Genomic DNA, 71,457 nt, shown 5'->3' on the forward strand with positions numbered 1-71,457 from the left:
TTCCTTTAACAGGCAGAAACCTCCAGCAGGACCAGACTCATGTTAGACAGCCATCATGCCTCGACTGAGTTGGGTCTGGAAAGACAGATAGAGGGGAGTAAGAGAGAGAGGTGATAGTGATGAGACGAGTCGTAGAAGCTGTTGCCGCTGGAGTCCAGATCGTCCGTATCAGCTGGAGTCCAGATCGTCCACAGCAGGAGGACGTCTACGGCAGCTCAGAGGAATCTACGAGACAATGGAGCTCAGGGACTCCAGAAAGGTCTGTGGTTAGTAACTTTAATGGGACAGGCAGAGTTAAAGTAAGTGATGAAGGGGTTGGGGGGAAGAAGGTGAGCTAGGATCCCAGTGTGTCAGTGTGCCAGTTCCCCCGGCAGTCTAGGCCTATAGCAGCATGACAAAAGCTGGTCCAAGCCTGATCCAGCTTAACTATAAGCTTTATCAAAAAGGAAAGTTTGAAGCCTACTCTTAAAAGTAGAGAGGGTGTCTGCCTCCCGGACCCTGACTGGTAGATGATTCCAAAGGAGAGGGGCCTGATAACTGAAGGCTCTACCTCCCATACTACTTTTAGAGACTTTAGGTACAACTAGCAAGCCTGCATGTTGGGAGCGTAGAGTTCTAGAGGGGTAATAGGGCACTATGAGTGTGTGTTTACATTTTCTGAGAAAGTTGGTCGTCATCATTTGTGCGTAATCCTGGTCTGAGGAAGTTCTATTTTTGTTCACAGTGTAAGAACAAATTCAAGTCAGAATATATTGATGATGAATCCCAGACGGTTTAAGCACGTGTTCATGCGTACGCACTGTTAGTGAATGAGGCCCAATGTTTCCAGGATTTAGCCAGAGCCGGGGGAGAGTTGGAGATTCTCTAAAATAACAAATTAATTTTAAAAAAAAAAGATGAGCTCATATATTGATGAAGCATTTTTAAAGAAGGAGAAGGTAACAGGTTCTGTAGAGGGAACACAGTTTGACACTGCAAATTTAACATCTTTGGTTTTTAGACTATAAGTCCAACAAACTGAAGACAACAGAACGAGTATTCCATCGGTCTTCCACCTCAGCACATTCCTGATCTCCTCCGCCCACACATGCCCGGTCGCACCCATTTATATTTTATCTAATTATTATTATTAGTGGAGAAAATACAACTTAGATGCATCTCTCATTTCCTGGTTCTGATGGTTTCTCCTCCTAAAGATTGAATGGGATTTTAAGCTGCACTGCAACAACAGTTCATGCATCACTTTATTTTTGTTTGTTTAAAAAAAGTTACTTGAAGGTTTTTTTCTGACTTTCTCTCCTCTTTCTATCTTCTTCTTTCTGCAGGTCGATATTACAAAGCCCTGCCGTACATCCTGATGGGGGGGTTTGCTGTTATCGGCGCCTTCTTGTCTCTCCTGCTGCCGGAAACATTGAATAAACCTCTGCCAGAGAGCTTGGCACAAATGCAGCAGATATGCGGGTAAGATACAAAACCTATGCTTCATGTTTACAGACCAACATGTTCAACTCAGCTTTCAGATACCAGCAGTTAAAAGATCACGCCTTTCAATAAACAAACCATGCATCCTCCAAATCAGAAACCCTCTGTCCCTCCTGAGAGACCCGAGATCCGTCTCATGAGCGTGTTGCAGTAACATGTCTTACTTTGTTATTCTGCAGTTTGCTCTGTAGTTAAGAAACGTGATGTTGTTCGATGCCTCTGTCTCTAAACGTCCTCTCCATGTTCAAACAGGAGCAGAGGAAAGAAGGAAAAGGAAGCAGAGAAAGGAGGAAGCTCGGCTGATCCTCAGAGCAAAGAAACAAAGATGTAGATGGTCCCGCCCGTCATGAATGAGGTTAAATATAATCTACATGTGACGTATTTTATGATCCTCTTACATATGAAGATGTGTAGTGTAAAGTTATTTTGGTCTGTGGTCACATTTTATTCCTGTTTGTTTGTAATGATGTAAAAACTGTTGTTTGTATTTGAAAGCACCCGTCATGGAATAATGTATGTGTGTGTGTTTTTATCCTCTACTGTTGGTCCTGATTTGTTTGCATTTTACAGAAAACAATAAATTAAAGTTTGCAACAAGAAACTCAAATCCATCTGTGTGCCCACATTTCTAATATGCACATCTATGGTCTTTAATAACTTAGGTCCTCGCAGCAAACAAGGAGATACATGTGTTCTCTCTTTAAAAAAGAAATGAGTATCTGTTTGTTTTCCTTGGGGGTGCATGATAGCGCCACCCAGAGGGCATCAGAGAGAAGTCAGAGGAGAGAATGTAGCCAGGCTGATCCATCATTGCTCTGGCTTTCTGGACCAGAGGGAGCTCAAGTCCTTCAGCTGGACTCAGACTTTAACTATCTGAATTATCAGTCTGAATCTAAATACATATATGTTTTATATTTGATTTTATAGAGGAGAGGACAGTGGATAGTGTAGGAAAGAGTGGGGGAATGACATGCAGGAAATGAGCCGAAGGGTGGATTTGAACCCAGGCCACCCGCTACATGGGCGCGCAACTTAACCATCAGGCTGGAGCAGTTAGGACAAGCTCTGTAAAAGCACGTCCTGTCCCGTCCTGTCCCGTCCTGACTCAGTACATGGGGGAGCAGAAGCTGTTCCAGATGTCGTCTGTGGGGCTGAGGAAGCCTGAGCCCAGAACTGTGTACTGCGGGAGCTCGTCTAGCTCTTCGACTGTAAGACAAAGAGAGGAAACCGAGGTTGGCATCGTGCAGTTTGATACTGTTGTGCAAAGTTTGATTAAACAGGAAGTGAAATGCAGAGGCATGATGGGAGATGTAGGACTTGCCAGGTGACTGAAGGTGATGATATTTCTGACCTTTCTGTCTCTCTTAGGTCGCTTCATTTTACATATATGAAATCTAACTTTGCTAGAGTCGCCCTAAAATAACAATCAATGAGTTTGGTGTGACTTAACTTTAAGAATCAATACTAATAATGTTATATCCTTTTAATTTCAGCTAAAGCTACATGTCCTTTCTGAACGGGCTGTCCTTTATTATTCTGTTTTAGTGACGATGAGTGTTTCACTTGCAGAAACTCTCTCCTAAACTTTAACTCAAGGCTGAGGCCTGATGAGCTCTCATTAACAGAGCAGCAGCCCCACCTGCTGTTGAACTTGATGTACTGCAAGACAAAATGATATCAGGTCAAAATCTTCTCCTTACAGAGAGAGAGAGAGAGAGAGAGAGAGAGAGAGAGAGAGAGAGAGAGAGAGAGAGATATTTAAACTCTGGACTTATTATAAACTTTATTTCAGCATTTCTTTCAAAGGATGTAAAGTAGTGAAAACAGACGATCTGTGCAGGAGTGTGTGGATGATGATGGTGTTGGTTGTTACAGAGTGAAGTGCTTTATGTCAGTGTCTGTTAGATATGAGTGGAGCATACCTTACACTGTGAGGGAGCTGGGGGGGTCAGGACACAGCAGTGTTGATCCGTCCGGCTCTTCTGCAGCTGTGAAAACTCTGAGAGAGAGGGGGAGACGAGGTGATTTAGAACCTTTCAGTGATGGAGGACTTTATCTGTATGTCTGCTGCAGCTAGTTCAAGAGACGACAATCTATAAGTGACTTAAAAACAGTCCTCAAGTTCAGCATCTGAACCCTCCTGGTGTTTGCTCCTCGTCTCTTCTGGTGCTGTGACGTCTGCAGACTGAGGCAGAGTGACGGACCAGACGAGAGCTAAGTGTCTCTTTCAGGCGTTTCACAATCAAACAGCATGTGATATATGAGGTAGTTTTAAGAGAGAAAATATGTAACATCTGTTAGTTTTTATGACCCTCTGAAAGCTTTAATAAAATAAAACCTTTCAGGTCCTAAAAGGGACAAAAACTATCACTGCTTCAACCTGATCTAAGTCACACATTTCTAGATGAGCCAAGAGGAGGAGGGTGTCCAGTTTAGTGGCCTTGGGATTCCATCTCTGCTCTTTACAGATGATGTGGACCTACTGGTTTCTGACCTCCAGCTCGCACTGGGACGGTTTGCAGCTGAGTGTGAAGCAGCGGGGATGAGGATCAGCACCTCTAAGTCTGAGGCCATGGTGCTCAGTCAGAAAAGGGTGGCTTGCCCTCTCCGGGTCGGAGGGGAGTCTTTGCCCCAGGCGGAAGAGTTTAAGTATCTCGGGGTCTTGTTCAGTGAGTGAGGGGAAGAGGGAGTGTGAGATTGACAGACGGATCGGGGCGGCGTCTGCAGTGATGTGGACGCTGTACCGGTCTGTTGTGGTGAAGAGAGAGCTGAGCCAGAAGGCAAAGCTCTCAGTGTACCAGTCAATCTACGTTCCAACCCTCACCTGTGATCACGAGCTGTGGGGAGTGACCGAAAGAACAAGAGAGCGAATACAAGCGGCCGAAATGAGCTTTCTCTGCAGGGGTGTCTGGGCTCAGCCTTAGAGAGAGGGTCAGGAGCTCAGACTCAAAGTAGAGCCGCTGCTCCTCCTCATTGAGAGGAGCCAGATGAGGTGGTTCAGGCATCTGGTCAGGATGCCTCCCGGACGTCTCCTTGGGAGGTGTTTCGGGCGTGTTCGTCTGGGAGGAGACCACGAGGAAGACCCAGGACACACTGGCGAGATTATATCTCTCAGCTGGCCTGGGAACGCATCGGTATCCTCCCAGAAGAGCTGGTGGAAGTAACCGGGGAGAGGAGTGTCTGGGCTTCCCTGCTGAGACTGCTGCCCCCGCGACCCGGACCTGGATAAGTGGAAGAAGACGGATGGATAGATGGAGAAAAATGGAGAGACCAAAAACGGGGTAACGCTCACAGAGGGTCAAACAAAGAAGACTGCTGAACTGATGTCACGTCAGCTTTACTTGGATGAACTTAAACATTTGAACTATGATTCAAAACACTTCAGATTCCGTCTCTTTGTGATTGTAAGGACAGCAGGACCTGATTAAACAAACTGTCTGAACATCACATCGTCATGTTGGTGAGCTGCTGTGTGAAACACCCTGTTCACACTCAGCCGAGTTTCCAGGAACAGGTTACTGGTTCATCCCCGGGTTACACATTGAAGCAATGACTGCTCCAGTACTGTGCTGACCTCTGACCTGAGTTTGAGCCTTTTAACCCCAAAATATCTGCATCAGCAAAACCTCCAGGTTCAGGAACAGCTTCCTCCCCACAGCTTTCTCTTTGTTGAACTTCATTCCTCCCTCAGTCCACAATAACATCACACACATCTGTGATTCTCTTGATTTCTCTTTCTTTCATTAGTTTGTATTTGTTCTATCTTTTTTGTATGTGTGTGTACTTTTCAAAAGAAGAAGCTGTGATTCTCTTGATTTAGCAGCTTGTAACAGTAGTCTTCTCTCAGCCCACCGTGAATGCGTCTCTCCTCCCGGTGTTCCGGTTTTAAAAGTGACCCTGTAAACTGGAGACCTTCAGCTGAACATGTCAGTGTTTGTGTTGATTCATACATTACTTTTTCCATGTTTTTAACCGCAGGCACAACATTTTCACTTTTTTTCATGTTTTTCTGCTTTTGGAGCACAATTTCAAGTTTGAGGAAAATTTGTTTTTTCGACAGGGTCAACTTTTTTGTCAATTTTTTTTTTGTCAAATCTTTTTTTTTTCAAAAACATTTTTTGTCAAAAAAAAAATGTGTCAACATTTTTTGTCAAAATTTTTTTTTTCAAAAAATGTTTCTCCAAAAAAAAAAATTTCAAAAATTTTCTTTTCAATTTTTTTTTTTCAAAATTTTTTTTCATTTTTTTTTCTTTTTTTTTTTGTCAATTTTTTCTTTTTCCTTTTTTTTCAAATTTTTTTTTTTTCAATTTTTTTTTTTTTTTCAAATTTTTCCAAAAATCATTCACAGTCATTGTTTTTTCCATCTGTGATTCTCTTGATTTCTCTTTCTTTCATTAGTTTTTATTTGTTCTATCTTGTTTGTATGTGTGTGTACTTTTCAAAAGAAGAAGCTGTGATTCTCTTGATTTAGCAGCTTGTAACAGTAGTCTTCTCTCAGCCCACCGTGAATGCGTCTCTCCTCCCGGTGTTCCTGTTTTAAAAGTGACCCTGTAAACTGGAGACCTTCAGCTGAACATGTCAGTGTTTGTGTTGATTTATACATTACTTTTTCCATGTTTTTAACCGCAGGCACAACATCTTCACTTTTTTTCATGTTTTTCTGCTTTTGGAGCACAATTTCAAGTTTGAGGAAAATTTGTTTTTTTCGACAGGGTCAACTTTTTTGTCAATTTTTTTTTGTCAAACCTTTTTTTTTTCAAAAACATTTTTTGTCAAAAAAAAATGTTGTGAAAAAATGTCTTTTTTCAAAAAATGTTTCTTCAAAAAAAAAAAATCAAAAATTTTCTTTCAATTTTTTTTTTCAAATTTTTTTTTTTTCACTTTTTTTCTCAATTTTAATTTTTCAATTTTTTTTTTTTTTTTTTTTTTTTTCAACAAAGTCAGTCATTGTTTTTTCCATCTGTGATTCTCTTGATTTCTCTTTCTTTCATTAGTTTTTATTTGTTTGTATGTTTTTGTACTTTTCAAAAGAAGAAGCTGTGATTCTCTTGATTTAGCAGCTTGTAACAGTAGTCTTCTCTCAGCCCACCGTGAATGCATCTCTCCTCCCGGTGTTCCGGTTTTAAAAGTGACCCTGTAAACTGGAGACCTTCAGCTGAACGTGTCAGTGTTTGTGGAGTTTACACAGCTGTTGAAACACAGAGGGAGTTCCTGGGAATGCAAACTAGTTTAGTTTTTATTAAGATTTCAAAATATCCTCATCAGATATTTAATGATGGTCTAAAGACGTTTATGAGGGATGCATCCGGCTGAGAGTCTCCAGGTAACAGGGTCGCTGTTTAAACCAAAACACCACGAGGAGGCATGGTCAGAATCCCCATGAGGATGTAAGGCAGAATCTTATTATAAGTACCTGCAAACAACAAAAGAACATAAATCATAAACAATGCAGTGAGAATAGAGAATACATATCATCATTTTGTTTCTATAATCATCTTAAAACAAGCGGCAACCTCCGGTCTTAAAATATGAAGAAGTGCTAAAACTGCAGTTCCTCAAGTGTCCACTAGAGGCTGGCTGCAGAAACACAGGAAACCACATACACACCCATTCAAAGAAGACGATCTTTACAGCAGAAATAAACATGTTTACAGCCTGGTTCAAAAAACAGTTTAGGTCTGAATATCTCATGTCTCTATCAGCACACACTGTACGGGGGGAATTTATTATAACTCGTTAATATTAAAGATATTAAACGTACATGTTTTGCCCAAATAAGGGCGTGGCTGACTTGATTGACAGGCAGGAACACTGTAGCTGTTAGCGAGGAGGCTAAAGGCTGATTTATACTTCTGCGTCGCGGACATGAGCACCACATACTTGTGCGTCGATGTGTCCGTGTCTCGCAGCAATTCCCCTCCTAAACTCTTGAGGGCAGTGTGGTCTCTCTGATAGCCGGTCGGCTGCTTCCGGCCCCGCTTCGATCTCTGTTTCCTTTTCCACAGAGATTCAGAGCGTGTTGTGTTAATCTACAGCTGATACATGTTGCTGTTTATCATACAGACATGATTACATGAAGAATAGAGAGGAGGAGAGGAAATGCACAGACGATGAGAAGTGCTGTAAATGCGGGAAATGCAATGCCGCCGAGTGGACCAATCACAGGGCTTGCAGTCCGCGTCGATTTTATGCATAGTTACATTTTGGAGGAGGTGCACGTCAGCTACGTGCGTAGGCCTCTGCGTAGGTACGGGAGTTATGCGGACCCCCGGCGTAGGCTACGCCGTCGATTTGATGCAGAAGTATAAATCAGGCTTAAAGCCCGCCTCTTTGCCTCACACTAGCTTGACAGAAGATAGGTTGAGTTCAGAGTTTCCAATATGACAGAGAGAGACAAGCAGAATCCATCCCTTCCTTCATTTGAAAGTGTGACCTAATTGTTGTTCGTTACTTTCGCTGCTTTGGCTCAAAGTCTGATGTGCCCTCAAAGACCTGACTGGATCTGGACTTCATACTCAGCAGCAGGAACGTGCAGCAGCTGTGATGAAACTGCCATAACTACAACTTTGCACAACTCAGCAGCTTGCACAACGCCTCTTACAGCTTTCCTTCAAAAAACAGCCTTTCAGACACTTTGAGAGAGGCTTTAAATCAGGTCACCAGATAAGCAGGGTCTCTAATAAAGACTGACCGTGCAGGGAAAAGAACAAGGTTTACAACCGGACATGGGTCCCATGTGTCAGAAATGCTCTTTTCTTTTTTAACCTAAAGTCTTATCTTATCTGCTGATGAGGGGACGTTCCTTCCATGTGCAGAAAACAGCTCGTCTTGGACATTTCTTCAGCAGCACAGTTGAAACCACGTACGCAGGAACCTCCGAAGCAGCCGACAGGAAGCAGTTCATGAAGGGGTCGCCGCTCAGGTTGGAGGTGTTCAGGGACAAACCGAAGTACCCGATGTTGATCGCCATCCTGAGAAGAACAGAAACTTTGATTAAAGACTCATCGTCACCACATCAGAGGAGTGTGAGGGGCACTTCAATGATTCTCTGATTAAACAGGAGTGAAAAAGTCCCTTCACTCATTGTTTCAATCATTAGAGAGAAATGATCCACTCACCATAAAACCAGACACATCAGAGTGATGCATCTGATGTTACGAGACTTCAGGATATCCAGCATGGTGTACGTCTTTGTGGGAGGCATCGCCTGAAAAACATCAAACAAGAGAAATCATTGACTCAGGATCAACAGACAGCTCTCTCTTCTTCTCCTTCAACAACAACCACTCTCTTCTTCTCCTTCAACAACAACCACTCTCTCTTCTTCTCCTTCAACAACAACCACTCTCTCTTCTTCTCCTTCAACAACCACTCTCTCTTCTTCTCCTTCAACAACAACCACTCTCTCTTCTTCTCCTTCAACAACAACCACTCTCTTCTTCTCCTTCAACAACAACCACTCTCTCTTCTTCTCCTTCAACAACAACCACTCTCTCTTCTTCTCCTTCAACAACCACTCTCTCTTCTTCTCCTTCAACAACCACTCTCTCCTTCTTCTCCTTCAACAACAACCACTCTCTCGTCTTCTCCTTCAACAACAACCACTCTCTCTTCTTCTCCTTCAACAACCACTCTCTCTTCTTCTCCTTCAACAACCACTCTCTCCTTCTTCTCCTTCAACAACAACCACTCTCTCGTCTTCTCCTTCAACAACAACCACTCTCTCTTCTTCTCCTTCAACAACCACTCTCTCTTCTTCTCCTTCAACAACAACCACTCTCTCTTCTTCTCCTTCAACAACAACCACTCTCTTCTTCTCCTTCAACAACAACCACTCTCTCTTCTTCTCCTTCAACAACAACCACTCTCTCTTCTTCTCCTTCAACAACCACTCTCTCTTCTTCTCCTTCAACAACCACTCTCTCCTTCTTCTCCTTCAACAACAACCACTCTCTCTTCTTCTCCTTTAACAACAACTGCTCTCTCTTCTTCTCCTTCAACAACAACAACCACTCTCTCCTTCTTCTCCTTCAACAACAACCGCTCTCTCTTCTTCTTCTTCAACAACAACATCAACCGCTCTCTCTTCTTCTCCTTCAACAACAATCGCTCTCTCTTCTTCCCCTTCAACAACAACCGCTCTCTCTTCTTCTCCTTCAACAACAACCGCTCTCTCTTCTTCTCCTTCAACAACATCCTTACATACGAGATCAGCTGTTAGCAGCCCGTAGCATGTCGATGCTAATCGATGCTAGGCCTGATGTTCCCTGCGAGCTGAGGAGAAGGAGGCAAGGACGACATGCTGGTACTGAGGTGCAAGCTAAGAAAAGACGACATGGACTTGTCCTTCCACCCACCGTTATGGGGACTGTAAGATCTATCTACGATAAGGTGGACGAGCTAACCCAGCACCAGAGTAGCATCATGCTAACAGAGCTAACACTGGACACGAACGCCACATTGGAAGGATTTCACCTGCTGTGAGCGGACAGGATACAGGAGAGCCAGACTGAACTAACTGGTGAAGAAGGCCAGCTCAGTCCTGGACCCTGTGGAGGTGGTGGCTGACAGGAGGATTATGGCCAAGCTGTCGTCTCTGATGGACATTTCTTTCCTTTATATATTCTTGTTAAATTCTTGTTCTGTACACCTTCTAGTTTGCTGCTGTAACTCCATGAATTTCCCTGTTGTGGGACGAATAAAGGAGGATCTTATCTTATCTTCTGCACATATAAATTCAAATATTGTTCCTCCTTCTTTTTTACCTCTATGCTCTAAAATAAAGACATCAAAGTTGGAGTTGGAACATTCAGGAACATGACTTCAGACTAAATGACTCATTAGTTTGGCTTCTGTAACTCAGACTTCCTCTGGGCACAGACTGAATATGATTTCAGTGAAGGTGTCATAACGACTTTATCTAGAAACTATCTGGAATCAATGGTTTACCTCTGTCTGAAAATCATTAACTCCTCGTCTGAGAAATCTTTGAATAATGTGTCATTACCTCTCAGCTGGTTTTGATAATTCACTCTTCTTATAGAGTTTGATGGGATCACATGGATCTACAGAGGAGGCATTAGAAGAGTTTTTAAAGGAGAGAGTAAGTTGTGCATGAACTACAGCGGTGTGAAGCTGCTTGTGTGTAATTGTGTAACTTCCCAGGTCAGGTGAAGCTGGCATATAAGACAGCTTTATCCCTCACACGGGTCAGATGCCTGCCTCAGAGCAGCAGACCACGTTCTCTCTCGTACCTTGTAATGAGGGCAAAGTGTCTGCTGGACTTCTTCTTCTGTTCCTTCCTTTTTTGAAGTGAGGTTTTTTTGTGAGAATGGGCAGCTCGAAGGTGAGAGACTACGACAGCATCACATCCTTCCTCGGATCTTGGGGACCTTTTCAATTAAAGATTTTTTTAGCACTGGCCATCAGCATCCTCCCCAATGGAATCTCTGGGATCTACATCGTATTTGTGGGTGCTGTTCCTCCTCATCGGTGCTTTATCCCTGACAACATCAACATCAATGAGCTGTGGAGAAATGTCACCATCCCTTTGGAGACTGTGAACGGTGTTGAGCAGCACAGCTCATGCTCCAGGCTGAACCTGGAGATTGTCGGTCACTACTCTCAAAGCGGTAAAATCCCAAATGTAGACGTGAACGTGAGTGAGATTCCTCTGGAGAGCTGTGTGGACGGATGGACTTACAGCAAAGACACCTACCAGTCAACCATCGTCACAGACGTAAGTCATCAGTCATCTGTGTTTGATAAATTCAACTCAACTCAACTTCATTAATATATCACCTTTAATACAGTCAAGCATGCAGCACAAGGTGCTTCACAAAGAATAGAGAGACAGAAACTACAAATCATAAAAATAATTTAAAATAAGAGAAATATCAAAAAATAAAATAAATCATTATAATAAAATAAATGAATAAGATAAATGTAAGGAAATAAAATAAAATATTTACAGTAAAATCAATAAAAAGTAAAGAAAATAAGAGAAATATAAAAAAATAAAAATAAAACATTATAATAAAATAAATAAATAAGTCAAATTTCAAAAAATACAATAAAATCATTATAATAAAATCAATCAATAAATATGATAAATCTAAGGAAAAAAATATAATCTTTACAATAAAACCAATAAAATAATTACTCGTCCCACAACAAGGAAATTCAAGTGTTGCAGTAACAGAGTAGACGGTTTCAAAAGAAATATATTAAGCAAACAATAAATTAACAATAATTAAAAAGATATTAGCAATTCAAATTCAAATCTAAATTAAAGAGGTAAAAAATAAGCATATCTTAAAAACAATTAAAGTAAGTATTAAAATAAGAGTAAATGAAATAAAATCAGATGAATACCAAAACAATAAATATATCAAAGTAAGATAGAGTAAAATAAAATAGGTAAAAATGATTCCAGAAAAAGAGTCTTAATGGTAATAATGCAGTCCAGGGCTAATAGGACATTTTTCCAAGTTAGAAACCAGAATAACAAGGTGAGTGTTAAGTTTAGTTCCAAAAACACCATAAATATCTGTCAAAGACATTTTTTTTCTATTTACAAAAGCGCTTAAAAACATTAACACCTCTTAAGATTGTTATCAAAACACAAAAACATGATATAAAAGTACTCCGGCTCCAACAATCAACATTTAAAGGAGAGAGAAAATATCAGAAAATTAGATATATGCCTAAAAATATCTCCAATAAATGAATAAAAGTCTACAGAATAAAACCACAATATAATATAAATATGTGCAAATATCACAACATCTTGTTTAGCTCAGCTGTTTGTGTTCCTCTTTGTTCTGCACCTTGAGAGAATTCCTCTCCAGAAACATAGTGAGACCCTCTGTTGGTGTTGCAGTGGGACCTGGTGTGTGATGAGGCTTACAAAGTTCCTCTGGCCACCTCCATCCATTACGTGGGAGTCCTAATCGGAGCGTTCCTCTCCGGTCAGATGTCTGACAGGTCAGTGCTTCACACAAGGTGATGTCTGACTTTGTAACGGTCTCGTTCTCTCAGTGATGAAACATGTTCTCTGTATTTCTCAGGTATGGAAGGAAGCCGGCGCTCTTCCTCATGATGGCTCTGCAGACTGTTGCAGTTGACGGCACAAATATTCGCCCCAAGCTGGGAGATCTTCACCTTCATCTTCTTCTTTGTGGGTGCAGGAGGATACTCCAACGTCACCATCGCATTCGTGCTGGGTATGTTGTTTTTACTAAGATTCCATGCATTGAAATAAATGTTAACCAATCTATATTTATAAAGCGCCAAATCCCAACAAACATTCTCCTCAGACTCTTTCCAAACAGAGCAGGTCTAGACCAGACTCTAAGTACTCTCCGTACGAGGAGAGAGAGGGAAAGACAGGATCCCAGTGTGTCAGTCTAGGGCCTATAGCAGCATAACTAAGACCTGGTCCAAGCCTGATCCAGCTCTAACTATAAGCTTTATCAAAAAGGAAAGTTTGAAGCCTACTCTTAAAAGTAGAGAGGGTGTCTGCCTCCCGGACCCTGACTGGTAGATGATTCCAAAGGAGAGGGGCCTGATAACTGAAGGCTCTGCCTCCAAAGATTAAATGTGTAGTGTAGCACAATATTCAGTGTTTCAATAAGAAGCATGAATCTTGTCCCTCCTGTTTATTTGTTAAGTCTTCTTTTATCACACCAACAGGTTCAGAAATTTTAAGCGCAACGTCCAGAGTGGTCTTCTGCACCCTTGGGGTTTTCATGAGCTCTGCTGTGGGCTACATGATGTCCCCAGGTATAGCGTACTACCTGCGGCATTGGGAGACGCTCACAACGGCCATGGCTGTCTCAAACGTGATCTACCTCCCTCTGTGGTGGTAAGAATATTTAAATATTGACTTCACCTTTTACAGTACCCACTGAACATGAGTGGGAAGATCCTGGAGGCAGACTTCTGTTTTAACATATTTGGATATGATGGTATACTAAACCAGGCTCACTCATAGTTTGGTGCTCTTGCTCCTGTGTCTCTCTGAGAGTCTTCTTTTAAAGGTTTGTATGTTTTTCTAAACGTCCAGGACCGTCCCAGAGTCTCCTCGCTGGCTCTTCTATCAGGGCAGAGTGAAGGAGGCTGAAGCCATCCTGAGGGAAGCCGCCAAGACAAACAAGGTTGAGGCTCCAGAGGACATTTTTACAGCTGCTGAGGTAAGATTTCAGTTTTATGATCAACATGTTGTAAAGATTGAACACGTGCAACTCAGCTCAGAGCGCACATGCACAGGTGACAGGTTCATTCAGATGATGCAGCACAGAGCAGGTTTTATACTTTATGTTTTTGGATTTGTATATTTTCATATTTTATATTAATATATTTTATATTTATGTTTTTATTTTTTATATTTTCATATTTTGAATTTTTATATGATATATTATCATATTTTAATATTTAATGATTTAATATTTATTTTTTATATTTTTATATTTAATATCTTATATTTTATGATTTTAATTTTTTGTATTTTATTTTGTATTTTTTATAATTTTATATTTTGTATTTTTAATATTTAATATTTTAAATTGTTACATTTTTATAGATTTTTAATGTTTCTTAATTTATATTTTATATTGTGATATTTATGTTTTTGTATTTTATTTTTTATATTTTAATATTTCTGGTCTTTTGATTGCTTTAATATTTTTTATTGTTTTTTTGTATTATTCTTTCAACATTATTTTATTTCCTGTTAAATGTAACATCAGAGAGAAACTTCCTGGGATATATTTGAACTCTCCTTCCTGATCTCCTGCAGAAAACATGAGGAAAGGGAAATAAATAAGGAGAGCCAAACTGCTTTTAAGTGCTCTGCAGTCACCGGGGATTTGTCCATCCATTATCTTGGGGCTGGAGCCTATCCCAGCTGGCTTCAGGGGGGAGGCAGGGTACACCCTGGACAGGTGGTCGTCAACCTATCACAGGGCTAACACAGAGAGACAGACAACACCCTGGATTTGTTCCAATAAAACTGTTCTCAGATTTGCAGAATTTGCAAAAAACCCAAAGTTGAATTATCGCCACAAAGCTGCACAAAAGATTCAGCTTAGTCAGAACAGTCAGGCCTACACATGCATGAAGAGCTCTCTAAGAAACCAACAATAATGCTAACTTTGCAAATTTGAATGGAGCCATCAGAGGCACCGCCTGCATCAGCACACATCTCACTGCACATGCTCACTACAGGTGGAGGATACACATGACTGCACACTTTATGGGAGCAGATACACAGAACTGCCTCGAATAAAGGAGTATCTTATCTCTATCTTATCTTATCCAAACAGAGTGTGTGAAAGCTCGCTTTTAAAACACATTATGCAACTTTTTGAGGTGGTACACTTTATTGTTTGGGATCCTGCATGTGTGACCTGTAGGAGAATTTAGCCAGAAGTCTTCACAGGGGAGATAAGAAGAGGGACTGTCCTGTGTTTGGTGAGATAGACGGGGTCAGGTGGTGTTAAAATAATCTCATGTTTATGGATAGATAGTTTTCACAATGAGGTCATGAGCTAAAAATAGCTGTGAGATCTTCTCATCATGGTTTGTGTTATTTAAATAAAACTCCTGGATGTTGTAGGTTAAATTAAATAAAAGAGGAGATCAGAAACTGAGTCCCAGGTTTCCTCACTAATCAGCTGATATTAGGAGCAGCTGAGACGGTCTCTCTCAGCAGGTGGTCATCACCTGAGGGAGGTTATATGAGGAGGTGGAGGTCTCCTGCTTCAGTTTGGTTTCCTGCTCTCCAGAAAGTCAACACCTTCAGTTGGCTTTCTGTCTCCTCACTTAGATGAAAATCTGAACTTAGGTTGACATCTCATTCTGCTCATCAGTCCTTTATTTACCCCCCATCAGAGACTCCTCTTCTCTGGAGCATCACACCTCCACCGACACCTTCAGGAAACACAACTTTGTCTGAGCCTCAATCTCCACCCTGAACCCTGAACCCTGAACCCTGAACCCTGAACCCTGAGCCCTTGTTGTCATAACTGACATTTCTTGTGCAGTGATTGCGTGCACGAGGCTGTAAGGGCTCAAAACTGTAAAACCGGGGATAAGAGAGCTCTTTATGACTCCTCCTGTAACCTGCATGACGTCATGTAGCTCACCTTGACATCATACCCACAAAACTGCTTAAGAAGGTTATAGAGTCAACTGGCCCATCTTTGCTCTCTATAATAAATAACTCCCTAATGTTTTGTCTTGTCCCTACCTACTCCAAACATGCAGCTGTTCAACCACTCTGAAAAAACACTAACCTGGATCCCTCTCTCCACCAAAACTACAGGCCAATATCAAAGTTACCTTTATCCCTAAGGTCTTAGAGAAAGTGGTTGCTAACCAGCTCACATCTGCTCCAGATGAGCATGACATTTCAGAAACCGCTCTCCTTAGGGTCACTAATGACTTGTTGATGCAGGCTGATGCAGGAGAGTGTTTTGTACTGGTCCTGTTGGACCTTAGTGCAGCGTTTGACACTGTGGAGCATAGTGTTTTAATTCAGAGGCTTAGACAGTGGGTGGGTGTCTCTGGGACAGCTTTAGACTGGTTTTCCTCATATCTTTCTGGAAGAACTTTTTCATATGTCTCATCAGTGGAAAACCTGTCCTGTGGTGTCCCACAAGGTTCTGTCCTTGGCCCCCTGTTGTTTCCTCTTTATCTGCTCCCCCTGGGGTATCTTATAAGAACTTTTAAAGACTTATCACTTCTATGCTGAAGACATTCAGCTGTACTTGCCTTTTAAACCCAACATTGTCTCCAAGTTGTCTATCCTGCTTGATTGTGTGGACTGTATAAAGCGTTGGATGGCAGAGGATTACCTTCAGGTGAATTCAGATAAGACTGAAGTTCTTATCTCAGCTCCTGATCGTGTTTTTCCTGAGGTGAAGAGAAATATCTCCAAACTCAGAGCTTTAGTCTCCACAGCTTTTGTGTCATCTCACCTGGATTATTGTAATTCTCTCTTTACATGTCTTAGCAATGCATCCTTGAACCGCCTACAAGTGGTCCAACATGCTGCTGCTAAACTGTTGACCAAATCATCTAGGAGATCTCATGTTACACCGATCCTCCTTTCTTTGCACTGGCTTCCAGTTAAATGTAGGATCCAGTTTAAAGTTCTTGTTGTTGTGTAGACCGCTAGGCCAACAGCACCCCGACTCCGTTCTTTAAGGAGGATTTCAGTGACCATAAAAAACGGTGTGATCTCTAAAAACTCTTGACTCCTGACATTGTTTTAATGATGCCTCTTTTTTTCCAGATTGAAGATGTTCTCGCTTTGAAGGAAAAGAACTACAACATCACAGTTCTCCTCTACAACTGCTCTGCGTTCTCTCTCACCATACTGTGCTCCCTCCTGTGGTGAGTCACCGTTTCCTCACCACTTATTAAACGTACAGAGATGATAGAGCTTCTAATGATTGCATGTTTCTGCACAGCTCGTCTCTTAGCGCCTCCTGTCCTGTGTCTTGTTTTAAATGTCTCTGCAGGATCATCATCACCATGAGCTACTTCGCTCTGACCCTCAACACGTCCAACCTGCACGGCGACCCTTATTTAAACTGCTTCCTGTCCGCTTCTACAGAAGTGCCGGCTTACTTGATCGCTCTCTTGCTGCTGAAGTTTTGTCCCAGGCGCTTCTGTCAGTCCTCCACACTGATGCTGGGAGGTGTTATGATCCTCTGTGTTAACATCATCCCGATAGGTAACTTACACACGCTGTGGATCAGACCGTAGATCTTTGGACACGTCTGAAGGAAGAGTTTACATCATGGTGGACACTCAAGGTCACCTGACACATACAAAGAAACAGACTTAATATCAGAGGAAACAGTCAGTGATAGAACAAACAATATACCAAATATATAAAATGCAATAAAATGTGCATGTGATGTGATCACAGTGAATATGCACGTCATAAAAGGAGAGTTTTTAGGAGGGATTTGAAACTGGGAGGAGAGTCTGAGTTTGGATGGTTTTGGGTAAAGAGATCCAGAGACGGAGGGCTGCACGGCTGAATGCTCCAGATCCCATGGAGGTCAAACGAGCATGAGGAGCATGAAGGACGAGGATCTGTAAATAAACTTGTGTTTATCTGGTAGGTCTGCCGGCTGTGTCCGTGACTCTGGAGATGTTCGGGAAGTTCGGCATGACGTCTGCTTTCTGTATCGTGTACGCCGTCACATCGGAGCACTTCCCCACGTTCATCAGAAACACAGCGATGGGCTGTTGTTCCATGGCGGCTCGCATCGGGAACATCGTCTCCCCCTTCGTCATTTATCTCGGTGAGTACATGAAGCTCAGTGTTTCCAGGATTTAGACAGAGCCGGGGGAGAGTTGGAGATTCTCTAAAATAACAAATTCATTGTTTTAAAAAAGATGAGCTCATATATTGATGAAGCATTTTTAAGGAAGGAGAAGGTAACAGGTTCTAAAGAGGGAACACAGTTTGACACTTCAAATGTAACATCTTTGGTTTTTAGACTATAGGTCCAACAAACTGAAGACAACAGAGCGAGTATTCCATCAAGGTTGTTATTCTTTTTTTATAGGCAGCATCACTGACAGGATTTCATTATTTATTGTTCATTATAATATATCTGTAAAGCACTTTGTAACCCTGTTCTGAAAAGTTCAATATAAATAAAGATTATTAGTTGTTGTCTTTTTTAGGGATGGGCGATATTGACTTAAAAATGTAATATCAGGAATTATCAGTATCAGGTTTTTATAACCGATGTTTGTTCAGTAGGCTTTAGTAATTCTGAGTCTGCATGAACACAGCATGGGACGTTTACAAGTGCGCGCTTGATGACGTAAAACAACAACGACAACACGCTAGACTCGTGGGCTGCTAACCGTGGCTAACGAGCTAGCTCGCCCGGTGCATGAGATGTCTGTGGTTTGGAACTGTTTCGACGTGTCACCTATGAATCCTAAATTTTCAATGACTGCAGAGCGTTGGTTATGTGAGGAGGAAACAAGGCGTCTTCCTTTAATACATCAGATTTGATCTCCCATCTTGTTTTTATTATTTAGAGAGAGCAGGGCGATGGAGCCCAGTTTATAATTGAAGGATTGTATTATTTGCCAAGTTATGGTCGTTTCCTCATTCATTGAACTTGGAATAAAAGAGGAGTATGTTTGTTCACTACTCTGGACTGAAGAGATGCATCTCTAAAATCTCTAAAAAATAATAAATATGGCAGTGCCATGTTGGCAATTTTTTCAATACTTTAAAGGTGACATATCACACTTTTTTCATCAACATATATTGGTCTAAGAGGTCCCCAAAACATGTCTTTAAAGTTTATGCTCAAAAAAACACTTTGAAATCAGATTCTGGTCTGCCTGAAAAACCATCTTCTTCAGTCCTCCTCAGAACAGTCTGTTTTCCCTCTGACCACGCCCCCTCAGGAAGTGGGTGTGGCCTCGGCTGTCCAGCATGTTGATCTAATGTTTACATGTTGGCTGAATATACACGGCTGCTCACAGACCCGCGTAACTTCAACCCTCTGAATCTGATCCAGAATCTGATCCTGACGGAGAGGCGCCTGCAGCAGGACCTTTCTGAACCATTGGTCACAGATTTAGTGTTTCTTGTTGTTTTATTTGTCAGTATGTCGACGTGTGTCTTGGTACACAGCTACCAACATGTAGCTATGTGGCTATGCTAACTAGCGCTAGCACTTATCCATGATAAATAAAAATCATCCACTAGATCTTCAAATCTGCAGACGTGGGGAGTAAAACCGACCTTTGTGTTTATTAAGACAGCCTCCAACTAGCATGCCTCCCTCCTAAGCTCCTTGTTAGCACACACGTGTGCAGGGAATGAAAAACGGAGGAGGGGTTGAGTTGTATTTTATACAGTCTATGGGCTGAACAAGCTCCGAGCTCTGACTTCCTGTTACAGACCGGATGGCGTTGTGACGTATGAAAAACACTGAAAACTGAAACGGCTGGTTTCACACACATTTACAGAAAGGTGGAGAAATCAGAACAGGGGCAGAATGGAGTCTTTGACTTTTCAGGGGGTTTGTAGACAGGGACACAGATTTCAGGGAGAGAACCATTAAAAAGTCCATTTTGCATGATATGTCACCTTTAAGTTGAAGTTGTTCTCTTGTTTTGCACAAACAGTGTGTACATTTGGAAAGCCATGTTGCATTTATGTATGCATCCAGTGGGGCAGAACAATACAATTAGGCATGATGTGTTGATTCCACAATAGGAGATATGATATGTCGTTACCAAACAGTTTGGGTTTAAAAAGCCTGAATATATCGGTATCGGAAATTAAGAGTTGGACGATATCAAATTTTTTTAATTTAACTTTTATTTAACCAGGTGAGTCATTAAGAACAAATTCTTATTTACAGTGACGACCTGGTTCTGATGGTTTCTCCTCCTAAAGATTTAATGGGATTTTAAGCTGCACTGCAACAACAGCTCATGCATCATTTTTGTTTTGTTATAAATAATTACTCAAGTTTTTTCTGACTTTCTCTCCTCATTCTATCTTCTTCTTTCTGCAGGTCAATATTACAAAGCCCTGCCGTACATCCTGATGGGAGGGTTTGCTGTTATCGGCGCCTTCTTGTCTCTCCTGCTGCCGGAAACATTGAATAAACCTCTGCCAGAGAGCTTGGCACAAATGCAGCAGATATGCGGGTAAGATATAAAACCTACGCTTCATGTTTACAGACCAACATGTTCAACTCAGCTTTCAGATACCAGCAGTTAGAAGATCACGCCTTTCAATAAACAAACCATGCATCCTCCAAATCTCTGTCTCTAAACGTCCTCTCCATGTTCAAACAGGAGCAGAGGAAAGAAGGAAAAGGAAGCAGAGAAAGGAGGAAGCTCGGCTGATCCTCAGAGCAAAGAAACAAAGATGTAGATGCTCCCGTCCGTCGTGAATGAGGTTAAATATAATCTACATGTGACGTATTTTATGATCCTCTTACATATGAAGATGTTTAGTGTAAAGTTATTTTGGTCTGTGGTCACATTTTATTCCTGTTTGTTTGTAATGATGTAAAAACTGTTGTTTGTATTTGAAAGCACCCGTCATGGAATAATGTATGTGTGTGTGTTTTTATCCTCTACTGTTGGTCCTGATTTGTTTGCATTTTACAGAAAACAATACATTAAAGTTTGCAACAAGAAACTAAAATCCATCTGTGTGTCCACATTTCTAATATGCACATCTATGGTCTTTAATAACTTAAGTCCTCGCAGTATGATCTCAAACACGGAGCTACATGTGTTCTCTCTTTAAAAGAATCTGAAATGATTAGATTTTTACAGAACAGAGAGAGATACAGACAGAATGTGTCAGTTTCATTGGATAGATGGATTAAATATGCATTTCTGTGTTGTTCTTAATGACCACTAGAGATGGAATAGAGCACCTCGATCTGCATCAGGCATGCTGACTCGTACGGTGGCAGGGAGGTATGATGAAAATCTACAAAGGATGAAACACTTTCACATAAATACATTTACAAACGACAGATTCTACCAGGAAAGGAATGAACCATAAGCGTTTCTAGACCATTTTGGGGGGTGCTGAAGCCCCTCTAAATAGAATCCCAGCACCCCTAAAACTTGAGAGATTTTTTAATTTTTTCTACTGTTTGTCCTTTTTAACAAACTAGACAAGTTTCAAAACCATACAGTACTTAGTTGAAGTGTAACATTTTAACAACAAATATACAGCAGCTCCACCAGGGAGCTGGTTTACTCCAGAAACATACACACTGTTATATATGTTGAGGAGCTGCTGTATAATAATAATAATAATAATGAATTTTATTTATCACACACTTTACATTTGGAGCAAATCTCAAAGTGCTACAGGGCACAATAAAAGGGCAGTAAGAATAAAAACAGGGTTAAAAACAAACAGTAAAATGCAGGCACTTGTTAAAAGCATTTGTTAAAAGCACTGTGGAAGGTCAGATAAAACTATGGAAAAAAACAGGAAAATAAAACAACTAGGAAAAAGCCCTCTGAAATAGGAACGTTTTTAGTCCCTTCTTAAAGGAGTCAATAGTCTGTGGTGCTCTCAGGTGGTCAGGGAGAGCATTCCACAATTGCGGGGCAGCGGATGAAAAAGCCCGGTCTCCCATAGTGCGGAGTCTGGTGCGGGGGCAATGGAGGCGGTTGGTGCTGGTGGAACGGAGGGTTCTTGTGGTGGTTTGTGGGTGTAGCAGTTCCTTCACAGTCCTTCCAGGATTTCGCGGGATCTTTTTGTGATTGTTGCGTCCCCAAAAAGCCTGATTTCGCGACAGCTTTTTGAAAAAATTGCGGTGAAAGTTGCGATTTTGTTTTGCTTTTTTCCCCCAATAACATCTCAGGGGTAAGTAAATATGCTAAATTACAGTTGTTTTTCGAAAACATTCTTGATGTGACTGTGATGGAATTCAGCAACAAACTGGACACTGGACACAGAAGACTCAGGAGACTCTGATGGCTTACGTTGAAATAGTTTATGTAGAACTTGGCCAAGGAGAAATAACATAACAGAACACAGGCAGGAGAGTGCAATGCAATGCCAAGTCAGTTCTGACAGACAAAACCCATGGCATGGTATTTATTCCCTCTGAAGACGACACTAAAGTTAGATAACCATGTTTGGAAAATAGGAACACAACAAGTAGGAAGAAGACCTGTGCTCTAGTTCTGGAGACAGTAAGTCGGCCATAACACATAGATAAAGACAGGAGCAGGGGGAGAGACCTTGACTACTACCCTGACACGATCTCGCCCGTAACAGATGACATAGGAATCAAGTTACTCTAAACATGACATTTAGACTGAAAGAATACAATAGTTAAACATTCTTATATACATATATATAAGACTATGAAAATTCCACGACAGTGACCACTGTGATTGTATTTTGATTCTCTTGTTTCACAGAAAAATGCCATGAAAGGACTGTATTGCACATTTACGACGGTCCCTGAATGCACCTCGCAGCGACAGAGGCACTTGACAGTCAGTTCACGGCACTCTGAAATGCATCTGCATCTTTGATGACGAGGAGTTGATCAAAACTTACTAAATGTGTCTGATGTTTCAACAAACTGGATTAAATCAAGCTGTAGACGCAGAGATTTTTACGGTAATCGCGGCAACAACGTCAAACGTCAAATATTAAACAGACGTCTCTGGTTGTGTTTTTGTCACTAACACACACCGGGGGGTAAAAATCCTCAATGAAGATGAGACAGATGCATGGAGGTGAGGAGAGCTGGTTCATAAAGCACACCTGCTGCAGGTAGAGACCAAGCTAACACTGAGCCCCTCAATCTATAAATAACAACGTTGTCATGGTCACTTGTCCTGCCTGCTGTCCCCTCTCTTCCCCCGTTCTCTGTGTGTGTTTTATTGTTGAAAAGTGCTGATCAAGTGAGGACTTATGTTTATGTTCCTAGGAAGTGAAATTGATGATGAAACCGATGACGTACAGGGGCTGAGGTTGATTTAATTGGTCAAATTTGCGGGAAAGTTGCGCTGATTGTATAAAATTGTAGGGCCGCGAAAAAATCACGCTGATTGGTTGAATTTGCGTTGATAGTTGCGATCGCGAAATCGCAACTTCCTGGAGGGACTGCCTTCAGATATGTGGGGGCGTGTCCATGGATGCACTGATGTGTGAGTAGAGAGATTTTGAATTCGATTCTGTATGAGACAGGGAGCCAGTGGAGTGAATGTAGGATGGGTGTAATGTGGTCGTGTTTACACACTCTCATCAGGACCCTGGCTGCGCAGTTCTGGATGAACTGCAGTTTATGAAGGCTTTTGCCAGGGATCCCGATGAGAAGTGCGTTGCAGTAATCAATCCTGGAGGAGACAAAGGCATGGACCAGCTTTTCTGCATCAGGGAGAGAGAGAGTGAGGAGCGGAGTTTGGAGATGTTTCTGGTATCAACATGAGTTGTCTTTCCCCAGAAATTAGGGTTACAATATGTTTCTTTTATGATTCCAATCCATTCCTCTTTTGCTGTGGCTCAGCGTTTAAATAACCTTTATCAGATTTGATGGTTTAGTCACAGACTTTTGCATTAAAATGTGCAAAACAGTGACATTTATCTTACCCAGCTCAGCACCCCTAAACATCAGATCCTAGAATCCTGCTTGGAATGCACCAAATACAGGAAGTGAGCAAGAGAGGTTCAAAATAAAAGCCAAATGGAATTTGAAAAAATAGCGACAATTCTGGATATTTTCAATCAGAGATGATGAACAAATCTTGGTTTCCACTGATTCATTTTAATTTGGATTAATAGGGGACAACCTCATAATGTAATCCAGCCAATCACAGCTTGATCTGATGTGTGATTTGAAAATATCAGCCATTTGAAATTTGAATAAATAATAATTCTGGGTAATTTCAATCAGAGACAATGAGAAAAATCGCAGTTTTGAATTTGAATTTTTTCTGAATTTATCCTAAATTCCCAATGGTTTTTATTTTGAATATCCAAATCAGATATATCTGTGATAGGCAGGAACACGTTTTGAGGTGTTCTCTTATCAGTCTGAATCTAAATATTTAATTTGAAACAGGGTTGTTAATGTCAAATACTGTATGTAATAATTCCCCAACTGTTTCACATTTTCATATTAAAGACATATTTTATTTTGAAAAAGCCATAAACCACTCACTCGATCACTTCCGGTATTTGGTGCATTCCCTGTCCGGTAGAATCTGCTGCTTTCCTAAATTTAAATTTGCATCCAACTTTGTGAAAGTGTTTCATGCTTTGTGAATTTGCTTTGCACTTCCCTGAGGAGGGAGGGAGGGAGGGAGAGAGGGAGGGAGCGAGAGAGAGAGAGAGAGAGAGAGAGAGAGAGAGAGAGAGAGTTTTAATAAAGGTGCAGACCTTAAAGCACACCGGGCCCAGGTGCAGGACAAGGAGGTGGGGGGCTCCTCCCGGAAACACCATATATGGTGTTTCCTATGCGCATATATGACTGCGCATAGGGCTGCTCTCTCTGCTGCTGCTGCTCGGTGGTGCAGTGATTCTTTAATATGTGCTCTCCCTCTGGATCAGCTCTGCTTCTATCTTTATCTCTTCTGTCTGAAGGGGATTTCCACAGCTCGAGTCTGATTCCATCTGGAGGAGGAAGAACTCCTGACTGAGCTTGAGACAAAGAACACACACATTTAGTCCAAAACAAAAGAAAGTTTCTCACACATGGAACTTTAAATTTAGCACACACACTCATCCCATGCTGTGTGTGCAGCTGAGCAGCAGCTGTGTGTGTGTGCGTGCGTGCGTGTGTGAGAGTGTGTGTGTGTGCGCTCTCAGGACTGCAGTCAGAGGGAGTTTCTGCAGCAGCTCGTGTTCCTGATTTGGCCTTAAGGCTCACTGAAGTAAAAGTGAAAGCATGAAGAGAGATCAGCCGTTTGCTCCTTTGTTAGGTTCATCCAACGTTTAAGAACACTCTGGATTTATTATCTCTTTAGACAGAACCTCTGTGTGGAATAACCTTCAGGATCCATGGTGAGTGTTCTCCTCATTATTTCTGTTTTCATCCTGTATGATTATTTTAATGAAAAGAGGGAGAGTGTTCAGGGAAACGACGACACAGCAGCAGTCTGTTCTTCTGTTTCATTTCATGTCCACTCTTTGATTCTTCTTTCTTTTTTCATATAAGGTTTATTTTTTTTATCAAGGCTAGTTTGCACATTTTATTCCTGAAGCATATTCTATTGTTAAAGCTGAGCTGCTTTATTCTGACATTTAAAACCTCAATGGTTGAATGTATTTCTCCATCACAGCTGACAATGAAAGGCTCCTGTTCTCTAAATAATGTTTCCTTTTCTCTCCTGAAAATGAGAAAACAGATATTTGCTTTAAGACAAGACTGATTTATTGATTTGGCTTTAGTCCCTGAAGTCGAGTTTGTTAAGTCCTTTATTTAAATGGATAAAATACAAACTATGTTTTAACACATCGAACAAAACGAGTTTATTTATAAAGAACCATTCATACAAAGAGAGCAATTCAAAGTAAGTTACAGAGTTAAAAACAACAAACAAAAACACACAGCAAAAAGACATTTCATAAGCATTTCAAGTTTCATCCTCTCATACAATTTAAAATATGACATTAAATTGTAAATGATCGAATTTAAAATATGATATTAAATATAAAGTATACAATTTAAAATATGATGTTCATTTCTAAAATATCCAATTGAAAGTATAATGCTTAATTATAAATGTCAAATCAAACAAATTACATTAAATTGTAAAATATCCTATTTTAAATATGTTGAATTGTAAAATATCCAATATAAAAAAATGACATTCAATTGTAAAATATAAAATTTAAAATATATGATATTAAATATAATATATACAATTTAAAATATGATATTAAATTATGAAATATCCAATGTAAAAAAATGACATTCAATTGTAAAATATAAAATTTAAAATATGATATTCATCTATAAAATATACAATTTAAAATATGATATTTAATGATAGAATATACAATTTGAAATATGATACCAAATTATAAATGTCCAATTAAAAAAATGACATTAAATTGTAAAATATCCAATTTTAAATATGATATTAAATTATTAAATATCCAATATAAAAAGTGACATTAAGTTGTAAAATATTCAGTTTAAAATATGAAATCAAATTGTAAAATATCCTATTTAAAACATGATATTAAATTATTAAATATCCAATTTAATATATTAAATTATAAAATATCCAATCTAAAATATGTCATTAAATTATAAAATATCTAATTTACAAAATGACATTAAATTATGAAACATCTTATTTAATAGTAAAATATAGGCATTTTATAAAAAATATGACATTAAACAAACAGAAGCATTAAAACATCAAATATTTTAAACTATAAGAAAGAGAAAGAAAGTAAAATTTCTCTCAAATATTTAATCAAAACTCAATCTTTTGTTAAAAGAAATGAAAAGAAAATCCTTTAAAGTTTATGGGAAATGTTGAAAGTTAGTTTTTAAAGAAATAAAAACCAAGCTTTAAAAATGTGTTTGCATCCATTATTGAGTCAGCAGCATTAAAGAGGAATGTTTTTACTCTGGATTTAAAGTGGTCAGAGTCAGGGCTTGTCTAAGACTCTCTGGGAGGTTATTCCAGGTCTGTGCAGCATAATAACAACATGCTGCTTCTCCATGCTTTGTTCTGACTCTTGGGACGGTCAGTAGGCCAGCCCCAGATGTCTGTGAACCCTCGTGGGTTCATATGACATGAGCATGTCAGAGATGTATTTTGGTGCTGAGCCACAGAGAGACTTATACACCAGCATGTAGATAGATAGAATCAGAAGAGGTGGTTAGAAAATGTCAGATCATTTAGTAAAAGTAGCTTTAAGGCCCAAAGTTCAGAAACAAGTCTTTATATATCTGTATGAAAGTGCTTATAATACAAATAGTTAAATGTTCATATTTGATTTTTAATATTCTATCTTTAGGTGTTAAAATCCTCTGTTAAGTTTATAAAGTAGAGCTGATGTCAGATAGTTTAAAGACTTACTGACAGAGTTTGTAGTTTCACCTTTAAACAGTGGAGTGTTTAAAGGTGCTTCATGTTTCCTGATCCTGTGGTGATCACACATCCGGGTGAATCTGCTCCATCACTCTTTTTAAGAAGAGGACGGAAGTGTCTTTTATATCTTTGATGAACTCAAGATGGCGCTGTTGGCTTTAGACTGAGTTAAATATTGTATAGTGAACAACCACTAGATGGCAGTAAAGCCTTGAATATAAGCAGCATGAACTTGACTTTGTTGTTAGTGTGTGTGAAAAGGGAAGTGTGTGTGTGTGTGTAGTTTCTCTGCTCATGAGTCACTTGTTAATCACTCTGTTGGTTACTCACTTTGAAACTGAACCTGACTGTTGACCTGATCATTCTGTTGTGTTAAGTTTGCATGAGTGCATGTGATCTCAGAGTTATATCACAGGAGCTCACCGCAGAGATGCCCTGCAGAGATATCAGGAAACAAACTCCCTGAGTCGGCCTGTTATCTGCATTTACAAACTGATATCTGTGGGCTGCATGAATATAAATCACAGTGTCACTGACTTCCTCATATCAACACCATGAGAAGTTTGACTCTTGATGTTCTGCAAAGATGGCAGAAAGATATTGAAGTGGCATAAAAGTCTCAGATCTAACAGGTCTGTGTGTTTGTCACAGTTTGCATACCTGAGAGGCTTTTGTCTCATCTCTATAGAAACCAGTCTTGATGTTTACTGCCCTTATCATCAGTTATCAGTTACCGGACGAGCTCCAACAGCCAGACAGAATAACAGATAACAGGATGGCACACATTCATTCACACAGCTGGAGGAGACGCTCACACACTGCGCGTTTCAAAAGTCACCGCAGCTCGCAGTCTTTACCAGAACGTGTTTCCTTTGTGGCTTCAGTTTGAGGACACAAACAAATCTTTACGTCACATGATGCACTTGTTGTTGACACTCCTTTCTTAATAATACATTTTATTATAAAAGCGCTTTAAAAGTTTCTCCAAGACACTTTACAGGAAAATAAATTGTAAAATAGAAAAGCAAAGGAAAGGAAAGCAGCAAAACAAAACAAAACAAACAAAAATCAACATGTAAAGGTTAAAAGCCGGTGTAAATAGGTGGGTTTTGAGACTGGATTTGAATTTGGTGAGTGAGGGAGAGTCTGAGGTGTTGGGGGAGAGAGTTCCAGAGGGTGGGGGCAGCGACAGAGAAGGCCCTGTCCCCCCAGGTTCGGTGCTTGGGTTTGGTGAGAGGGGTGAGGAGGTTGGCGTTGGTGGAGCGGAGGTTGCAGGAGGGAGCTTAGATTATGGAGGGAACTTGTAGGTGATGAGGGGGATCTTGTACTGTGATGGGAAGCCAATAGAGGTTCTGGAGGACTGGGGTGATGTGGTCTCTGGAGCGGGTGTGAGATGTTGTTGGTATGTTGATGTTGTATTTGCAGTTCATGTCAGTCCACAGAGCTCACCTGTCCGCCTCTTTATGTGGTGAGACACCTCAGCTCAGGAGAAGTCCAGGATGTCAGATGCATGTTCCCTTTACTGTCGAGCACACAGAGGACTGCAACCTGCATGATGGAGCATCATCTCTGATAAATCTTAAAGGTGTTCACTGTTTCTGCTGATTTTTGTAGTGTCAAAAAGAAGAGGTGTGCAAATGTGTCCAAACTGTGGGGATACAGTGAACTCTGCAAAGCGGTACACACTACTCCAGAATAAAACATTTGCAGCTATAGTTTAAATCTAAAAGAAAGAAGAGAGCTCTTCTTCTTCCTCATATTTGATTCAAAAACTAAGAAATGCATTGATAAAACTTGCAGAAATCCAAATAAGGCCATGTAGAACAAACACATAACAGTGTCACATGATTTATTGTAAATGCTCTGTTCACAGTGGCCTCTTAAGCTGCCAAAAATCCTCCCGTGCAGCTCAGCCAGGAGAGGTTTCTGCAGGGAGTGCTTGTTGGAGTCACAAACCCAGATTTAGATTTCCCTGCTGCAGGCTGATTTCTAAGAAATGCCTCTGTGTCTCCTGTGAGGAGAGCCACCTCCTGGTCAAACAGGGGAACTGCAGGTTTCTCCAGAGCATTCTTTTAAGTCACGTGATTTACAAGAAATCGTAGCAGGGCCATAAGGCTCTTGACTCAGCAGTTGCCTTTTTTTTTATTGCATCACGTATTGGAGCAGTTTTATTTCTCTTATCTGGAGATTGCAGACTGAAGCACTCGGATGTGAGCAGGATATGAACTTCATGAGCCCTGTATGTGTGCTTTGAAACCTCACACTGCCTGTGTGAACAGAGTACACTCACATGTGGGTGGTGTTCAGTGTAAGTTAATTGTGTCATCGTGTTGGAGGCTATTTTAGAGTCGGGTATGTGATCTGATACTTCTTCACAGTCAGATTCAGAACTACCCCGGACTGACTCATGAGAAGTTTGCAGAAAACAGCTTTTTGTAAAGTTTGTTGCAAAGACCTGATCCCTTTAGAGTCACAACCAAACTGTTTGTTTTGCTCCACATTTACAACCCCCTCCATCAGATAGCAATGAAGAGGTGTAAAATATGAACACATGAATATGTCTGGGGATATAAAGAGTCTGAAAAGGTGTTGGTCAAAGTTTGGACTTATTGTGCAAACTGTTCTTCCATGACGTATTCTGTATCCCTCTCACCTCTCTGCAGGAGATACGTCACCCATTAGTCCTGTCACTTATTGGAGCATTGAAGATAAACCTGTTTGTCCTGAAGCTGTCAGTCACTCAATAAACTGTGTTCTTTTACACTCACTGAGCGTTCGAGCAATTTGTGTGAAACGTAAATACATTATGTGCTGAGATAATTAAGCTCGGATGGATACACAAAATACATTTAACTTTCACAAACTTATGTGAACACAATAATTTTCTTGTGCATGCACATCAACATATACAGTGTGCATGAGATAATTAACGTGGGTGCACAGATGAATAAACGTACACTTCATTTTTTATGTTAATGGTCCTGCATGCAAAAAACAAACAAGTTACTATAAGTAAATATATTAACTAATTACATATTTTTATCATTATTATTATTATTCTTATTAATATTATTTCTTATTATTGTTTTTGTACTACTATTATTATTATTGCATTATTATTCTTCCTATTATTATAATTATAATAATAATTATTATTGTTATTATTTCTTATTATTTTTATACTACTATTATATTATTATTACATTATTTTAAACATTATAATAAAACATTTTTATTAATATAAAATAATATTTAATTTACTTTCATATATATTAATTATATATAATTAATTGTGTGCACCAGATAAAAGCAGCGTTAATCATCTTTGCTGGACATCAGGGGCTTCATAGACGTCTACATTTTTTCAGATACATTTATTTAATACATTTTATTTATATAGCACCTTTAAAAACATGTTTACAAAGAGCTTTACAGAGAGCAAGACATAGGGAAACAAAAACAATAAAGTACATGACAAAGGTAAGGAGAGCTAAAATGAGTTAAGTAAAAACAATAATAAAAACATGCAGAAATTAAAAAGTCAGTGATGAGTTAAGAAGTAAAAGCACATTTTTAAAAAGTGTGTTTTTAAAAGAGGACAAGGATGTAGTTTGCCTGATCTCCTTCCAGAGTGACCTGGCCCTGACTGCAAAGACCCGGTCACCTCTGGTTTTTAATTTCACTCCAGGAAGGTCCAAGAGGGACCTGCCGGAGGATCTCAGGCAGCAGTTGGGGACATACATTTTAAGGCATTCTCTTAGGTACTCAGTGGGCCGGCCATTTATGCCTTTAAAAGTGAGAGTGAAAATCTTAAAATCAATTCTAAAACCGTCAGGCAGCCAGTGAAGGGAGGCTAACATCAGTGTGATGTGTTCCCTTTTCTTGGTGTGTGTGTGTGTGTGTGTGTGTGTGAGGAGTCTGGTAGCAGCGTTTTGTTCTAACTGGAGTTTAGAGAGGTTGTGTTTGCTTAAGCAGGTGTAGAGTGAGTTACAATAATCTAATCAGGAAGTGATGAATGCATGGATGATGATTTCTAGGTTAGGAGTTATTCTGGAAGTGTAGAGTCCAAGCCAAAGCTTAAAGCCACTGAGACGCTGCACCTGGAATACCTGTCTGAAGCGCTGCAGTTACCGTGCTTCATGAATTAAAGTCTGAGTCATATTTATCAGTTAAACTCTCAGTCCGTTTATTTTCATGATATGAGCTCTGAAGTGTCCAAAACATGACGTTTCACAGACGAACATACACACATAACTCCTGCAGCACCATGCTGCTTCAGCGGTCTAAAACTGTTTAACCTAACACAACAACAACAAAGGTTCCTACCAGACAATGACCCTGTACCACCTTAATTACAGACACAGGTCACACACACATTCATGATCTGCCTTTACAGGATGTTGAAAATGTATGTGAATAGTTTTATGATATACTCTGAGCAGTAAGCTCTTTTCCTCTGCTGTATCTTGGCATAAAGAGGTGCTATTAGCTGACAACATGGCTTCTTCAACTTGCAGTACACCCTGAATATTTAGCAGACAACATGCAAATTGTACATTTAAGTTATTTTGCAAACGTGTTCACGTTGAAGCTGTTGATTTGTCAGATTCAGTCATTGCAAGTGAAAGGTGTTAAATGTATAATATATAACAAGGACTCATTAAACATGGCAGATGCCTGTTTTTCACCTGGTAACCACTTTGATCATGTAACGATCAGCCTACATATTATCACTCAAAACAAGAACGCCAACGCACGCAAACCGAGTGTTTAAAAATCTGAGGTATGTGTGTGATCAGAAATGTTCAGCCTCACTGCTCCTTGTTTACTTCCTATTGTCTGTTGTTGTTGCTGTTGCTGCGTCTCTGCAGCTCCGTGTGCCAGCCCGGCTCACCTTTGGCCACACCTGCAGCAGATGGCTCATTGTTGGTGACACCTGCTAGGTAAATGTGGGATTAAGTGTTGTACACAGCCTCAGGGCTGCAGAGAGTTTAATGTAGAATAATGCAAGGTCATAAAACCTGCTGATGAAGTGACCTGGTGTTGATTCAGTTCCTGATATCATGATTATATTTAACGTTGTGAACGTTGAGCACGGATACAGAAGAGGAAATGTAAACATCACACCCTGAACTGCAGCAGGTACTGACTGAGGCCTGCACTAGGAAGTTATAGAGGCAGTTTAGGGGTTTCCTGTCACTGGGGACAAAGCGGCGGTTGACTCTGTTAAATCACACACACACACACACACACACACACACACACACACACACACACACACACACACACACACACACACACACACATACCATATTGCGGTAAAGGCTGTAGTTCAATCTGGAGTGTTAATTTATAATTCTGTCAGCTGGGCTGGATCTGCTCACGTAGATAGCCCCGTGCACTTAAATCCACCGTTACATGTTCTCCTACACAGACCTGTAGACGTTTTATTTTATTGGGGTCAGATGGAGGATTCTTAAATCATCTGAGAGCACACGAGGGTCAGGAATTCAGAGACGGTTCACGTCCACCCAGAGTTTCCACACAGTGTTCATCAATCACTGAAATCCTCTCTGGTGTTTATCCTCTCTGCTCTGCGCCTCCACATATCTACAGCAGATCATGGCCCATGTTTCTCTTCACAAACACAGACAGTTCACTTTCATCCTCCTGGCTTCTGCAGGTCATAACTTTAAAGGGAGGCGGGCTAATTGATCCAGATTTTATGTAAACGTAGGGTGGATGCATTCCCCCAAAATCCCTCAGTGATGTCTTTGCCTGATTGTTTGCAGTTGTTTGAGATTTCAGCAAGTTTCATCATTTAAATCAAACAAATGTGGTGCTAAAAGAGAGACTCCAAACTGTAGGTGACTTTTTGCAGATGTAGAATGACTCGAGCTCAATGAGGTCAAAGGAAGAAGTTGTGTAACAATACTCGAGTGTGACAAAGCATGAGAAAGTCGGAGGTCAGGATGGACCGGGACTTCAACAAATCATCAGACTGGAACACGGAGGCAGCTTGTTGTTCTCATTTCCTCATGAAGTCCATGTTTGCTCTTTTAAAGATCGTGATCCTCCAGACTGACTGAGATATTTAAAACATTTGACCTTTTAAAGATGCAAAAGTCCAAATCCCCTCACCAGCTATTCAGCTTCATGATGACTACAAAACTAAACTTTATGTAAACTCTGTTCCCAAGAGGATCAATCCATCAATCAATCTTTATTTATAAAGCGCCAAATCACAACAAATGTCCTCCTCAGACTCTTTCCAAACAGAGCAGGTCTAGACCGTACTCTATGTTCTACCATTAACAAAGACCCAACATCAAGACCGGATCAGATCCAGTCCCATCTTCCAGACAGGACTCAGTCTGATCTCATCTTAATCCACCATGAGCAGAGCACTTTGCAGCATGTAGCAAGTTACAGTGGCAAGGACAAACTTCCTTTAACAGGCAGAAACCTCCAGCAGGACCAGACTCATGTTAGACACACATCTGCTGAGACCGTGTTGGAGAGAGGGATAGAGGGAGATGAAGAGAGAGAGAGAGAGAGAGAGAGATGATAGTGGGGAGACGGATAGTAGTAGTTGTAGCAGCTGGAGTCTGGCACATCCACAGCAGAAGAGATCCAGAGGAACCTACGAGACAAGGGAGCTCAGGGACTCCAGAAAGGTCTAAGAAAAGAGAGAAGAGAGGGAGACCAGAAGAAAGAAAAAGAGGAGAAGAAATGGTGAAAGAATGACAGAAGGAAAGGACGGGGTGAGAAAATGAGACAAAGGACGGAGAAACATGGAAAGAACAAAGAGGGAAAGAAAGAAAGGAAGAAAGAAGAAAAGATTGGCAGGAAAGAAGGAATGAAAGAAAAAGGAAGACAGAAGAAGAGAGAGAAGTGAAGGAAGAAAGAAAGAAAGAAGGAAGGAATGAAAGGAAAAAATAAAGGAAGAAGAAAGAGAAAGAAGTAAAGAAAGCAAGAAAGAAAAGAAAGGATGAATAACAGACCCAAAAAAGGAAGCTACGGCAGAGATCCAGAGGAACCTACGAGACAAGGGAGCTCAGGGACTCCAGAAAGGTCTAAGAAAAGAGAAAAGAGAGGGAGACCAGAAGAAAGAAAAAGAGGAGAAGAAATGGGGAAGGAATAACAGAAGGAAAGGACGGGAGAAGAAAAGGAGACATAAAGGATGAAAAAACATGGAAAGAACAAAGAGAGAAAGAAAGAAAGACAGAAAGAAAGAAAGAAAGAAAGAAAGAAAGAAAGAAAGAAAGAAAGAAAGAAAGAAAGAAAGAAAGAAAGAAAGGATGAATAACAGACCCCAAAAAAGGAATCTACAGCAGAGATCCAGAGGAACCTACGAGACAAGGGAGCTCAGGGACTCCAGAAAGGTCTATGGTTAGTAACTTTAGTGGGACAGGAAGAGTTAAAGTGAGAGACAGGCAGAGAGAGGAGAGAGAGGGAAAGACAGGATCCCAGTGTGTCAGTCTAAGCCTATGTGACTGATATGTCGTGTGTGATCAGACTGTCTCAAGCATTGAAGGATTCCATTCTATTCTAACGTTTTTACCACAGTGTCAACAGGCAGAGAGGGAATGAGACGGACTCCTTCCCCTGGATTAATTTGATAGGTGTGATCAGGTCGTCCCTGGTGTCACTTTGAGTTATAGAATTAATCACTGCTCTTTTTGGCTTTGATCAGTCGGATGAATTCCATTCTGCTTTGATCCATCCCGTTCCATTCTATTCTAGCCCATTCCAATTCTAACATTTTAACCACAGTGTCAACAGGCTGGCTGGGAATGTGTTGGACTCCTTCCCCTGGATTAATTTGATATGATGTGTGATCAGGTTGTGTCTGGCGTCACATTTAGCCGTTGAGTATTAATCCCCAATGCAATGGGATCATAACCAATCAGAATGAAGTATTTAACATGGCTGGGTGATGAAGTAGAAAACATAATTTAACTTTAAACACATTGTTTGGATGCCGAGACCCGACCAAACTTTAACCGCAGGCAGAATGTAAAAATGATCGACTTCTTAAATGTTGTTTTGATGTTTTTTTTCTGCTAATTAATAAATTAAGTGATCTAAAGTTTCTCCTCATGAACACTGACCTCCTGAAGAGACCAGGAGGATTTATTTTTATGATCTGTATCGTCAGAGAAAGTTTCATGACTTATAATTACTACGATGTGTTCAGTGTCGGGTTAAAAATAAGCTGCTGGCTTGTTTCACTGGTTTGTGTTACCATGCTGGGCACTGTGCCATCCCGCCAATGAGTAACATCCACCCCCTCTGTGTGGGTGTGTGTGTCTTTGTGTCTGTGTGTGTGTGTGTGTGTGTAAGAGTGTGTGGGTGTGTAAGACAGAGAAAGCCTCTGGGCTTTCCATTAAATCAGCTGACTTCAGCAAACTGTCTTCTCCTTTCTTTTCCTCTTTTCTTTCTATTTGGTTTCATCAGACCTTTTCATGCCAGCGCTCACCAACAACCTCCCGTCTACCCCTCCCCTCTGCACACGCACACACACACACACACACACACACATACACACACACAAACAACTTTACACACACCAAAAAAAACAAAACCTATCCAACCAGTATGCAGCCAGCAGTATGGCTTCGGTCTTTACAGAAAGTCACCTGACTTACTCTCAGCCCTCCCTCCCTCCCTCCCTCCCTCTCTCTATCAGCTCCCTTTCACATATCTGTATCTCTCACACCCACACTCATGATACCCCCCCCCCCCCTCCCCCCCCCCCCCACACACACACACACACACACACACACACACATATTGCTCTCATCATTTGATATTTGGCAAACAGGCAGCTCCTCTGACTGCGGGCGATTCAGAGCCAAACAGGATGTGTTCTCATTCAAACGGGACAGTTTAAGTGAGTTATGTCTGTCCAGCTGTGTGTGTGTGTGTGTGTGTGTGTGTGTGTGTGTGTGTGTGTGTTTCCAACAACACTAACATGGTGTTGTGTATTTCTTCTGCTTACACTTCTGAAATGTTCTATTATGAACAAAGACCCAACATCAAGACCGGATCAGATCCAGTCCCATCTTCCAGACAGGACTCAGTCTGATCTCATCTTAATCCACCATGAGCAGAGCACTTTGCAGCATTTAGCAAGTTACAGTGGCAAGGACAAACTTCCTTTAACAGGCAGAAACCTCCAGCAGGACCAGACTCATGTTAGACACACATCTGCTGAGACCGTGTTGGAGAGAGGGATAGAGGGAGATGAAGAGAGAGAGAGAGATGATAGTGGGGAGACGGATAGTAGTAGTTGTAGCAGCTGGAGTCTTTAAAGACTGATATTTTGAAAACTCTCATTTTGGTGTGGAGGGCAAAATTAAAAGTTTTGGAGAATGCTTACACGCTTGGGCTCACAATTGTTGTTTATGAGCTGAAAAGGGGGGAAGCCACGGGTTTGTCTTTAGATATAAATATTAATATATCACGCTCAGCAGCTTAAAGAATGCTGTTTACATTAACCACTCACCCAAGAAGGAGAACAATGTGCTTCTGTTGTGTAAGACACATGCAGCAACCTCCGGTCTTAAAGTATGAAGCCAATGCTGAAGTGTAAAAAACTGCAGTTCCTTGAGTGTCCACTAGAGGCTGGCTGCAGAAACACAGGAAACCACATACACACCCATTCAAAGAGACGATCTTTACAGCAGAAATAAACATGTTTACAGCCTGGTTCAAAACATGAGTTTACTCTGAACAGCTCATTTCTACATCAGCACACACTGTACAGGGTGAATGTATTATAACATGTCATTTTTGAAGATATTAAAGTGACAAGTTTTGCCCAAATAAGGGCGTGGCTGACTTGATTGGTAGGTGGGAACACTGTAGCTGTTAGCGAGGAGGCTAAAGGCCCGCCTCTTTATCTCACACTACCTCCACAGAAGGTAGGTTGAGTTCAGCATTTCCAATATGGCGTCCACCGATGATCAGCTTCAGGAACAGACGGGTGTCGTCACGGCATCATTTCACATTCTGGTCTGATGTGCTGCAGGTGTTTCTGTGGACGTATCCACGGTCAGATGAGTGTGACTGTGTATGACTGAGATCAGATCACACTGATGGGCTCCAACAATAGTTCCATGGTCCTCTGTCATGCTGTATTAGTGTGTATCATTTTGATTAACAGTGATGCTGCCAAAACATCCTCCTTTAATATATTCATCATTCTTTCTTATTTGACCCCTTTGAGTTCATCTTGATCTCTCTCTGGTGTGTTTTTGTGTCCACAGTCTCTCTCTCTCCTCTCAGCTTCAAACTACTGAAGAGAGCTCTGGTATTTCCCGTAAACCAGCAGACTGATAACACTCTCTCTCTCTCTCTCTCTCTCTTTTCTTGGCGATGGATATTAAAATAGTAGCGTGGATGACAGAGATAGCCCCTCCCATTGCAGACCGCCTTGCTTCCTGTCCTTAACTTCTGCTATCTCAGGATGAGCCCACAACTTCTGTTGACCCTTTTCGACGCGTGTAGCCGGACGTGCACCTCCTCTAAAATGTAACTATTAGCACTTCCTGAATCGCCGTGCATTTCATCTCCTCCTCTCTATTCTTCCCTTTAATCATGTCTGTGTGATAAACAGCAACATGAATCAGCTCTAAATGAACATATCACGCTCTGTTTGCTGTGAAAAAGCAGAAAACAAAGCGGGGTTGAAAACAGCCGACCTGAATATCAGAGAGACCGCGCTGCCATGAAATGTTTCTGAGTTCTGCAGAGCGTTGCAGACACATTGATGCACAGGTGCTCACTTCCACGTGACCACTGCTGTGTAGGATCAATGCACACATATAGACATGGCTTAAGAGAGCATTGGGAGATGGTCCGGTATTTGTTTCCAGAAGGGTGGGAGGGGAAAGGTAGTGTCCAGGGTGTGTGGGGTCCTTGCTGATGCTGCTGGCTTTCCTGTGTAGTCGGCCAGCATAAATCTCATTGAGGTGAGGTAGTCTGGTCCTGATGACTCGCTCCGCAGCCCTCACCACCCTTTAGAGCTCTCTCCTGTTCTCTGCGGTCCAGCTGCTGAACCACTCTGTGCAGCAGGAGGTCAGGAGGCTCTCTACTGTTGACCAATACAAGTTGGTCAGCTTGGTTGAGGGAGTTGGGCCTGCTGTAACTTCATGAGGATATAGAGTCTCTGCTGGGCCAACTGGGGAGATGTGTGTGCAGTCCAGGTGAGGTCAGCAGAGATGTGGACTCCAAGGAATTTAAACTGATCCACCTCCTCCTCTCCCTGAATGAGGAGCAGAGAGATGCACTTAGAAGTCCACAATGATTTCTTTTGATTGAGTGGTGTTTAAGTCCAGGTTGTTATTGTAGTAAATAAAATATAAAACATGACCAGTTAAGACAAGATAAATAAAAGCACTAAAACAGCAAATAGTAATAAGATGATAACATTTTAAGAGTTAAAAATAAGAAATCAGCTGAGAGTGTTCCTGTGTGTTTGTGTGTGTGTGCGTGTGTGGGAGTGAGAGAGTGTGTGTGTGTGTTTGTGTGTGTGTGAGAGTCACAATGAAACTAATGCATAACCGCTGCAAACTGCCAGGTCTGTAAATCTCAGGTTTTAGTCATGATCCGTTTGACAGTTTGTGATGAGACAGACTTCTCCTGTATTTATTTTTACTCTTGAAGGTTTGAAAAGGCGTCTGAATGTGAACACATCAACTTGATTAGAGGACAGTTAAAACCTTTCTCTATCAGAGGGAAGCTGTAAAGAAACTGCTGCACACACAGAGGGCCTGATCTACTAAGATCCCAGATAACGAGCGCTAAATTGCGTGTGCAAACGGAACAATTGCACGTTCTATTTCTGGGTGTGTTGCGGGCGATTCACTATGACTGCGTGCGTAAATGATAACAGGTGCAAAAGTGGTGTGGACCGCCCTTAACTGGGGATTTTGCGTGTGCTACCTACTGTCACCATGGAGAGTTTGAGAGAGCAGAGTGGGCGTAAATGAAAAATGAAGTTTGAGGTTGAGTTGGAGGTCTCGTTGGAGGAGGCAGATAAACACATCGGTGAACTCCAGCCGAGACATTTCAGCGTTACCAGAGGAAACACGATTTGGGAGAATGGAAAAAAAAAAGTGATTTCATTATTTGAAAAGTGTTTTTGTAAGTTGTCCGTCATGAACTTAAAAAATAAGAATCTCTTTTTTCTTAAATGGAGAATCTTCATCAGATGTGTTACAGATGGAGGTAGTCTGTGACCTCCAGGGCTCCTAACGAGCCCCTCATGGAGAGCACCTGCCCTCATTGCACCCAGCTGTAGCTCATCAGCCTGGCTGCTCAATAAAAGGAGCTCCTGTCCCTCAGTTAGAGGTGTGCAACAGGGAAGACAACACCTTCAGTTGTTTCCTCTGTGTGTTGTGATACAGTGTGTATGTTTGTGGAGGGAAGGAGGGTGGCAAAGGGATAATTAAAAAGAGGATTGATCTCTCAGGAGAGTTTTAGGCCTGTTCCTTAGTTTGTCTACTCTTTGTAGTAGACTTAGTGGCTGTGGAGCTTTACACCTCCACTCCATCTTTTAGACCCCAAAGGCCTTACATGTGTTTGTATTTGAGGGTTTTAAGTTTCTTTCTTTAAGTGTCCCTGTCCATGACCTCTGACCTTCATGTCATGCAGCTTGCACACACGTAACAGATGTCTGAGAATCCCTGCAGTACTCCTCACATCAGCTCAGACCAGGACACACCTCAGCAGAGCGCCTGGGCGTCCAGATTGTTATGATGGCATTGATCAGGAGTTACTGCAGCAACAAAGAAATCAGACGGATGTCTTACACGCCATTGCACAGGACATGAGAGCTGTGTCCAATGTGGCGCGCGCCCTCAGCGGTGACACTTAGACCGTCATTGTGCAAGCAAGGCAGCTGGTCAGTGCTCTGTGTCTGGGCTGACAATGGCCGTCAATGCCCGGGCAACAGTCAGGAGGTCTTTCAGTGGCAGTCCTTCAACTGAGCCGCCGGCGAATGAAGAGGGAGAGGAGAGCATAGGAGATGAACGTTCATTACGCACGGCTGGACACTTGGAGATGCAGGCGCTAACTGCGATGGTGCACTGGAATGATCCAGACGCAGGAAAATGCAGGGTTGCAAGGAGCTCAAAAATGGCATTGCTGGATAGACGATATGTCTCAGCATTCTCTCTCTCCGTTGTCTGTCATTGCACCTCTGCCTCCTTCTGGCCACAGTGACCGCAGCCATTTGTGTGTAACGCTGTGCCAGTTTGCACCTGCCTTTCAAACGTGCAAAATAAAGATGCAAAAACACCGCCCGCTATCTGCTTCAGGTTTGATAAATCACATTGAGGGTGCTAAATGATTACATGTGCATCTCCTCCTCCCAGTATTTTGCGCGTTCTGATAATCTGCATATATTCTGCATATTCATGACGGCAATCATGCTAAATGGATTGTGCATGCTTTTTTGCTCATTTGACAGACTCAATCCTCGGTGCTCCCAGTTAGAACATCAGCTTTGCACGTGTTTTTATACACGCAAACCTTTAGTAGATCCGGCCCTAAGAGTTTCTCCTCTTGTCCCTCTTGAACATGACCCCAGCTGACATCCAGAAACTATTTACCTGCATGTTTTACAAAACAAGTCCAGCCCAGAGGATTTACCTCCAGGATCCAAAAAAACAACACTTCCTTCAATTAGATTACGATCAATGAATCACAGCCTCATTAAAATCACAAGCCTTTATGTAAGCTCGTCAGTTTAAGGTCACATATAACTGTTGTTGTGATTCAGTAATCCTTTGTGTGTGACCTCATTACTTTGTTTAGACTTCTCTTTCTACCTGGGCATGCAGGTATGTTCTGTATGTGTCCAGCAGCTGACTCTGAATCAGGAGAGGTCTGACCAGGACCTGAAAATCCACTCCTCACGGCCCGTTGACGTGTGTGTGGTTACTATACTTTGATCCTCAGACATCTCATCAGACGTTAATTTGACTAATTATTAAACTGGTTTCTTTGTGGCTCAGTTTACTCATGACTGTTTGTGTCTCGTATTAAATGAGAGCACTGCAGCAGAAGAGAAGGATGCATGAGAGGATGTGTGGCTATTAGTCAAACTTGCAAAAACCTAAATGTTAACAATCACTACGGTGTCTCTCGAGGTTCAAACACAGTAAAGAATCAGAATCAGAATCAGAATCAGCTTTATTCGCCAAGTATGCTTGAACACACAAGGAATTTGACTTTAGTAAACTGTGCTCTCTTTGTACAAGGCATAAGAATAGGAATAAGAATAAGAACTACAATAAAAAATAAAATAAAAATATAATAACAATAACCTTAGCTATAAATACAAAGAAACAACAAATAGGCATGACTAATATGTACAGGCTAAAATAATATGATAAAGTGCAGTGGTGAGTTGCAGAGGTAGTTTTACATTATAAAATAGAAGTTAAATAGTACAAAAAATAGAAATATGGAATTCTGCTTTGAGAATTGTTGCATTGTGTATCTACATGTATATTTACAGAGAGTATTTATCTGACAGGTATGACACTGTTATGGTTTAGTGTTCATCAGAGTGACAGCCTGGGGGAAGAAGCTGTTCTTATGGCGGGTTGTTTTGGCGCACAGTGATCTGTAGCGCCTGCCGGAGGGGAGGAGTTTGAAGAATTTGTGTCCAGGGTGTGAGGGGTCAGCGGTGATGCTACCTGCCCGTTTCCTGGCCCGGGACCGGTACAAGTCCTGGATGGGGGGCAGGTCGACACCGATGATTTTTTCCGCAGTCCTTATAGTCCGCTGCAGTCTGTGTTTGTCTAGTTTGGTTGCAGAGCCAAACCAGACAGTGATGGAGGTACACAGAACAGACTGGATGATGGAGGTGTAGAACATGATCAGCAGCTCCTGGGGCAGGTTGAACTTCCTGAGCTGACGCAGGAAGTACAACCTCTGCTGGGCCTTTTTTCTGATTCTGTCTATGTGGGAGGTCCACCTCAGGTCCCGGGAAATAGTGGATCCCAGGAACCTGAAAGAGTCCACAGTAGACACAGTGCTGTTCAGGATGGTGAGGGGGGGGAGTGGGGGGGGGGCTTCTCCTGAAGTCCACTGTCATCTCTACCGTCTTGAGCGGGTTCAGCTCCAGATGGTTCTGACTACACCAGAGAGCCAGCTGTTATATGCCAGAACATATATGATTACACTCTTGCTTTACGCTGAGGTTTTTAGGTTCTATTTCCCATAACTTCCTGCTAACCATACATAATCACGCTTATTACCCGGCTACTAACTTAAACTAGAAACATGTTAATAAAATTGATTAAAGATGATTTCATTGATTTCAAATGATTTAAGTTTACAGTTTTTCAAAATAGTCCCAGTGAGGCGTGTGATCAGTTTGTCTCTGGTGTTGCTCATGCTAGTGAAAGTTAATAACCATTGTCAAGGGGTCAAGTTTTAACTAAATATAAGACACATGTAGCTCATATAAAGACAGCTAACATCATCTTTTAACATTTAGAGTTCCTCTCTACCACAGTCTGTTAATTTCAGGAAGGTAACCCAAATTAAATGTGGGTCTCTGTCTCCGAGCTGCAGCCAAAACACTTAGACTCATTATTTTAAGATCATGTGATCCATCTGTTTTCACCGGCTTCAAGTCTTTTTACACCCACAGAGCCAAACATCCAGGACTCAGACTCCAGAGTCCAGTCCGTCCATCATTCATCGTTAATCGTTTGCAGGACGTCTAAGTTGGGGGACGATTGAAGAGGTTGGGTGCAACTCCACTTAGCGTCAAAAGTCTTGTCTGTCTGGATTCTTAATTACACGACTACCCGTTCCCCATGCAGCGTCCCTCATGTAATCCAGTTAACATTTGATTTGAGTAGGGATCAATTCCCTAAAAATACTTGAACATGAAACTCATCAACAGACCTCAGAGTGCAGAAATTCAGCTACCTCACAATTTACTCTCATAAAACTTTAGAATGTCCTGCCAGTTTGTTGTTGTTGTTGTTGGTGGTGGTGGTGTGTGTGTGTGTGTGTGCTAGCAGTTGCACAAGAAAGTTAGCAGCATAAGTAAAGACCAAGCCATGACAAATTGAAGCTGATGTGGAAGTGTTAAAAACTGCAGTTCCTCCAGCGTCCACTAGAGGCTGGCTGCAGAAACACCAGAAACCACATACACACCCATTCAAAGAAGACGATCTTTACAGCAGAAATAAACATGTTTACAGTCTGGTACGAAAACTGATTCTAGTCTGAATATCTCATTTCTCTCTCAGCACACACTGTACGGGGTGAATTATTATAACTCATTATTTTTGAAGATGCTAAAGTTACAAGTTCTGCCCAAATAAGGGCGTGGCTGACTTGATTGACAGGCGGGAACACTGTAGCTGTTAGCGAGGAGGCTGAAGGCCCACCTCTTTACCTCACACTAGCTCCACAGAAGTTAGGTTGAGTTCAACATTTCCAATATGGCGTCCACCGTCCTACGGGATACGGTGAAGGATGTTCGCCTGAAGAGCCTCTGAACTAAATCTCCTTGATTACAGGTGTCTCATGTCTTTGGCCCGGCTTACTCTGTTTCACAGTTCATGATGTGAGCTCCGTTATTTTAACACAATAGTTACATCTTCAGCGATGAGTCACGGTCACAAGATGAAAACTCAGGGAAATACCAGGAGGGTTTTACTTGCCGGCTCTTGCTGTGTGAGTGTGTGAGTGTGAGTGTGTGTGTGTGTGTGTGTGTGTGAGTGTGTGAAAGGAAGTTAATTCATCTCTGCACTTACACAAAAAACAACTCACACAACTCACACAGTAATGAGTGAAGTGTTTACATTCAGTGGGCGGAAAGCACCGGAGATATCTCTTTGCACACACACACACACACACACACACACACACACACACACACACACACACGCATACTTTCTCCTTCCACCTGCCTCCCTCTCACGTGGGTTATTTTCTTGCGGCTCTTCTCTGCAGGGCAGGGACCGACATCAGTGCATTGTGGGTAGTTTATCTACCACACCTCTTCCTGCGGGTTAACTGATTATCAGGGGGCTTTATGTGCTGCTGTCACGTTGTCTTTCAACATCTAAGATAGATTCAACTCATTGTTTTTAACCCTTTGTTTTAATCTCAATCTTTAGTAATCAGAGATATGAGAAATAGAGTGTGGTGAGAATAATGTTGCTGTAGTGGAGTAAATAACAACATCCTGTTCAAAAACAACACTTTGTGTTAACCTCTGAAGCTCTGATAGTTTTAGTGAAGTTTGAACTGGCCGCGAGAATTGAAGTGCTAAAAGCTGCAGTTCCTCTAGTGTCCACTTGAGGCTGCCTCTAGAAGTACAGGAAACCACATACACACCCATTCAAAGAGCTGATCTTTAAAATAAACATGTTTACAGCCTGGTACAAAAACTGATTCTAGTCTGAAGAGCTTGTGTCTCTTTCAGCACACACTGTATGGGGTGATTTATTATAACTAGTTATTTTTAAAGATATTAAAGTTACAAGTTTTGCCCAAATAAGGGCGTGGCTGACTTGATTGACAGGTGGGAACACTGTAGCTGTTAGCCAGGAGGCTAAAGGCCCACCTCTTTACCTCACACTAGCTCCACAGACGTTAGGTTGAGCTCAGAATTTCCAATATGGCGTCCACCGTCCAAACAGCACTTCAGATACAGACGGGTGACGTCACGGAGACTATGTCCGTTTATTATTCAGGATATGGTTGATAGAAACCCTCAGACCGGGAAATCAAACTAACAGATAGTGAGACCAGGTTCAGACTCCAGACGCATGTTTCTGGGTTCTAAGATGAAATGACCCCAGAGCAGTGAGTGAGTTATGAGCTGCTCTCAGGGACCGTATGTCTCTTTGGACATGCATGACATGGCAGCTGTGGTTTAAGGAGGTAGAGTGAGTCTCTAATGGGAGGATCAACAATTAGGTCCCCTATCCCTCCGCTCCATGTGTTCAGCTATCCTGGAGATCAGTGTTTGGCACACTTCAGGTACACACCCCATCTCAAAAAACACTTTGCATGGCAGCCTCTGATACCGGACTCGGATTCAAGCTCACGTGGTCAGAAGAGGAAAGTTTGATGCAGACTTGAGAGTTGTTGTGTGAATACAGTCCGGTGCTTAAATAATCAGAAGAGCTTCTTGGCAGTTTAGGGACTTCCAGAGACCTTTCCCTCCTCTTCTTCTTCTTCTTCTTCCTCTTCCTCAGTTTGTGCTGCTGTAGAAACCCTGTGGTTTACAGAGGGAGAATTAAAAAACATTTCACACTAACACAGTCAAAGAACATTTTCATACAGTTTAAATGTGAGCGACATTAAACAGGTTGATTTATGTTTTCATGAAGGAATTAAAATAATAAAATAAATAACTAATAATATTAAAATAGAGTTAAAACACTTTATTTAATAGATGTTTAATTTATGAGCACATGAGTTTATTTATAATGTTTGCTTTCAAACTGGAGTTTCACAGACATTTAACATTTTATTCATTTGCTAATATGTATTTTAAAAGGATTTATTATAGCACAAATATTTGATACATTTTTGCTTCTGTAGCAATCATTGTGTTAAATACTGGTCTGGAAAATACAATTTTTTAAAATGACAAATGTAGCATTTTATTAGATAATGTTTCCCATCATTTATTTCTTGATTGTATTATTATTATCATTAGTAGTAGTAGTATATTATTTGTTGTTGTTATTATAACTAATATGATTTATATTGATATTAATGATATTATAATTATTATTTTATAATGATTATTATTATTATGCCCGATGTTTCCATTTCCATAAGTTGCTGGTCTTCCTTTGGTTTTAACTGCTTGTTTGAACATCATACACTGAACTGTCTGTAGGTTTTTATTAGGTCATTATTTTGTGGTGATAATAGCAAAATTTCAGGCCACACCTCAAACGCACCTCTTCTGTTTTTTCATAAATTCAAACCTGACCATTTCCTCCTTTCTCACTCTCATTTCTGCATCCCTTCCTTCCCTTTCTTCTTTCTCCTCCTCTCCTCCTCTCCTCCTCTCCTCCTCTCCTTTCTCCTTATCCACAGGAGCCTGAGGGGTTCGTCATGCCTGGGTGCTACAGCGGATCCTCTACGAAGCTAACACTAGCACTTCTTATTATTACTTCATTACATTCTAGTGCTCCTTAGGGAACTGTATGTGGTAGAAATTGACTTTGAATTTTCAGCCTTTTCTTCTTAACTCCTTTATTTAGTTATTTCTGATCAGATCCAACTTGATTTGTTTTCCTTTACATCAGGCATGTCCAAACTATGACCCGGGGGCCAATTGCGGCCCAAGGTCCATTAATTTATGGTCCCAAGCTTCCATCTTAAATCATGTTATTTACAGCACAGAAATGAATCACCTTCTGAATCATCTGAACATTTGCAGTTTCTTTCAAGCGCTGAATCAAAACTAAAGTCAATCCAGAAACGTCTCAAAAAACTTCATGTGGACTACTTGTATAAAGTCAAAGCTCTGGGGATTCTGCAAGACGGCAATAAAGAAGAAACACAAGAACTCTTAAAGATGACAGGTTTTCAAATTAAGGTTTTTATCATGATGTGAAATCTGATAAATGTTCTTGATAAACTCTAAAAGTTCAGAAGACACAAAAGAGGACACAAGACAAGATCAAAATTAGGAAATTGTACAGAAAAGGCAAAATTAGGTGCATAAAAAATGTTCAGAACTCAGGAACATAATTATTTAGTTCTTAAATGTTGTCTGCTGGTCAGAAAAGTCTTAAAAACAACATGAAAAAGAAGTGTGATGAAATCCAGATCGTTATCCTGCCATAGAAAAATAATGAGACAATATTTTTCCCACATTGCCCGACTCTAAAGAAAATAATTTTTCCAGAAGAAGATAAAGTTTGCTAATATTTACATGGATTGTGGAGAACTGAGGACTTCCTAGTTACTGATTTATTGAGAAAAAATATTTATATATTAAATAAATATTTCATATATAACTTTTAGGATTCCTAAGTCTCAGTAGGAGCCACTGACCCTGAGGTATTCTGACAACAACATATGTGGCCCTCTTTGAAAAAAGTTTGGACACTCCTGCTTCACATCCTTAAAGTTTTAGTGAACAGCATCAGATTTAAAGACGGAGCAGATAATCTGCTGCACAGTTTAAATGACTCTTTTATCGGACAGAGTCTTTGTAGTGTCTGCTGACTCAGGAGGAGATATCTCAGGTGCAATGTGACTCATTTGTGCTAAAATAAAGTCTGTGAATGAATCCTGAAATGTGAAGAAAAACTTCTGATATATCAGTCATATATAAATGTCTGTTTTCTGTGTCTGGTAGGTTTACAGTCCACAGGATATCGTCTGCAGAAGGAGGAAGACTGCGGGATCACCGTGAAGGAACTGTGTCTGAAATCATAAGACAGACTGTGGGAACTGAGTCTGAACAATAAGTCAGATTTTAAAGTTTCACATCTGCATTTGAACTTTCTCATGATGGTGTCCTCTCCACACTCTGAGTCTCTTTTACATCCCGAACACGTCCACCGGATCTCTGTCGCTGTGATGTTTCTGTGAGAGATGATTCACCATCGGAAACATGAAACAGATCTTTATGATGAGCGAGGCATCATAAACTGGATGAAAGCAGTTTCTATATAGCAGCAGGCCATCACCCTGACCTCGGTTTGATTAGTTAATGATCCACTTGTTATGTAGCCTGTTAGCTCACAGTTACAGTTTAATCATGACAGATGAGAAGCTCCATGCAGAGTGGTCGGCGTCTGAATAAAGTGTTGGTTTGATGTTATGCTGGATGAAACTGTGTGCTGCTTTTGATTATCCCAATAAATCTATAAACGTCTCTCCTGTCGTTGTATTAGCTGATTTTTTTGTGTGTGTGTGTGTGTGTGTGTGTGTGTGTGTGTGTCCGTGCATGGCTTGATCAAACAGGTTGGACAGTTTACTCTCCTCTCAGCGTGGAGCTGATGGCTGCAGGGGCTGCAGGTGCTGCAGGTGATTTTTTTCAGGCGTTAGGTCACGACACTGAGAATATTCAGGACACAGAATTCACCTGAAGTGGATCCTGACACTGAAGCAGATTTGAAGAGCTGTGTCTGAAAAGGACATGAAGTTTTAAGCTTTATATTAATATGCATGTTTCAAAGATGAGGGTAAATGTGTCTTTTATATGAGCTTTTATTCTCCAGGTGAAAAGCTTCAGTGAGATTAAAATCTCATCGCCGTTTCCAGAACAAAAGCGACGAGAAAACTTTTTAAGGTTTCCAAAAATGATCTGTAAAAAACATCTGAAGCATCCAGTCCGACCACTTTACTCTCCATCTCGACCTGAGAACCGACTTCAAGCTCCTCAAAGTTCTCAGACTGCTCTGTCTCTTTATGTTGGAAGACAAAAGCAGGTTTCCCCACATAGTGTCATCCACCAAAAACTACATATGTCTTATTAACATGCCCTCAGAGACAGAGTGTAAAAAAGGTCAGAGTTCAGAACAACTGTGTCTCTCAGAGTCGTATTAAAGGAGTTACTTATTAAACCTCTGACCAATCAATCAATCAATCAATCAATCAATCAATCAATCAATCAATCAATCAATCAATCAATCAATCAACCAATAAGCTTTTTTTATAAAGCTCCTTTAATTAAAATAAATATATAATGTTTAAATTTAAAAGAGAATGGATTTAGAAGTAGAGAGTTATACAATTAAATTTATATAAATATACAACAAAGGGAAATGTTTGATAATTATGTAAATAAAAGATAAAACAAATATTTAAAACAATAAAAAAGATAAAAAGATAAAGGTTTATGATAAATAGAAGCCCTAAAAATAGTAAATGCTGTATAATAATAATTGTAGATTTAAAAAATAAAACAATAGAATATTAAATTAGATATTAAGTGACATTAAAATAATACTAAAAATGTTTTAAGCCACAATCCTTGATGATGATAATAATAGTAATAATAATAATAATAATAATAAGAAACATTATGTGCAAAATAAAATTGGTACCCTTGTCATTTTTTTTTTTGTAATTTTCCAAAATAATGTTTGAACCGATGGTTTTTATAGAATATAAAAGTATTAAATTACTCACCTATCACAACCCCACTAATATAAATATTCAAATGTTGGAATATATTTTAAAGGTGACATATCACGCTTTTTTCATCAACATATATTGGTCTAAGAGGTCCCCAAAACATGGCTTTAAAGTTTATGCTCAAAAAAACACTTTGAAATCAGATTCTGGTCTGCCTGAAAAACCCTCTTCTTCAGCCCTCCTCAGAACAGGCTGTTTTCTCTCTGACCACGCCCCCTCAGGAAGTGGGTGTGGCCTCGGCTGTCCGGCACGTTGATCTAATGTTTACATGTTGGCTGAATATACACGGCTGCTCAGAGACCCGCGTTACTTCAACCCTCTGAATCTGATCCAGAATCTGATCCTGACGGAGAGGCGCCTGCAGCAGGACCTTTCTGAACCATTGGTCACAGATTTAGTGTTTCTTGTTGTTTTATTTGTCAGCATGTCGACGTGTGTCTTGGTACACAGCTACAAACATCTAGCTATGTGGCTATGCTAATTAGCGCTAGCACTTATCCATGATAAATAAAAATCATCCACTAGATCTTCAAATCCGCAGACGTGGGGAGTCAAAGCGACCTTTGTGTTTATTAAGACAGCCTACAACTAGCATGCCTCCCTCCTAAGCTCCTTGTTAGCACACATGTGTGCAGGGAATGAAAAACGGAGGAGGGGGTTGAGTTGTATTTTATACAGTCTATGGGCTGAACAAGCTCCGAGCTCTGACTTCCTGTTACAGACCGGATGGCGTTGTGACGTATGAAAAACACTGAAGTCTGAAACGGCTGGTTTCAGCACACATTTACAGAAAGGTGGAGAAATCAGAACAGGGGCAGAATGGATTCTTTTCATTCTCGGGGGGTTTGTAGACAGGGACACAGATTTCAGGGAGAGAACCATTAAAAAGTCCATTTTGCATGATATGTCACCTTTAAATAAAGCAATATAATATTAAAATGAATATAACGTGACATTAAATTATAGTCTAAACTACAAATGTTTTTAAGCCCCAATATTTAATAATAATAGTCATAATAATAATAATAATACACACACCCTGATGACATCTGATACACTGTGAAGAGGTTTCATTATTATATACACAATAAGAAGAAGAATGCATGCTTTCATTAGAAAGTATCATCACCTGTGAATGGTTGTGTTTTTATTTCTTAAGTGGATCAACAGGTCCAGATTACAGGAAGCTGCACACACCTGGACAAACCTGAAGAGAGTCACGACATGAATGAAAAGAATCTGCTCATGTTCAGTGTCGTCTGCCAGCTTCATGTTTGTGGAGGGAACAGCAGCTGCAGAAGAATACTCTTTAGAATCCTGTCTTGATTCAGCCACAGTTATGAGAATAATCTAACTACATACCGTATGCATTGATCAGTGACAGATTATCTGCAGAATCAGACTAACTATAAAGCAACCACAAAACAAAGCAATGCCAAGACAGTGCAGGCGCCATGCAGAGACGCAGGAAACAGAGCAACACATCCACGGAGTCACAGACACACTGTTGAGTAGTGTGTCCTCCTCCATCCAACAAACACAGCCGAGCAGTTTCCACAGCTCTGATCAGACACGTCCGCCTCCTTTGTTGTATTGTTCGGCTGCTTTCCTGGAGGCTTTTTTATTTGCCCCAGATTTGGATATGATTTTTAATAACCTCACCTTGAAGAAGAATACTTGCTGTAACCACTGAGCCGTCCTCTGTCTGTATTTGTCCTCTTGTGTTCATCCTGAATGGACAGAGCTCTGTGCTACGAGACAGGAAGGATAGATTCTTAGTGAGCTCTCTGGAGACAAGGAACAGATTATGACCATGCAGACCTGTAACTCTTAGTGCTTAATGAAGACCAGATTAGACCAAAACCAGGTTTTAACTGATATCTTCAAGGATGTATCCATTCTGAACATAACACAAGAAAGAGATTCTATACAAGTGCTACATGAATGACTCTGAGGGTGTTATTTATTTAATTTTAGATAAAGCTTAGAGTTAGAGCTGGATCAGGCTTGGACCAGCTCTTAGTTATGCTGCTATAGGCTTAGACTGACACACTGGGATCCTGTCTTTCCCTCTCTCTCCTCTCTCTGCCTGTCTCTTCGTTTGACTCTTCCTGTCCCATTAAAGTTCCTAACCATAGACCTTTCTGGAGTCCCTGAGCTCCCTTGTCTCGTAGGTTCCTCTGGATCTCTGCTGCTGTGGACGTGGTCCAGACTCCAGCTGCTACAACTACTACTATCCGTCTCCCCACTATCATCTCTCTCTCTCTCTTCATCTCCCTCTATCCCTCTCTCCAACACGGTCTCAGCAGATGTGTGTCTAAATGCTGCAAAGTGCTCTGCTCATGGTGCATTAAGATGAGATCAGACTGAGTCCTGTCTGTAAGATGGGACTGGATCTGATCCGGTCTTGCTGTTGAGTCTTTGTGAATAATAGAACACAGAGGACGGTTTAGACTTGCTCTGTTTGGAAAGAGTCCGAGGAGAACATGTAATTAAGATAAGATAAGACAGATTTCGTCCGTTTTGTCCTTTAAGTTTAATAAATATTCTGAAGTTGCAAACAGGAAGTAATCCTTTCCATAGCATAAATGTAATTTACTAAATGGATCCTCTCCTGTATTGTGGGAGGATCCGGAAGCAACCAACGCCTCGTAGTGACTTCCTTACAAGCACAACTCAAAATGCAAAACAGGTCTTTATCAACATGCCGAGCCTGAAAATCTACACCTCCCAACAACAGTGTAGTGATTTGCAGGGTCAGTATTAAAATCTGTATATAATGAGTCTTTAGAAAATGAAAGGTTGTACATGCAAAGTTCTTTTTACACTTTATGCAAGAATACAAACTTCTGCAGTGTGAAGGTTTCGTTTTCTCGGGACAGTCAATGTGGAAACACGATGTTTAGACGAATGCATCCAAGTCTTTGTTATCAAGCACAACATGAAGACACGCCCCTCGTTCTCTCTCTGAGGCCAGGGAAGACTGGGACAAACCATTCATTTATCTCAAAGATAGATCTCAAAACTGGATTACTTCATAAACACAGAGGGTTAGAACTGACTGCTTCTGCTCCAGTTATATGGAATAACTTTCAAATGACAGCTAAACTCCCCTCTCTGATATCTTCTGACGCTTTGTGTCCGAGCTGCTTAGAGAAACGTTTGGGTTTGCAGGAATGGATGTGCTGTTGATGTATCTGTGACTATTTCTAACTGTGTTTATGTGTTTTTGTTTTGTTAATTGTATTAATTGTGCTGCTGCAGGACTCCCCTGAAAGAGAGACCTCTGTCTCAGGGTCCTTGATGTTAAACTAAAGGATAAATAAAATACAAAGAGGTCATAAGGTACTTTTACAGGAAAGAAAATCCTGCTATAAACTTTAAAGTAGTAGTAATGGTTGTTTTTTCTTTGGCAAAGATGTAACTTGAATTAAACTTTTATTATGGATGTGTAAGTTTAAAAAGAAGATTGATTTTCCAGGTTCAACAGCTCGACAGAATCAGTGACATCTTTAAAATCTCACTTTTACAGACTGGCTTCTTTGTGACTTCATCCTTTTAACTGTTTTTTATTGTTATTTTTATTTGTATTCTATTTATTCATTCATCTCATTAATTATAGAACATTTTATTTGATTATTATTATTTTTTTATTTATTATTTTAATGTTCTTAATCTTTCCTTTTCTGTTTTCTCTGATGTGAAGTGAGCTTCTTCTTTATTGTCCTTTAATGTCTTTATTTACTAATTTTTTTTTTTTTTTTTTACTAATTAGTTGTATTTAATTTTATGTGACTCTTTCTTGTTTTATGTTTATTTTTTTCATTTATTATCTTAATGTTTTTAATCTATCCTTTTCTATATTATCTAAGTCATGGTGTATTTATTGAATTTTTCCATACAGACAGACAAATACAACAAAGACAGTACAGAAATAATAAAGAGAAAACCTGACAAAATTAAATACAACTGGCTTCCAGTCACTGGACAGCCAAGACAAAATGATATTAGAAAACAAAAAGCAAAATAAAGACAATAACAATTTAAAGGAGAATATATAAATAAATTACATAAAAATAAATTAAAAAGTGCACCAGATTGCAGAGTTGGTGATTTTTACAGAGGCCATACCCCTTTTATCCGTTAAGCGGCACTGTCAATCGTTCCACATAGGAATAAAAGGATACCATATTGTATCAAATTTCCCAGTGATCTCCGTAGTGTCTTATCTTTTCGATTTGAGAAAGTACATCACCTCACAAATCCACCTGCTGAAAGTAGGAGGACGGTCACTCTTCCAATTCAAGAGAATGAGACGCCTCGCAAGAAGGGCTGAGTAGGCTATACGACTCAACTGCACTTTAGTCAGAGTGAGTTCCCCCGATTGCACCCCAAAAAGACCCAGAAAGGACACGGTGTGATAGTTTGACCTATAAGCTCTGAGTATACATCAAACATTGCAGACCAGAATGTTTTGAGGTTTGGACATGACCAAAAGGTATGAATAAGACTGGCTGGAGCTTGTTTGCATCTGTTTTTCTATATTATCTGATGTAATGTCATCTTCTATTTCCTTTAATGCCTTTATTTATCTTTAATTATTATTTATTTAAACCTCTTTAACATTGATTTATTATCTACTGTTTCATCACTTATTCTGTTTAATTTGCATTTCTTATTCTAATATTTTGCATTATATTTAGTTTTGAATTGTTAGAATTTCTAAGCACTCATCTTGTCTAAATGTAACATTGTTTTAAAGTGTTATATAATAAAGTTATTATATTATTATAACTGAGACAATTTGTTATTTTCCAATTCACCAGGGAGGAAAAAGTGTTTCAGCTCTTGTGTCAAAGATAAAGTCATATTCTTTCACAAAGTTATTTTTATTTTCTTAGAAAAAAAAACAAGAAAAATATTTACATATTTACATTTTGCTTCAAGCTACAAACAAGCAACATGATTCTGACATAGAGACTTCACCAACAGTGAGAAGATCTCAAACTTTAAGTATGGCACATAACGGAGGAACAGATATGGGATAACTTGGTACTACCTGACAAATCTATCTGGATATGATCATGTATGCATGTGGAGGTAGCTTTAAACTACCTGCTATGTGTTAATGAGTGTGTGACCCCATGTTATTCCTGCATGAGTTTGACATATATGTTGTACTGTCAGATAAATGGGATGCCTTGAACCAGCCAAAAACAATAAATACAAACAGCAGTGCACTTCATAGCTTCTCTGAGATTCACAGAAAGGTTCAGGAGGATGAGGAGGGACGCTCTCACGGGGCAACACAAGGCACCAAACGGGGGGAAGCAGGAGGGCCGTGTTTTAGCTTAAAATGAGGACACCACCCATCACGGTGTGGAGGGATGACGCCGATGATGAGGATGAAGAGGATGGTTGTGTCAGCTGAAAGAAGGGTCTGTACAAGTGGAGCAGTTAGGACAAGCTCTGTAAAAGTCCAAAGCGACAAAGCACCGTCCTGTCCCGTCCTGACTCAGTACATGGGGGAGCAGAAGCTGTTCCAGATGTCGTCTGTGGGGCTGAGGAAGCCTGAGCCCAGAACTGTGTACTGCGGGAGCTCGTCTAGCTCTTCGACTGTAAGACAAAGAGAGGAAACCGAGGTTAGCATCGTGGAGTTTGATACTGTTGTGCAAAGTTTGATTAAACAGGAAGTGAAATGCAGAGGCATGATGGGAGATGTAGGACTTGCCAGGTGACTGAAGGTGATGATATTTCTGACCTTTCTGTCTCTCTTAGGTCGCTTTATTTTACAGATATGAAATCTAACTTTGCTAGAGTCGCCCTAAAATAAGTTTGGCGTGACTTAACTTTAAGAATCAATACTAATAATGTTATATCCTTTTAATTTCAGCTAAAGCTACATGTCCTTTCTGAACGGGCTGTCCTCTATTATTCTGCTTTAGTGACCAGGACGTGTTTAACTTGCAGAAAATCTGCCTCTGTACTCTCAAACCGACTCATGTCCAACATGCAATATGTGTTGCAGATTGATTGCATCAACAGCAGCATTTACCTGAGGAGGATTCGCTCCATTGGCTCCCTGGACTGGTGCATGCTTCATTGCTCAGGAACCCCGTGTCGTCTAAACTGCTCGACATCATGTTTGTTTCTTTCTCCAGTTGCTGGCAAATCTGAAAGAGCAACACTGGACTAAGTATGGCTATCATACTTTGCACAACTGGGAGTTTGTCCCACATCAAACACTATGTGACAGTAATGTTGGGGGTATAATTACACAAGCCAAATGGGCAGAATAAGACAAACATGGGTTTTCCTGTCAATGAAAAATGCATGCTAGTGGAAGTAGATCTCTAAAGCGATGCTTACCTCGATGATGTTGTCGTAGTCTGGAAGATCACAGCGAAGACAGAGGGAGAGAAAGAAGGAGGGGACATGAGTATAACAGTTTGGCAGAGATATATCTGATTTAACTTCATTTATTCCACTTTGTTTTGTGCAGTGTGTGTCGTTGTCTTACCGGGGTCGTGTTCAGGTGAGACTTCAAATCTGTGTGGGAAGTTTGGAAAGCTCTCATTCCCGATCTCGACAGAGAAGGACCAGTCTGGAACTTCAGAGGGCGACACACACGCTAAATCTGCAAAAAACAAGGCCAATCATAGAAGTTAGAATTAATCAGAGTTTCAACTTTGAGTGAAGATTGATGGAAAACATCTGTGTGATCATATACTGCACATGTTTATTCTTCCTCCCTCACCTTGCTGATCTGTGTGCACCGTGCTGTCCACCGTGCTCTCCTGAGTGGACTGTGTGTCTTCATTCGCCGACTCGTTCATGGGGGACTGGGTGTCGCTGTAATCCTCGTCTTCCTCCATCTTGATCTGTGAAGTCTGCAGAGACATAAAAGGTCACGTGAGGTTAGATTCAGGAAACCTCTTCAGTGTTCAGTCTCAGAACTTCTCCAGTGCTCTAATTATGATGTTGCTGTGGTGTGACTTAAAGCCTCAGACCGTGTGAGAAGTTACAACATGAAATGTAAACATCAGTGTGGTATTCACCTTCTTCCTGGAGCCCGCTTCCTTTGCTTTGCAGCGTTTATCTGTGCAGACAAGAGAAGAGAGGTGATGATTAGACGTCATAAAGTGGCGGGATTCAGAGCAGACAAACAAAAAGCTCAGCAGCTCCTCGATGCTGCACGCCTCACGTATTAACATGAGTGCGCGCTCACTTCCTGTCAGTTGTCTCACCTCTCGATTTAGGTGTGGGGGGTAACATCCTGAAGACGCGCACAGCTTGGTGGCCTTTGTTAATGCTTCTGTCTTTCACCTCCTCGATGTCAGGCAGCGAGTTCATCGCACAGCGGAAGTTTGCCTTCCATGTCTTTGGGTCAGAGCTCTGACCTTCGGTGTATTTTCCTGCAAAGAGCATTTTGTTTAGTCTTCATCCAAAGCATGATAACGTGTGTTTCTTTATGATGTGTGCTCTCGCTCGCTCACCTGTGTGGACGGCCCATTTTTTGAAAAGACAAGCATCCTTGTCCACCTCCCAGCCGTGCCGGGCGGCATGCTTCCAGGGAATGGAGAACATCGTCTTATCCTGAGAGGAATCAGAGGAAATACTTCAGTTGCAATGAGGCTGAGCACACACTCACGACTGTGAGTAATGAGTAAACACAGGAGGACACTTTATTTTGCTTTTCAAAATGAGTCCAATGTTTGTGGCCACTCTTAACGGTTATTTGCATTGCATCACTACTCGAGCTCTATGCAAATATGAACTAGTGAGACTGAAGTCAGTCCTGCAGAGATCTGCACTTCCCTATCGCCTGTAACAGATGCAGCACTCATCTCACTGTACTCGCATGTTACTAAGCAGTGTTGCAGAATGAACTGATAAAGCCTCTTACCTTGTCCACCCAGGTAAGACCTGAGATGGTATGGGACTCGATCATCTTCTCCAGCCATGGCCTCATCCTCATCCTTGACACAGGCATGTTTGCCTAAAAACGCAGCAGCAGAAGAAGAAGAGAGGACAGAGTCATTAGACTACTCTCATGTGTGATTTACAGAAGTGACAGAAACTTGACTCCCACATCTGCCCCGGCTTGGATTGGCTGCTCGGTGCTGAGTTCACGGCCGGGGCATGAGGGCGCACAAGAGATGGGGGCGTGGACGTGTTGGAGTCTGCTCACTGAGACCACGACAGACCCCCTAAAACACTTCCTGACTGGACTATTACACTTCATGCGCTCATGAGGTTGACTTATTGTTGAAAAGATGAGCCGCTTGTTTTTGTTTCTCAGCAGGAAATCTCCTGAATGTGTCAAATTAAAGAAATTACAATAACTTATAAATTAACTCCTCTGCAGACACTTGTATTCAATGAATGCACGATGTATAAACAAAAATGATCATGCATAAAAGTGAAAAAAATACAAGTATTTATTAATAACTCCTTTATCTACCTGCACATCTCTTCAATATCGCTTTAAAGAGGCTCAAAACGCTTCTTACAGCAGTTATATTTAAATATAAATATATGAATAAGAGGCAGCCTGAATAAAAGAAGTATTAAAATAAGTCCTCATACTTACAGACTTTGCTTAAGAGTTGAAAATGCACAAGAATAGTCCGTTTAGTTAAAGTTTGCTCCACAGAAGCTTCCCTTCCTCAGTGAGTTATCCTCTCTAGACTCTGTCTCGATCAGAAGTGGGTGCAGAGTGATCAGTCGCACGATTTATATAGGTCTACGCTCTGATGTGGGTTTTCCCCGGCTGGGCACGCAGCCGCTGTATGAAAAAAGAGCAACTGCGCATGCGCCACAGTCCCCGTTGAAAGAAGGAGCCCGTTTCCGAGAAATCACGCTGCTAAAAGCAAGGCGGAAGTTCACAATAACAGGGCCGGTCCAGGTGGTTTACTGTACGTAGAGGGGTCTCAGACAGACCTGGGAGGATTTGTGGGTCCCTGTTTTCATGTAGTCTGGGGAAGTGTGCAGTTTGCAGACTTATTGTGTTTGCAAATGACATTTAATAGGGAAGAATGATAACAGGTTATGATATATTTCATATAAAACATTATTTTATGCATCATATTCTGTATTTAATATTAATAAGATATATAATATATTAATATTTTTCATGTTTTGTTTTTAGAAGTGTTAGAATCAGTGAAATAAATTTGCAGTGTGTGCAAAGAGTTCTTTATTAAAGTTATAAAATAGTTAAACTATAACAATAAACCCTAAAAAAAACACACTCACTGTACTTAACCACCTGCACATATGCACACACACAATCCCACGCACACACCCACATTCACACAACACGACAAAGTGCAGGGCATGATAACCATGTGCATGAGACCAGAGACCAGCCCTTTAGTGTAAACAGCAGCCTGTCAAGAAGTCCACGATTTCCTATAAATGGTCTGCTCTGTCACCACTAGAGGCAGTGTTGTACAGGCGTGAATGTGGGCCATGCAGTGATGACACAGCAGGACAGAGGCATGCAACGCGGAAGCAGCAGCCAGAGGGTTGAGTGAGACCTGAGTGAGACAGGCTGCAGAGCCTTTTACACACACACACACACACAAACACACAAACAAACACACACACACTGTTTGAGTCTGTGGAGGTTAATTCTCTGAGAGCACACAGACTGAGCAGACTGAGGAATGCATGTGGAGTGAATGAACATGAGGATAATTTATTTATATTTTATTCCATATTCTGAACCACATCTTCATTTTATTCTAACAACCTCCAGAGGTTTATTTAAAACATGGACACACATGGCTCGATACCTTCATGTGAGTTTTGGGAAACCCCACGTGAAAGTTGTGATTGCCACCAGCTTCTGCTGTCAATCCAGGGACTTCCCGCGTGGTGAGCATGCGCACTGCTCACCCCGCGCTCTGCTGGTTGTGATGTGCCCCTCACACGCGCCTCTGGGAGGGATCTCAGGGAGTTTTCTCTGCTGGGTTTTCCCATGAAAGACAGAAAGAAAACAGAAATTGGGGGATTGCCATCCTGATGTCCATTCAAACTGTTAATGGGGTAAACAGACTCCCTGCTGGTGTGTGAGATAAGTGTGGAGAGAGAAATGTGTGTTTTACAGGAAGTTAGTGAACTGGCATCACACATGTGAGGGGTTTATTCAAAGCCTGCTTGTGCCTGCTCACACTGGACATGATTATAAAAGGCATTGTGCAGCACCCCAACATTTGAGTGTGGACCCCCTTTGTCTTAGAACAGTTTTATTTATTTATTTATTTATTTTAAATATGGCATCTTATTTTCTTGTAATGGTTTAATATTTTAGTGTTTTATTATCTTAGAAATGTATTTTAGTTTGGTGAGTTTAAGTTCCTATGTTGAGTTTTAACATCTTATTTTACCTCCTGTGTTTCCTCATTAAGATATCATGGCAGTGTTTCCTCAGTTTGTGCAGCAACTTTTTTACTTTTCATTTATTTATTTGTTTGTTTTATTTTGTATTGTTTTTATTATTATTGTTGCATATATTGTGTTCTTAACTTTAGGATTGTGGGGTGGGTTTGGGGTCAGGGCTGGGGTTGGGATCTTTTTCTTAATTTATTCCATTTAAAGTTGTTTTTATGTCCAGCACTTTGTGTTACAATGTCATTGTATGAAAAGTGCTTTATAAATAAAGTTTGATTGATTGATTGATTGATTGATTGATTGATTGATTGATTGATTGATTGATTGATTGATTGATTGATTGATGATTGTGGCTGCAGGATGAATCTGAGGAAGATAAACAAACTTGATTGTTATTGTTGATTTGACTTGGTTTTCTCCAGTGATGCATGCAGGCTGAACCAGCAAAGGTGTAGAGTTTGTTTTTATAAACATCACTGACAGATGTATCCTCATTTCATGTGCCAAGAAAAGTTGAGGCCACTATACAGCAAGTTTAAGAGACTCACTCATGTGGATTTATATTCATTAACATTCAAACACAGCGCTAAAATACGATATAGTGACACCAGCCTACTTTAGCTTTCCTGCACCTTCAATCTTCCTTTATTTGATCTAACCAGATTCTGGTGTTTGGTGCTTTCACGTTCCTGAGCATGTATCATGCCCTGTGCTTGCAGTGATAGTAACTCAGATTATTTAGGCCACCTGTAAGGTTAAGACAGTAATTTGAGGCTTTGCAATGAGGCAAGCGGCTTGAGCATCCAACCTCCCCCTGGACCATCTGCCTTGACAGCTCACTGACACTGGATCAGCTTGAAGCTGTTAGTTAGTGTGTGTTTGCTCTGCGACCTCATGCAGGATGTGGGGAGGGGGAGGCAGAGGGGGGCTCAACATGCAGGGCAGGATATCTAACTGTACACAGTCTGATGTGAATTTTGGGGGAATTTAGTCTGAAAAGTCCAATTTGTTACAGTTACAACTTGTTTTAACCTGATCAGCTAAATTATTATTATTATTTATTTCTTTAATAATTTTCATTTATTTATTTAATTGTATTATTTTCTTTCTTTATTTGATAATTGGCCATTACTCACTGTTATTAATAATAATAATAATAATAATAATAATAAATAATAAATAATAATAATAATAATAATAATTAATAATAATTAATAATAATAATAATTATTATTATTATTATTATTATTATTAATAATAATAATAATAATAATAATAATAATAATAATAATTTAAATTTTAGAGCACTTTTCAAAGGTTACATAAAATCACACAAGGTAAGATAAAGAAATAAAACATATTTTAAAAGATTTAAAATTCCATTAAATGACTCTAAGGAAAACAATTATTTTAAAATCTATATATTTTTAAACAGTTAAAATCAAGTAAAATAAAATAACCTTCATGTAAAATCAGGAAGTTGAAATCCATTCTCTTTGTTAACTCAGAAATATTTTCCAACACTCCCAAAACTCCCCTGCCAATTCAGGCGCTTGAATAAATCACTCATTGATCAATTTCTTAATGATGATTTAAACTTTTAAGGCTTGATTGGACTGGTTTGAAACTATCTCACCTCCAAAAAATGCAATAAAAGTTTATTGTCTTTAAGTAATAAATGTCTCATTGATAATCTCTATCAGGGTTTGATTGTTCTCCCACGTTGACGTCCTGACCCTTTGACTTATCTTCCTACACGATCCTTTGATTCCAAGAAATAAGTGAATATGAAGGGTGGAAAAAATGATTATGATAATTGGGTGTGGTTGGAGGTTGGATGAGCGGCAGGTAAACAAAGCTGCTGAAAAGAATGCTAAAAATAATTTTATTGCTGTGGGATTCACAACTTGTGTAAAGTTTAGAGACATGAGGGAACAAGTCAAGTTTCCACTGATGACACAGACTTTCCTCACGCCTGTCACTTATTCATTTCACCATCCCTGCAGGTTTCACCCTCACAGCCTGCTGCTTGCTGCTGCTGCTGTGTGCACACACTGTAACACCAGTGCTCTGAGGTTTAGCTCCCACTACAGGCCAACAGTGGAAATGTGTTACTGTCTGATTGAACTGCAACACAATGACAGATTCCAGAGAGCATCATTACTAGTTTTGACTGAGATGTTTCAACAACAGCAGGTAGAGTTGGAAATAACACACTGATCATTTATTTGAAGAACTAATGGCTACAAACAACTTTCAAACAGTGATTACATTATAACATCTCAGAGAAATTCATCAGTTTGTGTTTTCAATCAATCAAGCTTTATTTATAGAGCACCTTTCATACAAATCAGATGCAGTTCAAAGAGCTTTACAGAGATTGAAAATAAGAAAGAGGCATTTAGACATTTAAAGAAACAGAAATGGATTTTAAAATAGAGACTAATGCACAACAACAACAATACAATGTGTGATTGAAATAAGTTTAAGCATCAAATTAATATTAAGAATATAAACAGTTAAAATAAATACATTTAAAAGGGTAAGGATGAGAGTAGAGCAGATAAATAAAAAAAAAATTAGATACATAGAAAATAAAATAACCAGTTAAAATTGATTAAATAAATAAAGCGTTAAAATAAATATAATAGTCAAAGGTAAGTAATAAAATTGTTAACCCTACATACAAGCCAGACTGAATAAATGTAGTTATAATAGTTTATGTTTAAAAGTCTCAATATCTCCTCTTTTATCTGTCTCATGTTGGTGGAGAGCAGACTCTAAGCAGAGGAACCTTTAAAAAAGTCTCCGTCTCTGTCTCTCTCTCTGTCCCTGTTCCTGTCCCTGTCCTTATCTCTGTCTCTGTCTCTGCGTCTGTCTCTGTCTCTGTCCCTGTTCCTGTCCCTGTCCTTATCTCTGTCTCTGTCTCTGCGTCTGTCTCTGTCTCTGTTCCTGTCCCTTTCCTTTTCTCTGTCTCTGTCTCTGCGTCTGTCTCTGTCTCTGTCTCTGTCTCTGTCTCTGTCCCTGTCTCTGTCTCTGTCTCTGTCTCTGTCTCTGTCCCTATCTCTGTCTCTGTCTCTGCGTCTGTCTCTGTCTCTGTCTCTGTCTCTGTCTCTGCGTCTGTCTCTGTGTCTGTCCCTGTCTCTGCGTCTGTCTCTGTCTCTGTCTCTGTTCCTGTCCCTGTCCTTTTCTCTGTCTCTGTCTCTGCGTCTGTCTCTGTCTCTGTCTCTGTCTCTGTCTCTGTCTCTGTCTCTGTCCCTGTCTCTGTCTCTGTCTCTGTCTCTGTCTCTGTCCCTATCTCTGTCTCTGTCTCTGCGTCTGTCTCTGTGTCTGTCCCTGTCTCTGTCTCTGTCTCTGTCTCTGTCTCTGTCTCTGTCTCTGTTTCTGTCCCTGTCTCTGTCTCTGTCTCTGTCTCTGTCTCTGTTCCTGTCCCTGTCCCTATCTCTGTCTCTGTCTCTGCGTCTTTCTCTGTGCCTGTCCCTGTCCCTGTCTCTGTCTCTTTCTCTGTCTCTGTCTCTGTCTCTGTCTCTGTCCTGTCTCTGTCTCTGTCTGTGTCTCTGTCCCTGTCTCTGTGTCTGACTCTGTCTCTGTCTCTGTCTCTGTCTCTGTCTCTGTCCTGTCTCTGTCTCTGTCTCTGTCTCTGTCTCTGTCTCTGTGTCTGTCTATATCTCTGTCTCTGTCTCTGTCTCTGTCTCTGTCTCTGTCCCTGTCTCTGTCTATATCTCTGTCTCTGTCTCTGTTTCTGTCCTATCGTCTCAATAAAGTGTAAAAAAACAGACTTTAAAGTCCCTGAGAGGAGAGACGGTCTCTGTTTAACTGAAGCTGGTCAGAGCAGCTCTAATGTAAAATCAAAATAACATACTTCTTTATCCTTCTTCTAATCCGTCTGTATCTGTGTTGGTGCTTTGTGTAAACTCTTATAAACTCTGTCTCCTGTATAAAGTTTTATGACAGTTTCATGCTTGCACACCTCTGGTTATCAGGTTACGGTTAACGCTGTGTTGAATCCGGAACAGCAGAAGACATCAGGTTCAGAGGGTCACTGGGTCAGAGTGAAGTCTTGTTTCTTATCTCCGGTGTTATAAAACTTTTTGAAACACATGTTAAGGTGAAGAAAGGAGAGGTGTCTGACTAACTCACTGATAGGCTTTTTATGTTTGTTTGGTTTTATTTCCTTTGTGAATAGAGAGTGACATAATCGTTTGCTCTCTGTGACCCGGGTTATGTTACTGGAGCAGAGGTGATATCTACAGTCATGGCCAAAAGTTTTGAGAATGACACAACTATTAATTTTCACAAAGTCTGCTGTTTTAGTTTTTATAATGGTAATTTGCATATACTCCAGAATGTTATGAGGAGTGATCAGCTCAACTGCAATTAATTACAAAGTCCCTCTTTGCCTTGAAAATGAACTTTATCACCAAAAACACATTTCCACTGCATTTCAGCCCTGCCACAAAAGGACCAGCTAACATCATTTCAATGACACACAGGTGTCACACACATTAACACAGGTGTGGGTGTTGGTGAGGACAAGGCTGGCGATCAATCTGTCATGATTGAGTGACTGGACACTTTAAAAGGAAGATGGTGCATGACACCATTGTTCCTCATCTGTTAGCCATGGTTACCTGCAAGGAAACACGTGCAGCCATCATTGCATTGCACAAAAAGGGCCTAACAGGGAAGTTTATAGCAGCGAGTGAGATTGCACCTCAGTCAACCGTCTATCCAATTATCAAGAACTTCAAGGAGAGAGGTTCAATTGTTGCCAAACAGGCTCCAGGGCGCCCAAGAAAGTCCAGCAAGCGCCAGGACCGTCTCCTGAAGGTGTTACAGCTGCGGGATCGGGCCACCACCAGTGCAGAGCTTGCTCAGGAATGGCAGCAGGCAGGTGTGAGTGCATCTGCACGCACAGTGAGGCCAAGACTTTTGGAGGAAGGCCTGGTGTCAAGGAGGGCAGCAAAGAAGCCACTTCTCTCCAGTAAAAACATCAGGGACAGACTGATATTCTGCAGAAGGGACAGGGACTGGACTGCTGAGGACTGGGGTAAAGTCATTTTCTCTGATGAATCCTCTTTCCCATTGTTTGGGGCATCTGGAGGAAGGCTTGTTCGGAGAAGACGAGGTGAGCGCTACCATCAGTCCTGTCTCTTGCCAACAGTGAAGCATCCTGAGACCATTCATGTGTGGGGTTGCTTTTCGGTCAAGGGAGTGGGCTCTCTCACAATCTTGCCTAAAAGCACAATAATAATAATAATAATAATAATAATAATAATAATAATAATAATAATAATAATAATAATTATTATTATTATTATGTATTTATTATTTCTTAAATATTATGTATTTATTAAATGTCATTATTATTATCCTTACTAATCTGACAATATTAATAATTTCAAAAAGTCATATTTTTATTACTATTACTATTATTATTATTATTATTATTATTATTATTATTATTATTATTATTATTATCATTATTATCATTATAACTTTAATTACTTATATTTTGTTCTTTTTTATGTTTTTTTTTATCTTAAACTTTTATCTTTACAGTTTTAAATTTCTTAACTATTGATGTTTTATGTTCTTTTATTATTTGTATTATTATTTTTTATTATTATTACTAATGTTGAATTTAGCATGTATTTTTCATGTTATTCTCTGGTCCACTGACTTCTCATCTTGCACCAACAGTGTGTAAATAGATGATTTTTTTCCACCTGTATTGTAATTTATGTCCAAATATCTGCAAAATAAAATACCTCCTTTGACTGTTAGCATGCTAACACGCTCACTTCAGATGATGAGTACTGCAAATACTATAACTTCCTACCATTAGCATGATAGCATTCTAACAGTGTGTAATTTAGCATTAACCTTTAGCTGTAAGTGACTGTGTTAGCCTCTAAGTGCTGCAGGAAACTGTAAATGAAGTTGATTTATAATCAGAGAGGGGAACACATGAAGAGTTAATCTCTGTTACTTATCCTTCCTGACCTCTGACCTTTGCTTTAAGATTTCCAAACAGACGTAAACGTTCAGGAATTTCAGGGAGTTGTGTTTTACCTTTCAGAGTAAATGTGACATGTTTATGTCTTACATAACTCTGAGCTGTTTTCTTTGCTTGTGTGGACTTGGGTCACATTTCAGTTATTATTATTAATGAAGCAATCAGTCCCAAACTGCATCAGCATGCCTGGTGCTCTGCTGGGAGATTACAGGTAATGTTTAAATGATCACAACATTAAAATGGCTTCTTCTTCTGCTTCAATCAGCAGCTTAACTTTGTCTTCTCTTCCTCTGTGTCCTGAGTTTCTCTGCAGGCGGATCAGAGAAGAAGGAGAAGGAGATGAGGAAGGTGGCACTTCTGAGAGTGAGAGATTAGAGGTCGAGTAACCTGTTTAATACGGTCAGTCACATGACACAAGCACAATAAGTCAGTAAGCATGTTGGACACCAATGGAGACACTACTGTGGAGTTAAGTATCAGATACTAGGAGGAGCATCTATACTGCTTACCTCACTCAGGGTTGCCGGGGGGTGGAGCCTATCCCAGCTGTCACCGGGTGAGAGTTTGGTACACCTTGGACAGGTTGTCAGTCTATCACTTTGCTAACATGTAGGAACAAATACCCTTACATGCATACACTCACACCTATGGGCAAGTTAGAGTCAACAATCCCACACATGCACAAGGAGAACATTCAATAGTCCACACACAGGATCCTACCCTGCTGGGGATTTAATGTCTCTCGCCCTCTACAGAATCAAACTTAGAGCAGCAAGTGTAGACTGAAATTATTTGCAATGCATCCATTACTTTCACTGAAGTCTTATTTTAAAGATATATTTCAGGATTTCACTTTTATAGATAGGACAGCTGAAGCGAGACAGGGACAGATAGACCACCAGGCCAACAGCGCCCCCTATCTGATCTCTTCATAGATATATCTTGATGTAAATTAACCAGCCAATGATGTTCGGTACTCCCAACCTGACCGATCAATCTGATTGGACAGGAGGCGTCACTCTGGCTCAGAGGGCTGCTCTCAACAGGGTCAATTAACAGAGCCACTTAGCGTGCAACCTTGTACTGTATAAAAAAACATGGATGACACAACCACTCCCAAAAAGTGAAGCCAAAACTTAGAGAACTCTATCTGATGCCCGGCTGCAGTATAGGTTGTAGTGAGATAGCATTGATAGAACAATGGAATACACGTCAGATAAGTGTAGATTTTTTTTGGAGTTGAGTACTTTTGATTCGTTATTTGATTATGCAAAGATGATTGACAGCTCTGTTGACCAATGAGGCTCCTGCAAAGTTATTTCCTGGATTATCAGAGTAGAGGAGGAACGGCGAGTGTCAGTTCTTTAATTTTCATGCAGTCCCAATCAGACCAAAGGTGACTGGACTCCACTCAAATTAGTCAACATGTAACTTATTTTCCTCCTTTTATTTGATTTCTTTCATCTCAGAGTTTTCAGAAACAGTTCTCACTAATCAGGTGGAAAACCTTTATTTATTTATTTATTCATCTCTTTATTTATTCTGCATAGCAGCATGTGTTTTAGATAAATAGATACTTCTTCTCATAAACTCACCTAGGATAAAGTTGTAGATTTTATTTAAAGTCATTTTAATACATTAAAGCCTAGTTAATTATAATTAGTTCATTTTTCTACTGTTATTTAATCTATTTTTACAGAGTGACTTGACAGTGAGGGAACAAACACTAACACAAGAGTCATTGAGCTTTACATAACTGTGAGTGTCTGCTTCAAACCCACAGAGGAACGCGTTCTTTGGCATTTCTTCAGAGAGGTGAAAGCGTGTCTTGGTCAGCGGAGATGGTGTGATGTCAGTCTAGCGGCTACACCAGTCAGATCACTTCTGCACATGCTCTGAATCTGCGCCCATCAAGGTGCAATGTGGTGTTTTGGCTTCACTTTCAAATTGAACAAGGAAGCATGAAGAAGAGTAGTTCAATCAGGAGAAAAACAATCTGAATATTAAAGATTATTTATTATAACTGAATGAATGATGAAACTTGACAGAAATCTTTGGTGTAAGGACTCTGTGGGGATAATGTTGTGAGCGTAGGATGCATGAATTTGGCAGCAGAAGAAATCCCCCTAGAGTCCAGACTCTGGTGGTGGTGGTTGATGATCCTAGGAATTGAAGACTTGCAGAGACCAGGTGGAGACAGGGAGGTGGAGGGGTGCGCACCATCAATGCAAGAGGAACTAGCTGGAGAGAGAGACGCATTTAAAAAGACCGCAGAAAGTTGATAGGCTGACGATAAGGGCGTGACAATGACAGCTCCGGAGCGTGCAGCTGGAAGGGAGAGGAGAGTTAAACAACTGCTGTGATTCCTTTATAGTCTTCCTGTCTGAACTTTCAATAGAGCTACATTTAAAGCTGCTGTGAGGACATTTCTGTTTGGCGCCCCCTGTGGACAAAGTGATAATCTTTTCGTGTACATGTGGAAGTTGTGTTTTCTGACAGAGTATCTCCTCCTGTTGTCTTTAAAGAGTGAAGAGGTATCCTTCTCTTAATATCTGCTGTGGAGAAATTTAAAAGGCTGTTTCTGGAGTCTGACGCCTACCCCCCCCCCTCACAGCGATTAGAAGCATTAAAGATCACAACATAGAGGAGTCCTTCTTCTTCCTGATGGTCTTGTTTGCTTTTAGCTCACAAAGATGCCTCAGTGTTCATCTCAGTTTGTTTCAGAACCAAATAAAAAATCCTCACAGGAGCTTTAAAGGTGACATATCACGCTTTTTTCATGAACATATATTGGTCTAAGAGGTCCCCAAAACATGTCTTTAAAGTTTATGCTCAAAAAAACACTTTGAAATCAGATTTTGGTCTGCCTGAAAAGCCCTCTTCTTCAGCCCTCCTCAGAACACTCTGTTTTCTCTCTGACCACGCCCCCTCAGGAAGTGGGTGTGGCCTCGGCTGTCCGGCACGTTGATCTAATGTTTACATGTTGGCTGAATATACACGGCTGCTCACAGACCCGCGTTACTTCAACCCTCTGAATCTGATCCAGAATCTGATCCTGATGGAGAGGCGCCTGCAGCAGGACCTTTCTGAACCATTGGTCACAGATTTAGTGTTTCTTGTTGTTTTATTTATCAGTATGTCGACGTGTGTCTTGGTACACAGCTACGAACATGTAGCTATGTGGCTATGCTAACTAGCGCTAGCACTTATCCATGAAAACTAAAAATCATCCACTAGATCTTCAAATCTGCAGACGTGGGGAGTCAAACTGACTTTTGTGTTTATTAAGACAGCCTACAACTAGCATGCCTCCCTCCTAAGCTCCTTGTTAGCACACATGTGTGCAGGGAATGAAAAACGGAGGAGGGGTTGAGTTGTATTTTATACAGTCTATGGGCTGAACAAGCTCCGAGCTCTGACTTCCTGTTACAGACCGGATGGCGTTGTGATGTATGAAAAACACTGAAAACTGAAACGGCTGGTTTCAGCACACATTTACAGAAAGGTGGAGAAATCAGAACAGGGGCAGAATGGATTCTTTGACTTTTCAGGGGGTTTGTAGACAGGGACACAGATTTCAGGTAGAGAACCATTAAAAAGAACATTTTGCATGATATGTCACCTTTTAAATAGAAAACATAAACAGTGAAAAACATAAACTGAGTGCTCCAGAGTGCTCATTTAACTTAACATGTATAGACACACACAGATAGTATGATGTCATTAATTATTGTACATGCATCAGGCTTTAAATTTCAGTCAGCAGATGAGACACAATCACTCATATGAAATGCCCCAAAGGAATCTCCAGTTCACACATGCGTAACCAAAATACACCAAAAATTCGTAATTGTTGTAATTCTGATATTTTTTTGTCCTCTGAGTCTCCCCATCACTCACTCACAGCCTCTTCCTCTCTGTCAGCCTTTCTCAAGGTTACTTCAGTTCATAGGGAGTGTCTTATTGGACCACGTGATGCGGTGAATGCAAAGTTACTCTGTGTCACAGCTTTGCGCAGCTGCAGGCACGTTAAATAAAGGGCTGCATGGTGTGATGTGGTATAGACCAAAATAACACTTCAGCTTCTGCTGTTAATTATAAAACATAAACTGTAATGTTCATCAGAAACAGGAACAAACAGAGTCAAGCTTTGCATGCATGTGTCTATTTATCTTATTCTACATCCTATTTAAAGACTCAATGTTTTAACCTTTAATGTAAGATAACAATTAAACACATATATTTAAAGATTACTGCACATTGTAGAGGAGAATAAATGAAGGTAAATGCATCCCCAGAATACTTTACTTCCTCAGTAACCTTGGCGTCGAGCTCATCTCCAGTCCGACCTGTAAGCCCTCTCCTTCCAGCAGCAGGGGTGTCTGCCATTACGCAGCAGCCAACTAGGTGAAGGAGGACTCTCCAGCAGGAGGAAGGATGCTGTAATAGGCCCGGGGTCGGGGTCTGTTTCTCCAGTCAGCACGTTCCTGTAGAAAACTGCTGGACCTCTCCATCCCCTGCCCTGCTCCCCCACTGTGGTCTGTCTCAGATATATCGTCGCCCCCCCTCCTTAATCTCCCAGATCGGGGACTTGCTGCAGTCGATGCTGCAGTTCTGAGCCGCTCCTGCACCGGGACAGCTGACTCAATGAGAAAGACATGCTCGCATTCGTTTTGGTCTCTGGGTCGCTCTGGATTATATTAGGTGAGTGTTTTTTTAATCTCATGATTCTTATTTTCAGTGGTTTTAATCTGTAGCAGCCTCGCAGTGCTGGGCTGTGTCGGCACTGCACCTGTCTCTGAGGGCTGAGGCGCATTGTGTGTCATCCACTGCCGGCTTTCTCATTCATCTGCAGGGGCTGTGCTTTCTCTCCATCTTCCTCTTCTTCTTCCTCTTCCTCTTCTACAGAGCATATTTCATGGTGTTTAATCCTGACTGTGTTGCTGCAGTTGGAGCTTTGCTTTGCGCCGTGACGCTGGTGACATTTTACATTTTTCTACACGTGCATGAAGGTAGCATCCATGCAAACGTGAACAAGCCTCAGCAAACCTTCATTTTACCCCCTCACACATAGCTTTAATTCAACCTCAAGGATTATGAAAGCACATTTCAGGATGGCTGCAGGTTAATCAGGTAGGCTCCATGCAGCTGAATGCATGTGGGTCACTCTGCGGATCTGGTTTTACTTCCCTCTGTGTGTGTGTGTGTGAGTGTGTGTGTTTAAAGATGAATCATCACATAAAGAGAGATCTGTGATCAGAGGAGGATGAAATGAAGGAAAGTGTGAGCATTTGAGGCAGACAGCTGCTAAGGTCGTGTGACATTGTGCGTGGAAACCGGACACACGTCATTGAAAAACCTTATTAGGGAACAGTCTGTCTTTCCCCTGCTGTGGCTCGTGTTTCTACCTGAACGTGTCTGTGTGAAACATCCACGTTTGAGACTTTAATATGTGACAGAGGGAGCCGGTGTGACAGGAAGCCGGTCCATACAGAGCAGTTTGTCAGTAATGTCCTCCGCCATGATGGTGATGGAGGAGGGAGGGAGGATGAGGAAGGATGAGGAAGGTATGACGCGCATCCAATGCGCGCAGCTGATTGGAGGGGAGCTGTCCAGGAGATATGGTGCTGAAATCCTGCGGCCTACCGGCAAACTGCACGGAGAGCACAGCATGCTCCGGTTTACCGACACCACCCAGAGACACAGAGACCCTGGAGACCCCGGAGCGGGTTCAGGGGGGTCGAGTCTGCACAGAGACACGGTCCTTCACCTCTGTCGTCCTTACT

At 40.8% G+C, this 71,457-nt stretch overlaps 4 protein-coding genes and 3 long non-coding RNA genes across 8 annotated transcripts in view; 5 read left to right on the top strand and 2 right to left on the bottom strand.

Moving 5' to 3' along the window:
• Window positions 1-1,305: 1,305 nt before the first annotated feature.
• On the top strand, window positions 1,306-2,089 carry LOC117812460. The gene is made up of 2 exons (XR_004631222.1): window positions 1,306-1,461; window positions 1,735-2,089. It is a non-coding gene; the product is annotated as an uncharacterized LOC117812460 (long non-coding RNA).
• Window positions 2,090-2,587: 498 nt separating this feature from the next.
• LOC117812647 (solute carrier family 22 member 5-like) lies at window positions 2,588-8,702 on the bottom strand. The gene is made up of 3 exons (XM_034683548.1): window positions 8,601-8,702; window positions 8,281-8,453; window positions 2,588-2,688 (listed from the first exon to the last, which is right to left on the bottom strand). Exons 1-3 carry the CDS (start codon window positions 8,684-8,686, stop codon window positions 2,588-2,590), a joined length of 360 nt encoding a protein of 119 aa, XP_034539439.1. The 5' UTR covers window positions 8,687-8,702.
• A 2,096-nt stretch (window positions 8,703-10,798) lies between these two features.
• Window positions 10,799-20,698, top strand: LOC117812869 (solute carrier family 22 member 4-like). Its single transcript, XM_034683848.1, is given in 11 exon segments — window positions 10,799-11,221; window positions 12,365-12,468; window positions 12,552-12,594; window positions 12,596-12,707; window positions 13,177-13,348; window positions 13,550-13,676; window positions 16,781-16,881; window positions 17,010-17,224; window positions 17,622-17,804; window positions 20,058-20,193; window positions 20,344-20,698. Coding segments are annotated over 11 exon segments (1,680 nt in total). The 5' UTR covers window positions 10,799-10,813; the 3' UTR covers window positions 20,423-20,698.
• Window positions 20,699-24,515: 3,817 nt separating this feature from the next.
• On the top strand, window positions 24,516-47,990 carry LOC117812300. The gene is made up of 2 exons (XR_004631184.1): window positions 24,516-25,042; window positions 47,468-47,990. It is a non-coding gene; the product is annotated as an uncharacterized LOC117812300 (long non-coding RNA).
• Window positions 28,714-29,857, top strand: LOC117812301. The gene is made up of 2 exons (XR_004631185.1): window positions 28,714-29,398; window positions 29,754-29,857. It is a non-coding gene; the product is annotated as an uncharacterized LOC117812301 (long non-coding RNA).
• A 6,134-nt stretch (window positions 47,991-54,124) lies between the features above and the next one.
• Window positions 54,125-57,968, bottom strand: irf1b (interferon regulatory factor 1b). Its single transcript, XM_034684568.1, has 10 exons — window positions 57,848-57,968; window positions 57,161-57,253; window positions 56,751-56,850; window positions 56,502-56,669; window positions 56,313-56,353; window positions 56,012-56,144; window positions 55,775-55,891; window positions 55,624-55,643; window positions 55,310-55,427; window positions 54,125-54,870 (listed from the first exon to the last, which is right to left on the bottom strand). The coding sequence occupies exons 2-10, from the start codon at window positions 57,245-57,247 to the stop codon at window positions 54,770-54,772; spliced, it is 885 nt and encodes a 294-aa protein (XP_034540459.1). The 5' UTR covers window positions 57,248-57,253; window positions 57,848-57,968; the 3' UTR covers window positions 54,125-54,769.
• An 11,302-nt stretch (window positions 57,969-69,270) lies between these two features.
• Window positions 69,271-71,457, top strand: part of acsl6 (acyl-CoA synthetase long chain family member 6) — a 63,932-nt gene continuing 61,745 nt past the window's right edge. Inside the window, exons 1-2 of one of the 2 annotated variants that reach the window (XM_034682815.1) lie at window positions 69,271-69,729; window positions 69,988-70,375. In XM_034682815.1, the coding sequence (XP_034538706.1) occupies window positions 70,330-70,375 (46 nt within the window). In that variant the 5' untranslated portion in view covers window positions 69,271-69,729; window positions 69,988-70,329. Of the gene's footprint in view, window positions 70,376-71,457 lie in introns of both variants that reach the window. The other variant, XM_034682814.1, reaches the window with a different exon arrangement.

Source organism: Notolabrus celidotus, chromosome 5, assembly GCF_009762535.1.
Source record: "Notolabrus celidotus isolate fNotCel1 chromosome 5, fNotCel1.pri, whole genome shotgun sequence".
Lineage (NCBI taxonomy): Eukaryota > Metazoa > Chordata > Actinopteri > Labriformes > Labridae > Notolabrus > Notolabrus celidotus.

Bases quoted from the DNA above. Each gene is read 5' to 3' on its own strand.
- LOC117812647 (XM_034683548.1), bottom strand. From the start codon at position 8,686: ATGCCTCCCACAAAGACGTACACCATGCTGGATATCCTGAAGTCTCGT. The intron at 8,454-8,600 runs GTGAGTGGATCA...TGTTCTTCTCAG, and splicing joins CTGATGTGTCTGGTTTTATG to GATGGCGATCAACATCGGGT. The intron at 2,689-8,280 runs GTCCCCTCATCA...TTTGTCTTACAG, and splicing joins TTTCTGCACATGGAAGGAAC to TCGAAGAGCTAGACGAGCTC.
- irf1b (XM_034684568.1), bottom strand. From the start codon at position 57,247: ATGCCTGTGTCAAGGATGAGGATGAGGCCATGGCTGGAGAAGATGATC. The intron at 56,851-57,160 runs GTAAGAGGCTTT...GATTCCTCTCAG, and splicing joins GTCTTACCTGGGTGGACAAG to GATAAGACGATGTTCTCCAT. The intron at 56,145-56,312 runs GTGAATACCACA...ATGTCTCTGCAG, and splicing joins AAGCGGGCTCCAGGAAGAAG to ACTTCACAGATCAAGATGGA.